The following is a 71,756-nucleotide window of genomic DNA, read 5'->3' as shown; positions in this document are numbered from 1 at the left end:
GCAGGCAGCAGAAAGCCTGTTGGCTCATTACTAGGCTGCCTGCGTTCAGTGATTTAATCAATCCGTTTGCCATAGGAGTGGCTTGCAGGGAAGGATTAAAGCACTTGTGTACCTACTCTTGGGAGCGTTCAGTTCACTCCCGATGCAGCAAAGTGGCGATCAATGCGTTTCTTGAAGGAGTTGATGGTCTCTGCGCTAACCACTTCTGCAGGAAGGCTGTTCCAGTGGCGAACAACTCTATTTGAGAAATAACTCCTGCCGATGTCGGTGTTGCATCGCTTTGCTTGAATTGTTTTTCCGTTGTTTCTTGTTCTCAGGTTAGTTTGTAGCGTGAAGAGTTTGGAGTGATCAACGTTGCTGAGCTTGTTCAGGTACTTAGAGACTTGTATCATGTCTCCCCGCAGTCGTCTCTTTTCCAACGTGAAGAGGTTGAGTCGCTCGAGTCGTTCTTCATAGGGTTTCGTCCTCAGTGATGGTATCATCTTCGTGGCGCGGCGCTGTACTCTCTCAAGTAATTCAATGTCTTTCCTGTAATTAGGAGACCAGAATTGCACGGCGTATTCCAGGTGGGGCCTTACCAGCGAATTATACAAGGATAACATAACTCCCGGCGTCTTGTATTCAAAGTTCCTCGATATGAACCCAAGCATTGTATTGGCTTTCTTACAGGCGGACTTGCAGTGTTTTGTTTGTTTCAAGTCACTGCTGATGGTGACCCCGAGGTCTCTTTCCTTTTGCACAACATGTAGTGGTTCGCCACCCATGTGGTATATGTGGTTGCTGTTTCTGGATCCGATATGCATTACTTTACATTTGGTAGTGTTGAAGGACATCTGCCATTTTTCCGACCACCGAGTGATCAGGTCCAGGTCTCTCTGGATAATTTCGCAGTCTGCCGTCGTGAGGGCCTTCCCACCCACCTTTGTGTCGTCGGCAAATTTTGAAAGATTGGATTTTAATCCTAGTTCTAGGTCGTTGATATATATGATGAAAAGTATGGGTCCCAGCACTGACCCCTGTGGCACTCCACTTGTGACCGGGAGCCACTCGGAGGCCTGTCCGTTGAGTACAACTCGTTGTTTTCTTCCAGTGAGCCAGTCTTTGATCCACGCTGTCAGATCGTCGCCTAATCCCGCCGACTTAAGTTTCTTGAGGAGTCTTTCGTGTGGCACTTTGTCAAAGGCTTTCTGAAAGTCTAGATATATATCATCGCTGGGGATATGATTATCCCAGTTTTCATAGATACCTTGGAAGAAGTCCAATAAATTAGTTAAGCATGAGCGCTTGTTCCTGAAACCGTGCTGAGCATCGGAAATGATGTTGTTGTCTTCAAGGAACCTAACGAGTTTGTCTCTGATGATCTTCTCGAGGATTTTTCCCGCCACTGAGGTCAAGCTGATTGGTCTGTAGTTTAGGGCCACACTTTTGTCTCCATTTTTGTAGATCGGTGTTACGTTCGCTTGTTTCCAGTCTTTCGGGACTTTGTTTTGTTGTAGTGACTGATTGTAGATGGCGGTGAGTGGCTTGAGGATTTGCTGCTTGAGTTCCTTGAGCAGCCTGGGTGACAAGTCGTCGGGTCCGGTAGACTTGTTTGTCTCGAGTTTGTCTAGGTACTTTTTCACATCCCGTTCGTCGATTGTACCAATTTCTAGGGGTGTGATTCCCATCGGTGGGGAAGGGCTCTCGGGTACGGACTGGGTATTCTCGACCGTGAACACTGACTCGAAGGAGGAGGAGGAGGAGGAGGAGGAGGAGGAGGAGAAGGAGGAGGAGGATGAAACCACGACATTAACAGGTTTAAATTACAAAATTGATGAAAAAAGTGTATCATGCAACCTCTCTCTCTCTCTCTCTCTCTCTCTCTCTCTCTCTCTCTCTCTCTCTCTCTCTCTCTCTCTCTCTCTCTCTCTCTCTCTCTCTCTCTCTCTCTCTTTCTCTCTCTCTCTCTCCAAACGTTATTACAACTCCCCTAAACAACAATTTGAGTGATGGAATCGTGAAAATCTCAAATATTTCATCAGCAAACATTACAAAACAAAAATTAATCAAGAACAGTTTCGCCGGAAAATACTGTTCACGCTGGCACACACACACACACACACACACACACACACACACACACACACACACACACACACACACACTTCCAAACGAGAAAAAGAAGAACAAGAGCAAGAAGAAAAAGAACTAATAGAACAGGGCGATGAAGTATTAAGAAAGAGGAAGAAGAAAAAACAGGAGTAGAGGTAAGAAGATATTCGAGACAGTAAGCAAAAGAAGTATAAACAAAAAGAAACATAAAGAACGGGTGAGCAATTAAGATTAGGAGTCAGGAGAACGTACCAAAAAAAAATCATCAAAGGAAAACTGAAAGAGAGAGAGAGAGAGAGAGAGAGAGAGAGAGAGAGAGAGAATATAGATAGGTTGATAAGATAGATATTGGATGGACAGTGAAATCTATCAACATTTCGTATTGCAGCTTGTGATTAATAATGAATAGACGAAGCAACACAAAGCAATAACAAATAAGAGAAAACAAAAAATATGTCCAAAGGCAAATCAAAGAGACAAAGGGACAGAGAGATACACACGCAGACAGACAGACAGACAGACAGATATACAGGAAAGGGACCAGATTTATAGAAAAAAAATAGTACCACACACAACGCAAAATACTGTCTTTTTTGCGTGCGTGTGTGTGTGTGTGTTTGGCCAATAGTAACACACACACAAACACACACACACACACACACACACACACACACACACACACACACACACACACACACAGGGAAGGCATCTGGTTCAAGTTTTATTCTTTTTCAACAGCTGGTACGTTTGATTTTCATACGGACATTCTCTCTCTCTCTCTCTCTCTCTCTCTCTCTCTCTCTCTCTCTCTCTCTCTCTCTCTCTCTCTCTCTCTCTCTCTCTCTCTCTCTCTCTCTCTCTCATACGCACCTGCTACTCTACCGAAAAAAAAGAAAAAAAGCATCAGATCCTATTTTTTTCCAACGATCACTTCGCTACTTGGTATTCAGTCGCTGCCAAGAGTTTAAAAGTTACCTGAGAACACGAGTAATGAGGAACCATCGCTTTAATTACCTGGGATCGCCTGTTTGTGTCACCTGCAATGCTCTCCACGTGTTGCCTGATTTTTTTTTTCGTGGCATTCAAAGGCGCATTGTTTGGAATGTTTCTTGAAGTACTTTTGTGTTTCTAGGTTTTTTTTTTTTTTAGCGTGTGAATTCAGACTGACCTCTCTCTCTCTCTCTCTCTCTCTCTCTCTCTCTCTCTCTCTCTCTCTCTCTCTCTCTCTCTCTCTCTCTCTCTCTCTCTCTCTCTCTCTCTCTCTCTCTCTCTCTCTCTCTCTCTCTCTCTCTCTCTCTCTCTCTCTCTCTCTCTCTCTCTCTCTCTCTCTCTCTCTCTCTCTCTCTCTCTCTCTCTCTCTCTCTCTCTTGTTTACTTTCCTTTACGCCCTTGAAGCTAAATCTAATTCTCTATTTTCCTTTCAATCTGTTCATTTTACATTTCCTCTCTCTCTCTCTCTCTCTCTCTCTCTCTCTCTCTCTCTCTCTCTCTCTCTCTCTCTCTCTCTCTCTCTCTCTCTCTCTCTCTGTACCTTCACTAAATTGTCTTCTCTACTTTTTTTTCTACTCTTTTCTACTGTTCCTTGACGTCCACTTTTAATCCCTCTCACACTTTATTTACCTTCATTTTCAATTTCATCCTAGCTCTCTTTTGCTTTCTTTCCTCCTTTTCTTTACTTACTTTCCTCTTCAATTTCACCCTAGCACTCTTTCCTTTCTTCCCCTCCTATCTACCTTTCCTTGCCTTCAGCTTATCCTCATTACTCCCGACGCAGCTTTTTTCCTTCTTTCTCTATGTACATTCCTCTTCAGTTTCACCCTAGCTCTCTTTCCTTTCTTCCTCTCCCATTTACCTCTCCCTACTTTCCGCCCATTTCCTCTCCCTACCTTACATCTTTTCCTCTTTCCCTCTATCCAGCTTCTTCCTCCCTTCCATAACACCTTCCTTGTAAATTTTAATCTAATTCTCTTTCCTTTCTCACTCTCCCATCTACCTTTCCTTACCTTCCATCTCTCCCTCTTTCCCCCCATCTAGCTTATCCGTCTCTCCTATTTACCTATCTTTTTACCTCTCCTCCCCTTTCCGCGTAGTATTTCTCTCTTTAACCTCCCTTTCCACCCCATCTTACTTACCTTCCACCCCAGCTTTTCCCTTAAACTCTCCCTTTCCTTCCATTCTACCTACCTTTCCCCATCCAATGTTCCTCCGTCTCTATTCATTAACCTCCCCCTCCGGCCTAAATCTCCTGTCTGTCCGTCCCTTACCCTCCCACCTGTCCCCTCCCTTACCTGTCCCCCTCAGCATTAATTCAGACAGGTGTTACGCTAAGCCAGGTGACCAACAGGCGGAATGGAGATGAATAAACACGCAGGTAAACAGAGAGAGAGAGAGAGAGAGAGAGAGAGAGAGAGAGAGAGAGAGAGAGAGAGAGAGAGAGAGAGAGAGAGAGAGAGAGAGAGAAAGAGAGAGTAAATGTTGTGTGCTTTCTGAGGATTAAAAACTTAGATGAAATGCAGTCACAGGGAAAGTTTAAATGCCTCATACAAATCTTTAGAGAAATCCTACTTTAGGGGGAAGAGATCCAGCAAGTCTCCTCCTCCTCCTCCTCCTCCTCTTACTCCTCCTCTTCCTCCTCCTCCTCCTCCTCCTCCTCTATTATTAACCTGATCATCCTCTACCGAAATTATTAAAGTTCTGTACGCGTGTGTGTGTGTGTGTGTGTGTGTGTGTGTGTGTGTGTGTGTGTGTTTCAGAGAGAGAGAGAGAGAGAGAGAGAGAGAGAGAGAGAGAGAGAGAGAGAGAGAGAGAGAGAGAGAGAGAGAGAGAGAGAGAGAGATACAACCAGGCCTGAACACCTGCCCAATAAGCGTTCTCTCCCTGCCAGGTGTGAATGATTACCTGTGAAGAGAGTGAGTGTGGGAGGTAATGGGTCTTGTTACCTGATGATTTATTAAACTGCTTTCCCACCCATTTACCTTTCCCTCCTCCCTTCGTCCCCTCCCTTTCTACTCACCTACTTCCTTTCCCCCTTTCCCATTTGCCTTCTTACCCTCTCTAAAATTATCTGGTTTCCTTGTCTTTCTGTCCTTTGCTCCTCTTTTCTTTTCCTTTTTCCTTTCCCTCTCCGCCTAACACCCTCCCTTTTCCTCTCTTTCGCCTCTTTCCTCTTCCCTTCTATTCCTCCTTCCTTTCCCTCTCCGCCTAACACCCTCCCTTTTCCTCTCTTTCGGTTCTTTCCTCTTCCCTTCTTTTCCTTTTTCCTTTTCCTCTCCGCCTAACACCCTCCCTTTTCCTCTCTTTCGGCTCTTTCCTCTTCCCTTCTTTTCCTTTTTCCTTTCCCTCTCCGCCTAACACCCTCCCTTTTCCTCTCTTTCGGCTCTTTCCTCTTCCCTTCTTTTCCTTTTTCCTTTCCCTCTCCGCCTAACACCCTCCCTTTTCCTCTCTTTCGGCTCTTCCCTCTTCCCTTCTATTCCTCCTTCCTTTCCCTCTCCGCCTAACACCCTCCCTTTTCCTCTCTTTCGCCTCTTTCCTCTTCCCTTCTTTTCCTCCTTCCTTTCCCTCTCCGCCTAACACCCTCCCTTTTCCTCTCTTTCGGTTCTTTCCTCTTCCCTTCTATTCCTCCTTCCTTTTCCTCTCCGCCTAACACCCTCCCTTTTCCTCTCTTTCGCCTCTTTCCTCTTCCCTTCTATTCCTCCTTCCTTTTCCTCTCCGCCTAACACCCTCCCTTTTCCTCTCTTTCGCCTCTTTCCTCTTCCCTTCTTTTCCTCCTTCCTTTCCCTCTCCGCCTAACACCCTCCCTTTTCCTCTCTTTCGGCTCTTTCCTCTTCCCTTCTATTCCTCCTTCCTTTTCCTCTCCGCCTACCACCCTACCTTCCTCCCTCCTCTTTGCCCCCTCCTTCCCTCCCTTCCCACAACTCTCCCTACCCTCTCCCCCTTGCCTTCCATACCCCATACCGATCATTCCTCATTGGTTGTCATTCCCTTCTCTAAATTTTGTTATGGAAGTGAAAGTTTAGATTAGAATTTTTTTTTACAGCAAAGGAGACAGATTAAGGGCTTAAAAAAGAGAAAACAATAATGAAAAAAAAGCCCGCTACTTACTGCCCCTAAAAAGATTGGAGAGAAGTGGCCGGAAGAGAAGTCAATTTCGGAAAGTTAGTAAGTTAGAAAGTTAGTTAGTTTCGGGTTAGTAAACATTTCTGGCTAGCACAGGTAAATACAAGTAACAAACTAGACCTACATACCCTCATACATAGATACATAGAAAGATACATACAACCATTACTAAATCTCCTTTCATGTGGCAATTCTCCCGTGACTAAATAGAGATTGCTAGGTGGGAAGACGCGGCGTTCAATTACAGATATAGAGATCCAGCTGTCCCTCATGAAACGCCCGGCTAATGCGTTCTCTATCCCCTCCACCCATCCACCCATCCACACACACACACACACACACAGAGGGGGGTGGGTGAGCCGCTCTGCTTGAATATCGGTAAGAATGGCAGCCTGTCAATACTCGCCTTGATTCATGAGTACAGTTCCTCCACGCGCGCCGAAAAGAAGGGACCGTAAAGAAACACTGAAACAGACATCTCGCCGGAGTGACGTGAGCCGAAACTGATACACCCTCCTCCCCTCCCTTACCCCCCTCCTCCTCCTCCTTTACCCCCCCTTCCTCCTCCTTCTCCTCGTCCTTTCCCTCCGGCTTTTCAATGATTTCCTCAGTTTCCCTTCCTCTCCTTCTACTTCCTCCCACTGTCCTCATTGCTCTCCCTTCTTCCTCCTCCTCCTTCCCTTCCTCCTCCTCTGCTCCCTGTTTTCCCCGTGCAGCTCTCTCCTCCCCCTCCTCCTCATTCCTCTTCTCTGTTAACCGTCCCCTTTCTTCCCTTTCTTCTTTCTCTACAGTGCTTTCTATCTTCTCTCCTCCACCCTCTTCTCCCGCTCTTTAACCTTTTCTCTTACCCACATTTTCTCCCCCTCCCTTTCTGCCTGATTTCCTTTCCTCTCCCCTTTCTTTTTCTTTACTGTTTCCCTTCCTTCCCTTTTTTTATTCTTTCCCCATTTCTTCACCACCCTTGCTTACCTACCCCATCCTACTTCAATCATCTCTCTCATGCTCGAACTTAGCCCACCAAACTTATCCTCCTCCTCTTCCTCCTCCTCCTCCTCCTTCTCACAAATAGACAGACAGACAGCAGGGACAGGGGCAAGGTACAGGATCGAGGTGTCAATATGATGTTTGGGATGCATTTTGAAGGCCGGCGAACAACAACAACAACAACAACAAAAACAAGGTGACACGGAGCATTCATTGCCAGCCAGTCCGACCCGCGAGGGAAAAATATGAATAAAATTACAACAAAAGAAAAACCCGAACACTGCCGTTGAAGTGGGCGAGCCGAGGTGGAGTGATGGACGTTTTGAGGGGGGATCGAACTGGGGTGAGAGGGAGGGAGGGCGCTGTTGAGTGGGGTTATTGAGGGGGAGGAACGGAGTGGGGTGAGGTAAAGATTATGAAAAAAATGAATGAGGAAGAGGTTGAGATAAGAGAAGTGAATAAGCTGGAAGGCAACTAAGTGGGGTTATGATGTGAAGAAAAGGAAGAAAATATGGCAGAAGGGAGGAGAAAGCCTGAAGAAAAAGGGAATATGAATAAAAAAGGGAAAGAATGAAGGAAATGGAGGAAAAACGAATTGAGGATAGAAAAAAAACTGGAGAAAAGAGAAAAGGATGGCAAAAAATATTAAAAAAAAAAAGAATAAGTGATAGAGGTGAAGATAGCTGGAAAGTAAATGAGTGGATTAATGAGAGGGACGGTGGCTGTGGAAGTGGTGAGTGGGAGAGGTGGAGACTATTGAAGTGAGTGGACTGGAAGGCAACTGGGGTGGGAAACTTAGTGGAGTGTAGCCAAATAGAAAAAAAAGCAAATGGGAAAGGTGGCGATAGAAAGAGCGAGGAGAGGTGGGATGGAGGTAACTGAGTGGGGTATGAGAGGGGCAGTGGATGAGGATGAAATTATGAGTGGGAGAAATGGAGACAGGTGGAGTGAGTGGGATTAAAAGGTAAATGAGTGGGGTGATGAGAGGGAAGCGTTTGTGGCACAGATTATGAGTGGGAGATATGGGGACAGGTGAAGTGAGTGGGATTGAGAGGTAACTGAGTGAGAGAGAAACGGTTGTTGCAGAAATTATGAGAAGGGGGAAGGAGGTGAAGTTAACTGGTATGAGTGGACAGAGAGGTAACTGAGTGGGGTGAGGAGAGGAGAGGAGGACAGGGATTATGGCAAAAAAAATAAAGAAAAAACAAAAAACTGAGCGGGAAAAGAAGGTGGATGAATGAGTGGAATATGAGGTGATGTATAGTGGAGAAGATGAAAGGAAAACAACACGTGATAGAGTAGACAATAAATAAACAAATAAAGAAATAAACAAACATCGTATAACATCATACACCCTAGGAAATTGAGGTCAGATATTTGCTTCATCAGATTCAGCGTAATTTTCTTTTCTGCCTCAAAGCAAATTCACTGTCAATCATTTTCTAATTTTCTCCAGTTAAGGAAAATATCAACCGGTGTGTGTGTGTGTGTGTGTGTGTGTGTGTGTGTGTGTGTGTGTGTGTTCTCTCTCTCTCTCTCTCTCTCTCTCTCTCTCTCTCTCTCTCTTCCCGGTAAGTGAAATGACATTGAGTGAACTTTTCTCCTCTCGTTCTATATCAGTGTAAATCAATTTCTCTCCCTGTAAATAGAAACAGACTCCCGTTTAGAAACACGTTTATGCATGTTTTTGAATTTCCTTTTGCTATTACTTTTTATCATTTATCTATTCCTTACTGAATGTTATTTTTTTAATCTCTGTTCCATGCAAGTATTTACTACGTATATGTTTGCAGGAAAAATGTAATATCACTTCATTTTTTAGTATCGAAGTTTTTATCGTTATTATTATCATCATTATCATCACCTTCCAACATCATACCTGGATGGGAGCACCTATGACATTCCACCCCTACCCACTCCAGCCGCCCCCTACCAGTCCTCAGCCCTCCCTCCCCCTTCCAACCGTTCCTTACCTCCCCCAGTCTTCTTTTACCCCCCCATACCCATCACCTCCACTTTCCAGGCGTCACCTACCTCCCCTTACCGTCCAGTTCACCTCCCCAGTCCTTCTCCTTCCAGTTGTCCCTCACCACCCCCAGCCGTTCCCTACCCCTCCTCAGCTTTCCCTCCCCCCCTTCCAACCGTTCCTTACCTCCCCCAGCCTTCCCTTACCCTTCCTTACCCATAGGGTAGTAATTTCCTCTTATTTCTCTCTTTACTGTAAAATTTCCATGTCCCTTTCTTCCTTAAAGGTACATGGTGTTCTCTTCTAACTATTTCCTGCCGGCATGATGCCGGAGGGAGAGTGGTGGGGGAGACCTTCATCTATTCTGTCCTGTCCTACCACACGTAGATTACTAGTAGTAGCGGTAGTAAACAGACACCCTCGTCATAGACCGATAGGTCTTCTGGTGTCTGTTCTTCCTATGTATTCCTATGTATCACCTCCACTTTCCAGCCATCCCCTACCTCCCCTTGCCGTCCAGTTCACCTCCCCAGTCCTTCTCCTTCCAGTTGTCCCTCACCACCCCCAGCCGTTCCCTACCCCTCCTCAGCTTTCCCTCCCCTCCTTCCAACCGTTCCTTACCTAACCCCAGCCTTCCCTTACCCTTCCTTACCCATCACCTCCACTTTCCAGCCATCCCCTACCTCCCCGTGCCGTCCAATTCACCTCCTCAGCTGTCCCTTACCACCCCCAGCCGTTCCCTATTCCCCTCAACCATCCCTCAGCCATCCCCTACCCCCTCAACCAGCCCTACCCCCCTCAACCAACCCTACCCCCTCCAGCCATCCCCAACCTCCCCCATCCGTCCCTTATCCCCAGCCTTATTCCCTTACCCACCCTCAACCATCCACTACTCCTGCCATCCGTCCCCTACACTCCTCAATCATCCCCATCCCCAGCCATTCCCTCCCCTTTCCAGCCGTCCCTACTCCCCCTCAATCCGTCCCCTCCCCACCTCCTCCCTTCACACCTGTTTGGTTGCCCGGCGTCCAGCAGACAAGCGTTATCACCTCTACAAGTTATCACATGCGTAAATTAACACCTCGCACGAGAACAGGTGTGTGTGTGTGTGTGTGTGTGTGTGTGTGTGTGTGTGTGTGTGTGTGTGTGTGTGTGTCCGACTGAATCTACATTTCCATTAATTCTATGCTAACTAATTACATTCTCTCTCTCTCTCTCTCTCTCTCTCTCTCTCTCTCTCTCTCTCTCTCTCTCTCTCTCTCTCTCTCTCTCTCTCTCTCTCTCTCTCTCTCTCTCTCTCTCTCTCTCTCTCTCTCTCTCTCCGGGTAATATGGAATCAAAGAAAGTAATCCAGTAATGCCGACCCATAAAGAAGAAGAAGACGAAGAAGACGAAGAAGAAGACGAAGAAGAAGACGAAGAAGACGAAGAAGAAGACGAAGAAGAAGAAGAAGAAGAAGAAGAAGAAGAAGAAGAAGAAGAAGAAGAAGAAGAAGAAGAAGAAGAAAAAGAAGAAGAAGAAGGAGAAGAAGAAGAAGGAACAAGATCAAGAAGAACAAGAACAAGAAGAACAAGATGAAAAACAAGAACAAGAAGAAAAGAAGAAGAATGCAGGAGATAGTGAATGAAATGAGAAACAAATATGAGGGGAAGAGAAGGGAGGAAGAAGAGGGAAAAAAAGGGGATGGGGGAGGGAGGCAGAATGAAAAGTAAAAGATGTGAAGATAATAATGGTTCTATTTTTTTCTTTCTTTTCTCCTTATTCTTCTTCTTTTCTTCCCTTCTCTTCCTCTCTTCCTTTCTTCCCTTTCTCCAACTCTCGTTCTCTCCTTCTTCCCTTCCCCTCGTTACGTTCCTACCTCTCTTTCTTCTTTCTCCTACGTCTCTGTTTCCTATCTTCACTATCTTCATTTTCCTCTTCCCTCCCTTTCATTTTCCCCTTTCTCCATCTTTTCCTCCATTCTTTTCTTCTTTATTCTTTTCTCCTTTTTTTTACACCCGAACATCTTCCTATCTTCTCTCTCTCGTACCTCTTCCAGCCTCTCTTTCTTCCCTCCTCCCCTTCCTCCCTTCCTTTCCCTTCCCTTCCCGTTCACTTTCTCAGCCTTTATTCGCCTCGCTTGCTTCCCTTCAAAACACTTACCTCCTTTCACACTACCTTCCTTACTTCTTTCCTTTTTTCTTTCTCTTTTTATTCCTTCCCTTTGTTTCCTTACTCTGATGCATAGTTCATTTATATTACTATTCATATTACTATTTTTCGCTATCCTCCTCCTCTTTCCTTTCTCCTCCTTTCTCTCTTCTCTCTTTTTCCTCCTGAACACCTCTCCTTCTCTTCCCCCCTTCTCCCTTTCCTCTTCTCTTTCTTTTCTCTCCTTATCACACTTCCCTGCATCTTCCTCATTCTTTCCCTCCCCCTCATATTCTTCTCCTTCTCTTCCCTCCCTTCTCCCTTTCTTCTACTCTTTCTTCCCTTTCTCTCTCTATCTCTCCTTTACTCTTTCACTTTCCTCATAATTATCCTCTCTCTCTCTCTCTCTCTCTCTCTCTCTCTCTCTCTCTCTCTCTCTCTCTCATAATTATTCTCTTTACCTTACCCTCTCCTCCATCCATAAAATCCCTCTCTCTCTTTCTTCCTCAATTCTTCTGTTACAGTTCCCTTCTATTCTCCTCTCCCTCTCTTTCCCAATTCCACCTTTACTTTCCCTTCCCCTTCTCTCTCTGTACTCCCCTTCCTTTCTTTTCTCCCCCATCACCATATCTTCTCTCTCCCATCTTCCATTCCCTCTTCTGTCACACCTCTCAAATATTTTCCTTCCCTTTCCTTCCCTCCCATCGTCCTTTCCTCCCCCACACACACCTTTCCTTTATCACCTGTCCCCTGCCCTAATTAACGTACCTTTCACGCTGCTTACCTGTCCAGAAGTCACGGTGTATCGAACGACTGCAAGACCAACGTACCTGTAAATTAGAGGAAAATAACAGGTAAGTATTGAATCATAGAAGGGAAAATTACATGTAAAGGAAAATGAGAGGAAAAGATGGAGGAAGGGGAAGATGAAAGGGAGAGAAGGTGAAAATGAAGACCGTGAAGATAGGAAACACAAAAGTAGGAGGAGGAGGAAAGAAAAGTGGGAGAATGAGAAGGGAAAGTGGGGAAGGAAAAAAGGAGGAAATTGGAAGGAAAGGTAAATAAGAGGAGGAAAAGGGAAAGTTACATTAAATTTGATGGAGAAAATAAAGAAATCAATGAAGGGAAATGACAGTAGTGCACCATACAAGGGAAGGATATTAGAAGGAAAGGTATGAGAGAAGAAATGACGAAAAAAAAATGAATAAAAAGACAGAGAAAACAAAAGGAAAAAACACGTCTAGCACACACTTGTAAGAAAGAAGAAAGGAAGGGAAAGTCACACAAGAAATATGGAAGGAAAAGAAAGGAAGAAGATTGGATGGAGAGGCAAGGTAATGGAAGAAAAATGGAAAACACAGAAAGAAAAAAAAAGAAATATACAAGACGGAAAAGAGGATGTGGATGGGAGGAGGGGCAATAAAGGGAAAGGAACCAGAGAAAGGCATAAACGAAAGATTAGGAAGAAATATAAGGAAGACTTAAGGGAAATAGAAGGAAGAAGGAATAAGAGAAGGAAAAGACCAAGGAAAGGGAGGGAAGAACTGAAGAATGGAAGGGAGAGTCGAAGAAAAGGAAAGAAAAAGTGGAGGGAAGAGAAATGCTGAAGAAAAGGAAGAAAATGTTACGAAGGAAGAGAAAGACTGAAGAAAAGGAAATACAAATGAAAAAGAAGAGAAAGCATGAAGGAAATGGAAGAAAATTAAAAGGAGGTTAGAAAAATACTGAAGAAAGGGAAGAAAAAAATGGTAGGAGGGAAGAGAAAGACAAGAAAAGGGAACAGAGGAAAAAAAAAAGATAGAATGAAGGAAATGTAAGAAAAAATGGAAGGGAGAGATTTAATGAAGAAAAGGAAGAAAACATGATAGTAGGGAAGAGAAGGACTGAAGAAAAGGAAGTACAAATGAATAAGAAGGGAAAGAATGAAGGAAATGAAAGAAAAATGAAAGGAGGTTAAATAAATACTGAAGAAAAGGAAGAAAAATTGTAGGAAGGAAGAAAGAGAACCAATGAAGGAAAGTTAATACAAATGAAAAAAAAAAAAGGAGAAAGAGTGAAGGAAATGGAAGAAATATGGAAAGGGGAGATTTAATGAAGAAAAGGAAGAAAACATGATAGGAGGGAAGAGAAAGACTGAAGAAAAGGAAGTACAAATGAATAAGAAGGGAAAGAATGAAGGAAATGAAAGAAAAATGAAAGGAGGCTAAATAAATACTGAAGAAAAGGAAGAAAAATTGTAGGAAGAAAGAGAATCAATGAAGAAAAGTTAATACAAATGAAAATAAAAGGAGAAAGAATGAAGGAAATGGAAGAAAAATGAAAGGAGATTAGAGAAAACTGAATAAAAGAGAAAAAGATGGAAAATTAGATTAAAAAAGGTGAGAGGAAAGAAGGAGGAAAGAGAAAGACTGAAGAAAAGATGAAAAAAAGGTAAAGAATGATGGAAATGGAAGGAAAATGAAAGGAGGTCAAAGAAAACTAAAGAAACGCGGAAATGATGAAACGTAAAAAAAAACGGATGAGAGGAAAGAAATGAAGAATGAAAAATCTTACAAAAAATACTTGAAAATGAAAAATAATCAACCACATCAACCAACTTCCCTTTCTCCCTGTCTTCCTCCTTTCCCCCTTTCACCTTTCATAATACCCGTTCCTAAAATTATTCCTCCCCTCATATTCTTCTCCTTCCTTCTCCCTTTCCTCTCCTCTTCCTTCCCTACCCTAACCCATCTTCCTCTCTCTCCCTCATTCTCTTCCTCTCCCTCCGTTACCACCAAGGGCCATTCACTTAATCAAGAGTGCTCAATCTTGCAATATTTTATCCGCTTCAAAGCTGCGACGTAAAAAAAATATACGGAAAAACACCAAAAAAGTAAAATATCAAAAAGTATATAGAAGTACCTGTTTGATGGTGTACCTGTCCCTGCGTGAGTTTTAAAGAGAGGCGGCGATAGGAAGGTAGCAAAAAAAAAAAACGAGAAAAAAAATCATACATTCAATACGTGATAAAAGTGTGGCGGGAGGGGAAGGGGAGAGAGGAAGGACGAGGGCAGGAGGGGGAAGGGATAGTTGATACGATTCTTACCTGGAAAAAAAAAAAGATAGGTAAGGAAATATTTTAGTTCAAGGGATATTTAAATGTTGATTACCTGGATTACCATAAAGCAAGGTCCATTTGGTGAGGAAGAAAGATGAGTTGAAGTAAGGAAGAGGATGATGAAGAGAAAGGAGGAGGGTAAGGAGGAGGAGAAGGAGATTGTAAAGATGCGAGATTTGAAGATAATGAAAGAAGGCTAAGAATGGTAGGAAAAAGGAAGGAATGAAGAAAGAAAATAAGACAGAAAAGAAAGTCAGGAAGAAACGAGGCAAGGAAGGAAGGAAGGAAGGAAGGAGAGAAGGGAATGGAGAAGAAAATAAATGACGAAAAGGTAGGAAGAGAAGGGAGAAAATAGAGTAGAAGAAAAGGAAAAGGGGAAAATAGAGAAAAAAGGAAGGGAGACGGATAATAAGGAAGAGAAAAGTGAGTGGAGGAAGAAACTATAAAAGGAACGAAGGGAAGGAAAACGAAGGAAGAGAGACGGATGTGTGGGAGAGGAAAGGGAGAAGGCCTGTTTAAACGAAAATAAAGGAAAAAAGCGAAGAACAGGCAAAAGATATCAAATGGCGGGGAATAAAAAGTAGAAGGCGGAATAAACGAATAAGAGGAAAGAAATAACGAAAGAAAGAAGACAAGAAGACGGATGTATAGGAGAGAGGAAAGAAAGGCAGAATAGATGAGTGTTCAGGCTGAGTGGACAGAGAAGACTGGGAGGAAAGAATGAAAGAAAGAGAGGAAAAGAAGGGAGACGAATGATAGGGGAAATTAAACCGGGGCGAAGAAAAGGAGAAAGAAGAAAAAAGGAAAAAAAGGAAAGAAGTGAGAGGGCAAGAAGAGAGACTGATGTACAGAGGAAAAATGAGAGGGTGGAGGGAGGAAGGAAAGGGAGAAGGAGGGTAGGGGAGAGAAAAACGGGGCGATGGAAAGGAGAAAAAGGGAAAAAGGAAAAGAAGGAAGTGTGAGGGCAAGAAGAGAGATTGACATATGGAAGAAAAAGAGAGAGGCTGGAGGGAAGAAGGGAAGGGAGAAGGAGGGTAGGGGAGAGAAAAGTTGGGCAAAAAAAATAGGAAGCAAGATGAGAAAAGGAAGGAAAGGAAGGAGGTGAGAGAGCAAGAAGAGAGACTGATATAATTATGGAAGAAAACGGGAGAGGGTGGAGGGAGGAAAGAAAAGTATAAAGAAGAGAGACTGACGTACGGGAGAGAGAAAAAAAAAAGTGAGAGGGGAGAAGAGAAAAGTATCAAGAAGAGACGGTTGTACGGGAGAGAAAGAGAAAAAAAAAGAGAGGAGAGAGGAGGGAAAGAAAGGTTGCATTGGTGAGAGAGTTCAAGCCAGGCGGACAGTCGAGGAGAGGTTGAACAGCCTTGTTATTCCTTCCCTAACGACCCAGACCAAACACTAACGCGGCGGTTCCCAGGGTTCAATAGTCCATTACCTCAATCAGCTGGGGTTAAGGGGGGGGGGGGGGAAGGAGGGGTAAAGGGGGAGGGGGGGAAAGGGGATTGGAGTCTAGGTTGGTTGAGTGAGAATGGATTATAGCAACGAATCATTTTTTTCTATATATTTTTTTTTTTTTTACTTTTTGGATTTATGGCCGTGTGTGTGTGTGTGTGTGTGTGTGTGTGTGTGTGTGTGTGTGTGTGTGTGTGTGTGTGTGTGTATTTAAGTTTCATTTCTTTGTGTTATTTCTCTTCCGTTTGTCTAGCGGTATTGTACTATATGTGTGTTTTTGTAAGTGCTGGTGTTTCATTCCTGTTTCATTTGTGTTTCATGTGTGTTTCCGTATTGTGTTCTATTTGTGTGTGTGTTTTTCTGTGGCCTGTTTGTGTTCCCATTTGTGTTCCATCCATGTTCCAGTTGTGTTTCGTTCCATGTCTCCGTATAGTGTTGTGCCCGTGTTGCTTTTCTCATCGCTGCCTCGCCTAGTATTGCTAATTGTGCAACTTTCGGCAACTTCCTGTCGTCTTGTGTTACTGCGCTGAAAGGTCGATTCAAAGACAAAGCAATACACGCGAACACAACGCAACACAAAGCAAGGACGTGTAGCAAACAAGTAACACACAACAGCTGATTATTCCTCCTCCTCCTCCTCCTCCTCCTCCTCCTCCTCCTCCTCCTCTTCCTCTTGCACTTCCTCTTGCCTACCGGCCTCTTGTAGACTCCTACGTTCTTATGCTCTTATGTTCTTATGTTCTTATGTTCCTCCTCTTCCTCTTTCTCTTTTTCTCTTTCTCCTTCTCGTTCTCTTTCTATTTCTCGTTCTTTTTCTTTTTTTATATCTCGTTCTCTTTCTCTTTTTCTTTCTCTTCCTACTTCTCCTCCTGCTCCTCCTCCTTTACCTCCCCCTCCTCCACCTTCTTCTCTTCTTCTTCCTCCTCCTCCTCCTCCTCCTCCTCCTCCTCCTCCTCCTCCTCCTCCTCCTCCACCTTCTCCTCCTCTGCACCAGTGACGGAAGCGACAAACGGTAATCCAAGAACAGAGAATAGCCAAAGAGATTTAAATGGAGAAAAAATAGCCCAACGTCTTGTACGTAACTATCTCTCTCTCTCACGATTGACTCCTTTAATAACAAGCTCGACAGACACTTCCTTCAACTTAATATTAACTGTGCAACGTTATGGAGCCATCTTATTAATGTAGAATAACTTAGGTTTAACAGGCCACCTAGTCTGGACCATGGGGTCTGTGTGGTCTGATTTTCTATGTAAATCTATGTAAATCTCTCTCTCTCTCTCTCTCTCTCTCTCTCTCTCTCTCTCTCGTGGCAGGCAAGGTTGGTAATCAATTCACAGGTAAAAGATGACCAGGTGATAAACGCAACTTATACACGTTTACCAGGAACCCCGAGCCGGAGGAGGAGGAGGAGGAGGAGAAGGAGGACAAAAACAAAAACTACATCAACAATTAGAACAGCAACAAGCACAAAAACAACAACAAATAACATCGAAACATTTAAAAAGGAAATCAAAACAAATAAAAAAAACATTAAAACGTCAACCGGAAAACAGGAATAAGAACATAATGAAAAAAAAGATAATGAAGAAAATTAAACAAAAAATACAAAAAAAAAAACGAAAACAAGACAAAGAACAACAAGAAGAAAACCAAGAAAATGAGTGCACGAGAAGACTCAACACGCACTCCTGCAAAATTTCCGAACTGTCGACTCAATTCAGCACCCAAGGCGAGGGAGGGAAGATGAACCGAGCAGGGAGGAAAGAGCTAAGTAGGGATAGAAGAACTGAGGGAGGGAACAGTGAGGGGAAAGAAAGGAGCTGGCGAGGGAGGAAACAGACTGGCGAGGGAGGGAAGAAAGAGGAGAGATAAAGGAGCTGGCGAGGGAGGGAAGAGTGAGAAGGGAGAAAGGAACTGGCGAGGGAGGGAAGAGTGAGGGGAGAGGAATTACGGAGCTGACGAAGGAGGGAAGATATGGTAAAGGAAAGAAAAAGTAAAGAGGGAGAAAAGAGATGCTGAGGGATGGAAGAGAGGGCAAGGGAGGGACGAGGTGAAGAGAGAGAGAGAGCTGGTTAGGGAGGATAGAGATGAGGAGGGAGGGAAAATGTGGCAGGGAGGGAAAGAAAGAGCTGGTTAGGGAGGGAAGAGATGAAGAGGGAGGGAAACGGTGTCAGGAAGGAAGAGCTTGCAAGGGAAGGAAAAGCTGTACGGGAGGAAATAGATGAAGTGAGGCGGAAGGAGTTAAGTGGAAAGGAAGAGGTGAAGAGGGAGGAGCTGCCAGGGAGGAGAGAGGTGAGGGAGGGAGGGAGGAGGAGGCAGGGAGGGAAGGGAGGGAGCGAGTGGAGACAAGTCAATACGAGCGAAACAGTTATTTGAGGCTCCGAGCGGTGGATTCTAATTAAGTCTTGGAAAGCATCAAACTGCCTGAATCACTGACGACAAAACAGATACCCCCCCCCCCCTCCCCGTGTGTGTGTGTGTGTGTGTGTGTGTGTGTGTGTGTGTGTGTGTGTGTGTGTGTGTGTGTGTGATTAGTTCTTCCTTTTTAACTGCATTTCTATATTTCTAATCATTTTTTCTTTTTTATATTCCTTGCTTTATTTATTTTTTCCTTTCATCTTTTCGTCTCTTTTTTTTTCTTTCTTATTCCTGTTATTTTTGTTGGTTATTTTTTTCCCTTCATTCCTCCTTGCATTTCATCCTGCCTTGCTTCCTTCCTTCCTTTCTCTGTTTCTTTCTTTTCCTCTCTTTCCTTCGTTCTTCCTTTCTTTCTTTCTTTCTCTGTCTTTTCCTTTTTCTCTCTTTTCTTCATTCCTTATTTCTTTCTTTCTTACTTTCTATCTCTCTTCTCTTCATTCCTTCTTTCCTTCTTTCTTCCTTCCTTCCTTCCTTCCTAACACTTTTTTCACACCTTCCCCATTATCATTTCCCTTTATCACCCTCTACATCACCTCACTACCACCCCCTCCCTTACCTCCATTGCCCTTCCTTACCTTTACCTCTTCCTTCCTTCCTTTCTCCCCATTCCGTCCTTATCTTTTCCCTTACCCATCTTTCCCGTCGTCAATTTCTTCTTCCTTTCCCTCCTCCTCCTCCTCCTTCTCCTCCTCCTTTACTGAAAACACACAAAAAGGATACACACACAAAAAGGAAAATGTTTTGTTGAAGAGAAGTATATTAAGTTTTGGCAGGAGGAGGAGGAGGAGGAGGAGGAGGAGGAGGCATTCGTTCGCTCACTCCTTAATGAACGTTGGCGCCTTCAATTCTCGGTCAATTGGCTCAAAATGAAGCCGCGATTCATAATTAGGGATTTTTCTTATACCAAATAGATTCAAGTAATGAGTTTTTTTTCACGTTTTTCGGTTTCTCACTTAATTTTGTCTCTTTCTTTGTCTCTCGTTATCTATTCATCTACTGATCTTTACGTGTTCCCTTTAAAGTGGATGTTTCGAGAACCTCTTTCACCTAGCATTCCTACGTTCTTCTTCCTCTTATTATTATTACATTTTTATTACTATTACCGTTCTTCTTCTTCTTCTTCTTTTTCTTCTTCCTCTTCTTCTTCTTTTTTTTCTTCTTCTTCTTCTACTTCTTCTTTTTTCCTCTTCTTCTTCTTCTTCTTCCTCTTTTTTCCTCTTCTTCTTCTTCTTCTTTCTCTTCTTTGTTGTCGTCTTTGTTGTTTCATTTTCGTTCTTTCTCTCCTCCCTTTTCCAAATTTTGTTCCTTCTCCTCTTACTTTTCCTCATCATAGATATAATAACAGATATAACAATTCCACTTCTTCTTCCTCCTCCTCCTACTCCTCTTCCCTCGCCACCCCCTCCTCCTCCTCCTCCACCTTTCTTTTTTCCTTTCGTCTTTTTTCCTCCTCTCTTCCTCCGCCTCGTCACCTGGGCATCACATAGCAAGAAATCAGACACCGCCGCGCAGGTAAAAGCGACAAGGTGACAACTCCCCGGGGCGGCAACCTTCAAGGAGAGAAACTGACAAACCAAGATTTATCCCCCTCCGAGGAGCCGCGCCCGTCCTGCGAAGTTACTTGGGTATGAAAAAGAAAAAAAAAAGTCAAGGTTGTCATTTATTTAAGCCACTAACGCCCTTCCCCCCCTCCCCCCCCCCTGTTCCTCGTCTTGTTTCCCGCGACCAGTGAATGTATTAACGCGCCCACGTCAGTCAGTTATTGCGGAGGTGTTTTTGTCGTTTGTTCAAAGCCGCTATCGTTCTTCTTTCTTTCTTTCTTTCTTTCTTGCTTGCTTGCTTGCTTACTTACTTGCTTCCTTTCTTCTTTCCTTAATATTTTTCACACCCTCCCCATTATTATTTCCCTTTATCATCCTTTACATCACCTCATCAAACATCTCTATCTTCTTTTTTCTGTCTTCTTCCTCTTTCTCCTATCTTTACTTTCACATCCTCCTTTCTTTCTCCTCCTTCCACTCTTACCTAGTTCATCCTTAAGTCTCCTCCCTTACTCTTCCGTCTGGTTTGCCGCGTACAAGGGAACCGGAAACTCTTACTCCCTTATTCAAAACCGCTGTTCCGTGATGTAGTGGTTAACACGCTCGACTCGCGACCTCAAGATCTTGGGTTCGATTCCCGGGAAGAGTGGGGACGAGTGGGCGATCTTCTTACAGTCGTTACCATGCTCCTCAATGCTTCTATATTAATAAGCTCTCTTCTCTCTCTCTCTCTCTCTCTCTCTCTCTCTCTCTCTCTCTCTCTCTCTCTCTCTCTCTCTCTCTCTCTCTCTCTCTCTCTCTCTCTCTCCCTTTTTGCTCCCTTCCTCTACCCTACCTTCCCCAACTCATTCGTCTCCCATTTTCTTTATTTCTATATTTTCACTTCCTCTCCTCGTTTCTCCCTTCTCCTCCCTTATCTTCCTCATCTTTCTCCCTTTCCTCTACGCCAACGGTCGGCAACCTGCGGCTCCGGAGCCGCATATGGCTCTTTCAAGAGACCTGTGCGGCTCCTGTTACCTACTTAAAAATGTCCAAACTATCATAGAAAAATGAGAGAAAGAGAGAGAAGAGAGAGACGGGCGAGACGTGAGGCCGCCTGACAGCCCCAGCTCAGCCCTTGGCAGTGCAGGCGGGCGATCTCTCACCTTGTTCTCTCACCTGGTGGGCTTCCCAGAACCCGGTAGACAAAGGGCCCAAAAGGAAGCCGCACTCTGCTGATGCGCCAGCCCGACTAGTTTAACCTCCGTACATACAAATACATGTGCTATAGACAGAGCTGGAATTGTGCATCACGTGCAGCAAAGTAAATAATCAATTAATAATATGTAAATGAACAAACTGAAATGTAAAAAGTCTGTCACCGAGATGAGCAGCAAGGGATGCTTTGAATGCCGATAGTGAATTAGTCGGCCTCGTCCATCGCTTAGCGGGCTTTAATGGTTTTCTATTAATATCCTAGAGCTGGGTTTCTTTACTCTAAATAAATACACTAACATATAGGGCCAGTTGTACTAAAAATATCAATAACTTGCCGTTATCTCGTTTCCCAATTAATTAACCAACTGCCTTAATGACCAAGTATTCCGACACCAACGCAAACCACGATATGAAATGGTCTAATTGTACTCCTAGATAATGTGACCCTGCACACACAAATAGACCGAAAATAATGCACAAAAAACTTGCCTTACGTACTTATTCACCTGTTGTTAAGAGGAAACCAATAATTACCACTTAACGACCCCACCTTCCCCCTTCCATTATCTTACCCTACACAGCTAACGAGAGGCTTTCTGACAGATAATCCGGCCAGACACACACACACACACACACACACACACACACACACACATGACAATAACATACATAAACAACGCGCAGTACATAGGCCCACATATCCATCTGTTGCCTTTACGAAAAAAAAATTACCTAACGACCCCCTCCTTCCAATTATCTTATCTCAATCCTGCTTTTCATAGCGGACGAATCTGTTTCTCTCTACTGAGGCTTCGTTTTTGCTGTGATAGTTTGTGACAGTCCAAGTAATCAACTGGCTCCCTCTTCTCTCTCTGGCTTTGTTATGGCTGCTATTTCACGTCACGGCCCAGGGCCCATACTTATAAAGAAATGAGGCGTTTGACTGAAGTCTCTCCCAAGTGACGAGTTTTCAACCTAGCTGGGGTTCCAGCCACCACGGGTAGTGGGGAACGTAAAGTTGCCAACAACGGCGAGTTAGCTCGAAAGATCAGTTATCTCATATGAAAATTAATGGGTATGAATACCTGAAAAAGGTGAAAGTACTGAATAGAAATACATCATATCCATTATAATAGGGTTTCATAAGGCTATAGCGAGCGTTTGAATGTAAAACGGTTTTGATGAGGCACGCTGGCTGTCTGGCAACACCCGGCAATGTTTACATTTGAAGGTCGATGCCTCAGCCAAAGACCCAGGGCTTCTGTGTGTGGTTTCTCACCTGGTAGTGTCATGAGACATCCCAAATTTCAACACGGTACCGTGTCTTTTATCGACTGCTTGTCGGGATCTATCCCACCCAAGTTTATTTATATTATTATGAAAGCAAATGATGACGTATGTAAGAATATAACTAGGATATCGACAATCACTTCTTCTTCTTGTGACCTGTTCCGCTTTGCATCGCTTTTTCAAGTCCTCCTTGGTACTTTATTTTACACTTAGATGCCTCACTTAGTTACTCTGTGATAGTAAAGATTGGGTTCCGCGATGCGAAATTAAGGATGGGACGTCTTACGATACGGGATGACAGATGACACCACACTGGGACCAACTTTAGCTACTCGTGCAGAGTCTCAGATTTACTCCCGGGATATAGACTCCACAGGGCCGGTTTGGGCTCTTCATTAAGACGAGCCAGAGACGAAATGTTAGCTTTATAAGTATGGGCCCAGACACTCTACACAACACCCCGCACACTCGGACACCCAACCTGAACTGACTCCCTCTGTGCTAAGGCAGTGCTGAGATTGGTCCAAGACAGTGACTTTCAAAATAGTGCCTTCTAAATGGACGAGCCTATTCTCATTGCCAGAGTCCAAAACAAACGATTTTGTCGGTGGATTTGTTATTGGTTTAGCCGTAGACTTTGGTTTAGCATTAGTAAATAGATCAGGCAACATTATTAGAGTTGTGTGGAATCGCTCATTTTTGTAATTTATATAATCTGATATATTAAAGTGTTAATCTATAGGTTTTCATTGTTACATTTTCGTCTACTTTTTAAGGTGAACTAAGAGAATTTGCAACACCACAAACAACAGCAGTCAGTAGCAAAACACGGTGAAAAAAAAAAAAAAAAAGACTCCCGCCGAGGTGAGTTTAAATGAAGAACCTTGCCCAGGCCCGTAATTTTGGAAGATTTTTTGGTGGGGCTAAAGGCATCATAGGTTCATGAGTTGGAGGGTGGAGGTTGGCGGGCGAAGCGAACGTGCGCAGGTAGGGGGAAATGCGTGGTTTGCGTACGTGGTAAAAAAAATCCCTGAATATAAGGATTTTCCCTACATTTCGGGTATTCTTCATCCCCCTTCACTCAAAAGCTAAATGATTGTGACGCATTTCGTGTTCCCCACCAAGAACTCCGCATTCCCACAGGGCCCCCACCTTGTTTGGGGTGAGAGGGGGGAGTAAAGGCAACACTAGATTAATATCGTGTAATTGATTACCTTGTCCATGGGTATATTAAACTAATATGGAGGAGAAATTGCAAGTTTCGTAATTTTAATTCATAATATACACTGCTGCTCCAGCAAAATTGCTTTTCTGTCAAGTTTTTAAAAAACTGCATTATACATAACTGGAAAAGGAAATGATAAAGAAGAGAGGGGATAACCGGATGCTGATGCTTAGGGAATTAAAGAAAAAAAGGGAAGGAAGCAATTCAGGGTTGCCGATCTCTGCTCTATGTCCTTCTTTTCTCCCTACTTTGTTTCCTTCCCTTTTTTTCTTTAATTCCTTAAGCATCAGCATCCGGTTATCCCCTCTCTTCTTAATCATTTCTTTTTCCAGTTATGTATAATACAATAAAACTTTAACACCAAGCATACGTGACCTGGCACAGTCGTCTTTCAACTCTTTTGGTATTTGTTATGCAGTGACAACATGCCTACATTCAGTGACCTTTAAATTAATGAAAGCAAATCGAAGGTAATATCATAATAACAATAATATTAAGAAGAAGAAGAAGAAGAAGAAAAGAAGAAGAAGAAGAAGAAGAAGAAGAAGAAGAAGAAGAAGAAGAAGAAGAAAAAAAGAGGTAAACATAAACCTCCACGTATTACTTTAAGCATTGGAGTTAAGTATAAGCTCCTCCTTACCAAAATATATAATTATTACCAACTCAAGAACCACCGTCAACTTCCAAACATTTTCCTTGCCTTCTTTAAATTCCACACACTTCATCCTCACTCACTCTTCTCTCGGCCTATTAACGCCACACTGTTACTGGCAGGGAAAATAAATATATAGAGTGCAGCCACAAGCCGGAGATGTGGTAATAGTTTCTTCCTTTTCCTTTGCATTTTGTTTTAGTAGCATTATTTCTTTTTTATATTCCTTACTTTATTTCTTTCATTTCCTTTCCTCTTTCCTATCTTTTTCTTTCTTTTTCCTTTTGTTTCTTTCTTTGGGTTCTTTCATTCATTTTCCTTCATTTATTCCTGCCTTGCTTCCTGCCTTCCTTTCGTAGCCTGAATGACTGATACTTCGGTTAGTTAATCATTGGGTAAGTGGATAGATAAGGAAGTAAGGACGTAAGGAAGGAAGCAAAGAAGACCAGGAGGAAGGGAGGAAGAAATAAAGAAAGGATGGAAGGAAAGAAGAAAGGAAAGTAGGAAGGGAGGAAAGAAAGAAGATTGGGAGGAAGGAAGGAAGGAAGGAAGGAAGGGAGGAAGAAATAAAGCAGAAAAGGAACGAAGAAAGGAATGAAAGAAGGAAGCAAAGAAGACAAGAAGGAAAGGAGGAAGGAATAAGGAAAGGATGGAAGAAAGGAAAGAAAGAATAAAGAAAAGAAGAAAGAAAGAGAGGGAAGGAGGAAGAAATAAATCAGAGAAGAAAAGAAAGATGGAAGGAAAAAAGGAAGTGATCTCAAGGGAACAACAATACAGCTAATACCACTTACATAAAAAATCTCTATAGTCAAATAAGTTCCAAATCTCATAAACAGGAAAGAAGAGGTAAACTGATAAAGTAAATAAAATGAAAAAAAAGTTACCTGTCGAAGCTGTAATGACATATAATAGTTCAGTCTCTAGATACCTTCCTGTTCGTCCCTTCTTCCCTTTCTCTCTTCCATTGAACAAAAACCTCACATGTCAGTGCTGAAGGAAGGACGAGGAGGAGGAGGAGGAGGAGGAGGACACCAGAAGGAAAGATCTTTAAAACCCAATCAACGGCTCTTTCAATACACAAAAACCACCCATATCAGTGCTGGAGGAAGGACGAGTAGGAGAAGAAGGAGGAGGAGGAGGAGGAGGAGGAGGAGGAGGAGGAGGAGGACACCAGAAGGAAAGATCTTTAAAACCCAATCAACGGCTCTTCCAATAGACAAAAAAACACCCTTATCAGTGCTGGAGGAAGGACGAGTAGGAGAAGGAAACATGGAAACATGGACTAGCAGGCGGCAGAAAGCCTGTTGGCTCATTACTAGGCTGCCTGCTTTCAGTGATTGAATCAATCCGTTTGCCATAGGAGTGGCTTGCAGGGAAGGATTAAAGCACTTGTGCACCTACTCTTGGATATGTTCAGTTCACTCCCGTTGCAGCAAAGTGGCGATCAATGCGTTTCTTGAATGAGTTGATGGTCTCTGCGCTAACCACTTCTGCAGGGAGGCTGTTCCAGTGGCGAACAACCCTATTCGAGAAATAACTCCTGCCTATGTCGGTATGGCATCGCCTTGCCTGAATTGTTTTTCCGTTGTTTCTTGTTCTCAGGTTAGTTTGTAGCGTGAAGAGTTTGGAGTGATCAACGTTGCTGAGCTTGTTCAGGTACTTAAAGACTTGTATCATGCCTCCCCGCAGTCGTCTCTTTTCCAACGTGAAGAGGTTGAGTCGCTCGAGTCGCTCTTCATAGGGCTTCGTCCTCAGTAATGGTATCATCTTCGTGGCGCGGCGCTGTACTCTCTCAAGTAATTCAATGTCTTTCCTGTAATTTGGAGACCAGAATTGCACGGCGTATTCTAGGTGGGGCCTCACCAGCGAATTATACAAGGATAACATAGCTCCCGGCGTCTTGTATTCGAAGTTCCTCGATATGAACCCAAGCATTGTATTGGCTGTCTTACAGGCGGACTTGCAGTGTTTTGTTTGTTTCAAGTCACTGTTGATGGTGACCCCGAGGTCTCTTTCCTCTTGCACTACATGTACTGGTTCGCCACCCATTTGGTATGTGTGATTGCTGTTTCTGGATCCGATATGCATTACTTTACATTTGGTAGTGTTGAAGGACATCTGCCATTTTTCCGACCACCGAGTGATCAGGTCCAGGTCTCTTTGGATAATTTCGCAGTCTGCCGTCGTGAGGGCCTTCCCACCCACCTTTGTGTCGTCGGCAAATTTTGAAAGATTGGATTTTAATCCAAGTTCTAGGTCGTTGATATATATGATGAAGAGTATGGGTCCCAGCACTGACCCCTGTGGCACTCCACTTGTGACCGGGAGCCACTCGGAGGCCTGTCCGTTGAGTACAACTTGTTGTTTTCTTCCAGTGAGCCTAACCCCGCCGACTTGAGTTTCTTGAGGAGTCTTTCGTGTGGCACTTTGTCAAAGGCTTTTTGAAAGTCTAGATATATAACATCACTGGGGATATGATTATCCCAGTCTTAATAGATACCTTGGAAGAAGTCCAGTAAATTGGTTAAGCATGAGCGCTTATTCCTGAAACCGTGCAGAGCATCGGAAATGATGTTGTCTTCAAGGAACCTAACAAGTTTGTCTCTGATGATCTTCTCGAGGATTTTTCCTGCCACTGAGGTCAAGCTGATCGGTTTGTAGTTTAGGGCCACGCTTTTGTCTCCCTTTTTGAAGATCGGTGTTACATTCGCTTGTTTCCAGTCTTTCGAAACTTTGTTTTGTTGTAGTGACAGATTGTAGATGGCGGTGAGTGGCTTGAGGATTTGCTGCTTGAGTTCCTTGAGCAGCCTGGGTGACAAGTCGTCGGGTCCGGTGGACTTGTTTGTCTCGAGTTTGTATAGATACTTTTTCACATCCCGTTCGTCGATTGTGCCAATTTCTAGTGGAGTAATTCCCTTCGGTGGGGTAGGGCTCTCGGGTACGGGCTGGGTGTTCTCGACCGTAAACACAAACGCGAAGTTTCTGTTTAGGATTTCGACCATTTGTCTGCTGTCCTGTGTTAGTACGTCACTTTCATCTTTTAGGGGACCGATATTGCTTTTTGTCTTCTTTTTGGTTCTTATATACGTGAAGAACTTTTTCGGGTTGGACTTGGCTTCGCGCGCAATCTTCATAGTCGCGTTTACGCTGGCGTATGAGAGTTCTGCAAGCTCTGAGGCTTTGATGGTACTGTTCGCGTGCCTCGTCAGTGCTGTTGTCCTTTAGCAAGTTGTATTTTCTCTTCCTTAAATTAATCGCCTGTCGAACTTGGGTAGTCATCCATTGTGGGCTTGTGGCATTATTTGTTCTCCTAGTCTTCATGGGAACAGTTGTTCTCTCTACCTCTAGGAGTTTATTCTTGAAACCGTTCCACGCGCCGTCCACAGGAGTGAGGTTCATGGGTTCCCAAGTTGTCTGGGTTAGCAGCTCACGAGCGAGATTAAAATTGGCTCTTTTGAAGTCTGGAATCCTGAACGTGTTTTCGGTGAGTTCATGGTCTGTTCTGATCTTTAGGCGAATTAGGTGATGGAGGAGGAGGAGGAGGACACCAGAAGGAAAGATCTTTAAAACCCAATCAACGGCTCTTTCAATAAACAAAAAAACACCCACATTAGTGCTGGAGGAAGGACGAGTAGGAGAAGGAGGAGGAGGAGGAGGAGGAGGAGGAGGAGGAGGAGGAGGAGGAGGAGGAGGACACCAGAAGGAAGGATCTTTAAAACCCAAACAGCGGCTCTTTCAATACACAAAAAACACCCATATCAGTGCTGGAGGAAGGACGAGGAAGAGGAGGAGGAGGAGGAGGAGGAGGACACTAGCAGGAAGATCTTTAAACCCCAAACAGCGGCTCTTTCAATGCACAAAAACCCGGCCACGTGGACTTGACGTAATGGACTTTCATAAACCTGCACCGCGCGGAGACTTATTACGCGCCTCTATTAAGCACCGCCACCAGCCGTTTATAATTACGCCGCGATAATATACCCGCCCCGCATGCCCTGGATTTAATTAACAGCACTCTGCATTATGTCATTTTAATAGGGAGCAATGCCCGCCACACGCACCATGGGGAATGTTTACGGAGAGACGCAGTGTGTCATTAGGCTGTTACTTGATCACACGCACACACACACACGCACACACACACACGCAACCCCCCCTCAACACTTACACACACACACGCGCGCGCAGTTAAGAAGTCCACAATCTAAGTAAATCAGCCAGCCAGCAAGTAAGGAAGTAAAAAAGAAAAGGGAGAAAAAATGGATGAGGACCGAAAAGGGGAAGGGAAGAAGTAAAATAGGAAAGAACACACACACACACACACACACACACACACACACACACACACACACACACACACACACACACACACACACACACACACACACACACACACACACACACACACACACACACACACACACACACACACACACACACACATGGCAAGTAAAGACACAACATAAGTAATGCGGTTCGTCAATCAATGAGTAAACAGGTTGATACGTGAGAAGGACGTAAGGAAGGAAGTAAAAAAGAAGAGAGGGAAGGAAGGAATGAAAAAGGGAGGGATGAAGGGAGGAAGGAAGGGAGAAAGGAAAGAATATTGAAGGAAGGAAAGAAGGAGGGAAGGAGGGAAACAAAGAAAAGGAGGAAGGGAGGAAGGAAGGAAGAAGTGAACGAAGGAAGGAAGGGAGAAAGGAAAGAAGGAAGGATCAAAGGAAGGAAGGAAGGAAAAAAAGGAAGGAAGGAGGGAAGGAAGGAAGGAAAGGCAGATGAAAGGAAGGAAGGAAATAAGGGAGGGCGGACGAAATAAAGCAAGGAAGAAGGAAAGATGAAAGAAAGAAAAAATAGTACACAGGGCAAGTGAATACACACACACACACACACACACACACACACACACACACACACACACACACACACACACATACACACGCAAAGAAACACATACAAACACAAACATAAACAAACACAAACATCACCTGAATAACTAACTCATCAACGCATCCACCCAGGTAACAAACAAACAGACATTCAGGAGCTAACAAAGCCTTTCTCGTCACTGCAATCACAGCATCGGCGGAGCAAGACAAAACAAATAACTTGGAGTATAATTATTTTCCAGCCAACAGCAAAACGTAACTATATTTCCCCCTCTACCTGTAATAACGCCCCTGGGAGCATGCACTGATTAGTCACCGTGCAACATTTAAACAGTTTACTCCATAGATACTTTCTCTTTCGTCTCTTAGTCCCTTTCTCTCTTTCTCTTTTTCCCCTCCATTTGCTCCCTACTTCCTTCCCTTTCCTCCCTTTCCTTCCTCACTCACTCTTTTTATAGCAGTTTACTCTTCCCTTCCTCCCTTTCTCTCCTTCTCTTTATTTTTTCTTCTGCTTTCTATTCTTTTTCCCCTCCCTTTGCTCTCTACTTCCTTCCCTTTCCTCCCTTTCCTTCCTCACTCACTCTTTTTATAGCAGTTTACTCTTTCCTTCCTCCCTTTCTCTCCTTCTCTTTATTTTTTCTTCTGCTTTCTACTCTTTTTTACCTTTCCTCCCTTTCCTTCCTCACTCACTCTTTTTATAGCAGTTTACTCTTTCCTTCCTGCCTTTCTCTCCTTCTCTTTATTTTTTCTTCTGCTTTCTACTCTTTTTTCCCTGCCTTTGCTCCCTACTTCCTTCCTGCCTTTCTCTCCTTCTCTTTATTTTTTCTTCTGCTTTCTACTCTTTTTTCCCTGCCTTTGCTCCCTACTTCCTTCCCTTTCTTCCCTTTTCTTCCTCACTCTCTCTTTTTTCAGTAATTTACTCTTCCCTTCCTCCCTTTCTATCACTCTTTATTTTCTTCATCTGCTTTCTACTTTGTTTTCTGCTTTATTTCTTCATTAATTTCCACTTTTTTCCCTCCCTTTCTGTCCTTCTTCCACCTCCCTTTCTTTTTTGGCAGTAAATTCTTTAGGTCTCTTTCCTTTCGTTTCAATCTCCCTTTTCATCTCCCTTTCTCTTCCTTTCCTCCCTTTGCTCTTTACTTCATTTCCTCTCTCACTCACACTTCGCTTTTCCTTTCATCATTTTACTATACTCATCCTTTTTTTCTCCTTTATTCTCTTCTCTTCTCTTCTCTTCTCTTCTCTTCTCTCTCTCTCTCTCTCTCTCTCTCTCTCTCTCCCTTTTTTCCTCCCTTCCTCTCCCCTACCTTTCCCCACTCATTGATCTTCCATTTTATTTCCCATCTTTATTTCTATATTTCCACTTCCTCTCCTCGTTTCTCCCTTCTTCTCCCTTTCTTCCTCATCTTCTTCTTTCCTTTTTTACTCTTTCTCTTTTCCCTTTTAATTAGTCCCTTCTTTTTACTTTCCTTCCTTTCTTTCTTCTCTTTCCTTCCTTCCTTTCCCTTCTTTCCTTCCCTCTCCTAACTATTATCATCCAGTTCTCTCTTCTTCTTTATCATTTCCTCTTCCTCCTTCATTTTATATTACTTCTCATAATCAACTTTATTTTTCTTCATTTTCCTCACTATCACTTTTTAGTTCCTTTTTCTTGTCTATTCCTTTTACTTCTTTCCACTTTCCTCCCTTGACTTTCTTCCCCTTATTTCCTCCATTTCCTTTCCTCCCTCATTTACCTCATCTTTTCGTTCCCTTTTCTTCTCCTTTCCTTTCCATCTTTCCTTTTCCTCCCTCATGTTATTTCTTTCCTCGCCTTCATCCATCCTCATTTTGCTTATTCCCTTATTCCCCAATTCCCTTATTCTCCTTTTATTACTACTTTTCCAATTCCCTTTTCCTCGTTCGTTATTTTCCTTCTCTCATCTTCACCAATTTCCTCTTATCACTTTCCCTCTCCTTCCAATCTGATTCTACTACTACTACTACTACTACTACTACTACTACTACTACTACTACTACTACTACTACTACTGCAATACGAGGAGGACCTGAAATGGTAAACAGACTCTGCATTAAGGGATCAAATAGCAATCAATAGTAAGGAATTAAGTACTACGAGAGGGATCTGGAGATAAATAGTGCCGTGTGTGTGTGTGTGTGTGCGTGTGTGTGTGTGTGTGTGTTTAGTAAAGCTCATTCAAGTGCTATTTGTTGTTTCAGAATTCAGAGCGTACATCCTCCTCCTCCTTCTCCTTTTCTTCTTCCTCCTCCTCCTCCTCCTCCTCCTCCTCCTCCTCCTCCTCCTCCTCCTCCTCCTCCTCCTCATTCTTCATCGAGGCTCTTAACCCCAGCCTGCCTCTCGTAACCTCCTCATATGTTCCTCCTCCTCCTCCTCCTTCTTCTCCTCTCACGTCCACCTGCTTATTTTTCTCTTTCCTTCCTTACGCACTTCTTCCTTTCCACCTCATTCGCTCCTTTACTCTCGACTCTTCTCTCTCTCTCTCTCTCTCTCTCTCTCTCTCTCTCTCATTCATCATCTTTTCGCCTTTTTTTTCTCTTTTCTATTTTCTCTTTTTATTCTCTCCATTTCTCTTCTCCTCTCCTTCCTTTCCAACCCATTCGTCCGCTAAAGACCTCCCTCTCTCTCTCTCTCTCTCACTATCTCTTTTTTCCTCCTCCTCCCCCTCCTCCTCCTCCTCCTCCTCTTCTTTACACCTCATTCGCTCCCATAACTCACACACCCTCCAACACCACATATGATTTCTCTCTCTCTCTCTCTCTCTCTCTCTCTCTCTCTCTCTCTCTCTCTCTCTCTCTCAACCCTTTCCCTTCCTCTTTAAAACCTAGCCCATGAATAGAGGTCACCGTGCTGCCCTTCCCTTTCCTTCTCTTCCTTTATTTCCCTTCCCTTCATTTTCCTTCCTCTCCCTTCCCTTACCTTCCCTTTCCCTTCCCCTCCTATCCCGTCCCTTCCTTTCCTTTCCCTTCCCTTCCTTTACTTCTTGTATTACCATACCTTCACTTCTCTTCCTTTCCCTTCCCTTCCTTTCCCTTTCCTTTCATTTAATTTCCTTTTCTTTCTTTCTCGTCTCTTGCCTTCCCTTCCCTTCCCTTCCTTTCTCTTTCCTTTCTTCCACTTCCCTTCCCTTTCTCCCTCTTCCTTACCCTTCTTTTCCTTTCCCTCCCCTTTCTCTTCCATTCCTTTCCTTCGAGACACAAACGAGGGACAAAACAAGCAGGAGAAGAGTTCTTAGCATTCCCCGGAGAGGTGTCATCAAACGAGCATTATTCAGTCCACTTCAAATCCCTTATCAACGGAGGGTCAAAAGAGCGATACTTTATAGAGAAGAGGTGTTTCAATGCGTCTGTTGCCTAATGCTTTTGATGACGATGAATATAGGTTTGAAAAGTGGGTGCTGGTATAGTAGTACTAATAGTAGTAGTAGTAGCAGTAGTAGTAGTAGTAGTAGTAGTAGTAGTAGTAGCAGTAGTAGTAGTAGTAGTAGTAGTAGTTGTTGTTGTTGTTGTTGTTGTTGTTGTTGTTGAAGTAAATTGTGTGAGAAACGTCGAAAATAAAATGTGACCTTGATAGAAACACGATGCCTTCCCGTGTTAGCGCTAGAGGAGGAGGAGGAGGAGGAACGAAAGAGAGATGAGAGGGAGAGGGAAGAGAACGATAGTGAGACAACGAAGCATGATGAGAAAAAATAAGGGAAGAGGAAGGACAAGGGAAGAGAAGGAAGGAAGGAAGGCAGGAAGGAAGGAAGACGAGAGACAAAAGAAGAGGAAGAAGGGTAGTAGATAGGAGAGAAGAGGAAGAACAAAAAAAAGAACGATAGGAGAAGGGAAAAAGAAGAGTAAAGAGGGACCAAAGAAAGGAAGAGAATAGAGGAAGGCAAAAAGGCAAAAGAGGGAGAAAGAGAATATAGGATAAAGCTTGGAAAGAGAGACAGACAGACAGACAGACAGACAAAGCGCAGAAAAAGACAAAAACATGATCAGCGGCAAGGAGAGAGAAATAGAAAGAGAGACAGACAAAGACATACACAACAAACAGAAACAGAGAAACAGGAAGAGAAAGCCAGCGAGGAAAAAACAATTACCAGAAATAAAAGGAAAAACAACGTGGTGAATAATAATAATAATAATAATAATAATAATAATAATAATAATAATAATAATAATAATAATAATAGTAAAAAAGAAAGACAAAAAGAAGTAAGAAGAACAGACAAACAAGAAACAGAAACAGAAATACGAAGAAAGACGAGGAAGAAAAAAATACTAGGAAAAAAAGAAAAAACAAAGTCGTGAAGAATAATAATAATAAAAATAATAATAATAATAATAATAATAATGGAAGGAGAGGACGGCCAGTACAAGCTAGAGGCAAGGCAGTAATTGGGCGAGGCAGGGACGAGGCAGGAGCGTGGAAATGGAGGGGAAAAAAGGAGGATATAAAAATGGAAAGGGCAGATGACATACGTGAAATCGGAAGGTCTGGAGACGATTATACCGAAAGAGAGAGAGAGAGAGAGAGAGAGAGAGAGATTGCTGAGTTTCAGGGAAAGATTATCAGGAATATAGAGAATGAACAATTAAAATAAAATACAAAAACGATAAACGAATAGTCAGTATAAATTAATAAAACTAACAAGGTAAGGTAGGCGGTGGCTGAGTGGTTAGTGTGCGGGTCCCGCATTCACCGCGTGATGGACGACGCTGGTTCGAATCCGTCGCCACCACCTGGGATTTTTCAGTCACCGCCGAGTGGCTTAAAACTACCCACATGCTGTCCTGAAGACCATCCATCAACCCGGACCCTAGAGGAAACCGTCCAAGTGAATAAAAAACGAGCTCCAGGGGCCAGCATGAGCCAAGAAAAGATGGCGCCACTATAAAGCACTTGCCTGCGCCATGACGGGCTGGGGCCGACTAACATCCAGGCCCCTCATGAAAGCCTAACGGCGCTATGGGCTGGCACATTAAAAAAAACTAAAAGAAATAATACAGGAAAAACGAGGGAAATATAATAGTAGTAATAGTAGCAGTAATAGTAGTAGTAGTGCTGGAGGTGGTATCCGTGGTGATGGTGGTGGTGGTGCAGGCCAGGACTTAGCAAGGGAAGGCAAAATTACAGTGGCTCGTATCTCATGCAAGGCTTAGGACGGTGGACGTGTGGGCTCTGCAGGAGGAGGAGGAGGAGGAGGAGGGAGGGACGGGCACAGAGGAGGAGGTAGAACACAGAAAGTGACAACGAATAAATGGAAGTAAAGAGATAAGCAAGCAAAAATAAGATAAAGAACAAGAATAAGAGAGAGAGAGAGCAATAAAGAACAATAAACAAGAGGAGGAGAAGAAGGAGGAGACAGAGGAAAATGAGAGAAGGCAGGAATATAAAGAGGAGGATCAAGAACAGGAATATGAAAGAGCAAGGAGAGAAGGATGAGATGATAAAGAGGAAGAAGAAGAAGAGAAGAAGAGGCGGCGGAAGAAGAAGAAGAGCAAGATTAAGAGGGGAGAATACATTGCGTCTCCCTTCCTCCCTCTTACTAATTCCCCTGTAGCAAAAATACGTCTAATCTTCATGCCTCACACCGCGCCGACACCAAGACGAGGATCCGGGAATACGCGTTGAGGTGGTGCTTTAATATCGCACTTAATTACTGAAAGCGCTTGATGAAAACATATATATTACTGGCGGGACATCTCTCTCTCTCTCTCTCTCTCTCTCTCTCTCTCTCTCTCTCTCTCTCTCTCTCTCTCTCTCTCTCTCTCTCTCTCTCTCTCTCTCTCTCTCTCTCTCTCTATCTCCTCAAACTAATCCTTATATCCACTAACACACCCATGTACACACACACACATACACATATATAAAAAGATACATCACATACGCTCTACTGGTCTTTTCCATAACCAAACTAACCTTCCATCTACCCTACGTCTATCCTTACCCACTAACACACCCACCCACACACACACACACACACAAACACGCAAATAAAACGGTACATCACACACGCTCTACTAGTCTTTCCAACAACTATCCTAATCCTCCATCTACCCCACGCCAATCCAAACGCCTGCAGCTCACACACATCCCTCAGCATCACTTACCCTCCAATCCCCAGCCATCCCCACTAACAACCCAATTCCAGTAACCTCGTAATTGCCTCCGTGAATCCGGCCGCCGCGTTATGAGCCTCGTAAAGCAAAGGAGGGACGCGGCGGCCACAAAAAAGGGAGGGAGTGGGTCTTTCTGAAGGTGGTTTGGGCGGCGACATTCAGCCCCGCCGGCCCAGGTCTCCGGAAAGGGACGATGAAAGGTTTACGGCCTCGCAAAACATGACTTTATGACGAGACTGAAGCGTGGGAGGCGGTAAAGAGGAAAAGGGTGAGCGGGGGAGAGGGCGAGAAGGGGAGAGAAGAGGGATTGCGTATGAGTGCTTGTGTGTTTGTGTGGGAGTGTTTGTGGTTCTGTGCTGTGGTTAATCTGCACCCCTGTTGTTGTTGTTGTTGTTGTTGTTGTTGTTGTTGTTGTTGTTGTTGTTGTTGTTCTTCTTCTTTTTCGTTTTCTCCCTCTTCCTCTTCCTTTCATTTTTCCTCCTCCACCTTCTTTCAGCGAACACACACACACACACACACACACACACACACACACACACACACACACACACACACACACACACGCACAGCAGCCCCCTCCTGTGTGTATGCATGTATGTCTATGTACGCACAAAGTCTAACCGGGATAAGATACACTAATAAAATAATAAAATCTTGATGAATCTTAAATCATGTAAGAGGAAAAATTGAGAGTTGGTAAGATCTCTCTCTCTCTCTCTCTCTCTCTCTCTCTCTCTCTCTCTCTCTCTCTCTCTCTCTCTCTCTCTCTCTCGTCTTGTCTCCAGGTAGCGCAAAGCGATAAAATAGAACACAAGAAGACAAAAAGAGACGAGGAGGAGGAGGAGGAGGAGGAGAAGGAGGAGGAAGAAGAGAGAAGAAGAAGGATGGGAAGAAAAGAGAAGGAAGATGAGAGGAGGATGGGAAGGAAAGATAGAAAAGGAAGAGAAGGAGAAGAAAGGGAGAGCAGAAAGAGGAGGATGGGAGAGGAGGGTGAGGAGGGAGAGAGGAGGAAGAGGAGAGGTTCAAGTCTCAAGAGGGAAGATGCAAGAAACGAGGTCGGTGGTGGTGATGGTGGTTGACGGTGGTGGTGGTGGTGGTGGTGGAGACGTGACACCGAGGCAACACACGGCATCATAAAAGAATACAGAAACTACATGTTATTTTTGTTATTGTTGTAGTTGTTGTTGTTGTTGTTGTTGTTGTTGTTGTTGTTGTTGTTGTAGTTGTTGTTGTAGTTGTTGTTGTTGTTGTTGTTGTTGTTGTTGTTGTTGTTGTCTTTGCTGCTGTTATTGTTGCTTCAGCCTTACGAAAAAAGCTCTGGAAACACTTGGAGAGAGAAATACAATGAAGCAAACCAAAGAGACACCTTCAAAATGCTGCTCTAAAGTAACGCAGGGAAGATTTATAGTGTGGGTCATTGAAAGGCAAGGAGAGAATGACGAAACTGATGACAAAAATATCGTTCCGTCTTTAAGTTCGTGACAAAAAAAGGTTCCAGTCAGTTAGAAAAAAAATGCACTGAAATGATCATAGGAGGAACATGGACAAAAAATAATACAAAGACAACATTAACGAGAGAAAAAAAATATCGACGAGGCAATACTTTCTCGAAACAAGAAGAAAAATTAAAGTTTCGTTTGCAACCAGTTTAAAACAAATATTATAACGACCACACACACACACACACACACACACACACACACACACACACACACACACACACACACACACACGGACGAGAAAACAACAAAAAAGTTAACGTCAAAATCATTGTTAGTGAATAACCACCTCGTGACAAACAAAAGAAGAAAGAAAAGCGAGAACAGACGAGCAAATGGACGACAAAACAACGAAATGGTAACGACAAAGACGAGAAAGCAGACGAGAAAACAACGACGAAGCTAACGACAAAACTATTCGTGAGAGAACTAGTAACTCGTGACAAGGAAAAAAGAAAAATGAAAAAGAAAGTTGCCAGTGAGTGTAAAATGTGTATTAATAACGAGAGCAGAGTAGCGGGGCGGCATACCAACCCGGGAAACGAGGGAGGGAGGGAGAGGGAAAGGGAGAGTCAGGGAGGGAGGGAATGAGGGTGGGGAGGGCAAGGGAGGGAATGGATTGCTGGCATTCCTCGCCGCGCAATGCATCATGCCACTCAGTCCACGGGCAGGGTCGCGTTTCTCATATACATTATTCATAAGCCTAATGCACTTCGTTTTGCAATACGCGAATGTGGTTTGTTTAGAGAAAAAGCTTCGTTCATTATGCAGCAGCCATTTAAAAGGCCCTTGACACTAGGGACCTGGGGGCGCAGTAGCCTTCACTGGGGGCGACTGGGGTACCTACGAATGGACAATAATAAGGGTTGGAGGGGGGGGTCTGGGTGGCGTAGGGATGCTGGGGAGGGATTGACAATAGCTGGGGAACACCTAAGTAGAGTGGACAGTACCGGGGTAAGGTTGGGTGGCTTTGGGACTTGGGAACGCACTAGCTGGGGTATCTATGCGTGAACAATACTGAGGGGGGGAGGGGGGGAGGGGGCTGGAGACGGATTGGCGCTAGCTGGGGTACTGGTGGGTAGATTTGACAATACTGGGGTGAGACTGGGTGGCGTAAGGAACCTGGGTACGGGGCTGACCTAATCTGGGGGTGCGGCTGGGGATGTACTGGGAATGGACTGACGACTGACTGGGAAAAAAACTAGGGTTGGATTGAGTTACGGCTAGGTAAGGATGATTTGGACAGAGATGATTGAGCGTAGAGGGACAACTAAGGGTGAACTGGGATGGACGGGTGTGGTATCAAGTTAAAAGGGGTGAGGTGAGATGGACTTCGGCAGGCCTGGATAATACTGACGTGGATTTGAGTGGGAGATGTGAGGTGAGGATGAACTTAGCTGGACTGGAAATAACTTGGGGGTTGAGGGAAAGGGGTGGAGCAACGGTATGATGGATTGGGTTAACATTAGGTTGGGTTAATGTTAGGATGGACTAGACAAGATTAAGATGAGACTAAGATTATGTTAAGATATGAAAAATAAATTAAGTAGAATAACATAGAAGAGAAAGAGGAAGACGAAAAAGTGGAAATAAAAGCAGAAGAAGAAGTAGAAAAGAATAAGTAAAGAGGAAACAGAAGAGGTGGAAAAAGAAGAAATAAAAGAAAAGGAAAAGGAGGTAGAAAAAGTAGAAATATAGGAAGAAGATCGAAAATGATGAAGTAAAAGGTTGGGGGAGGAAAAGGATGAAGGTTGGGTTAATTTTAGGATGGACTAGATAAGATTAAGATGAGACTAAAATTATGTTAGGATATGAAAAATAAATGAAGTAGAATGACACAGAAGAGAAAGAGGAGGACGAAAAAGTAGAAATAAAAGCAGCAGAAGTAGAAAAGAATAAGTAAAGAGGAAAAAGAAGAGGTGGAAAAAGAAGAAATAAAAGAAAAGGAGGAGGAGGTAGAAAAAGTAGAAATATAGGAAGAAGATAGAAAATGATGAAATAAGAGAGGAGGAGGAAAAGGAATAGGGATATTCAGTATTGGTCCTCCTATTGAGGTATCAGGAAGAGCTGAGGAAAAAGGAATGGACTAGAGGGGGAATAATACGTGAAATGAGATTAATTCGGACAAAACGGAAAATTGTTGCAGTAGATCATGTTGACAATGGGTTGAGTCCAAACTGAATTAAAGCGATATAGTGACAGAAAAAATCAAGTTAGTGGGTCAGAAGAAGCACTTAAGAGCTGAAACAGTGGGAAGCGAGGGTCGATTGACTAATAAAGTACCAAAGTAGAGTAATATTTCTCGATACGACGATAAATGAGAAACAAAAAGCAAAGGTACACACATGATTCAGCCGCTGGGAAGTCATTAATAATCATATCGACGCAGGTGTGTATGCTCGGCCATTGTGTCTAAGTTTGTCAAGGCGAATGTTTGTTGTCACCTGTCTTATTTATGAGGCTGTAAGGCGGGAAGGTGAGGTTGGGGGATGGGGAAGAAGGGGGGAAAGGGGGGGAAGGGAGGAGGAGAAGAGGACAAAATGAAATAGTATAAGAAAACGCAATATACCATCCCCTGTCCTTTACCTCCTCCTCCTCCTCCTCTCCTCCTCCTCCTCCTCTTCGTTCAAGTACTTGCACACAGCACGGTCCAAGTAACACAACTGACGATAATAATAATAATAATAATAATAATAATAATAATAATAATAATAATAATAATAATAATAATAATAATAATAAAGATGAATTTTTTCCCGACATACAAGTGGACGGCCAATAGACTATAGTAATTACATTAATAAAATTCTCTCTCTCTCTCTCTCTCTCTCTCTCTCTCTCTCTCTCTCTCTCTCTCTCTCTCTCTCATGAGAGAGAGAGAGAGAGAGAGAGAGAGAGAGAGAGAGAGAGAGAGAGACGGAAGGTAAACTAATAAACTCTACTCATTAATTTATTTTTCCTTCAAGTTTTCATTATTTTTCCTCCCTCAACTTTCGTTCCAGACTCCGCGCAAAGCTTTTCGTCACACACAGGAAAAAAACAAATACCGACGAATTCCGAGAAAAAATGTGAAGTAAAAATCGCTAAACTAAAAAAAAAAAATCTCTAATGAAAAGGAAAAATCGCCAAGTTAAAGTAAAAGCCGCTAAACTAAAGTAAAAAAAAAATCTCTCATGTAAAGTAAATATCGCTAAAGTAAAGTAAAATTCCTTGGAGTAGAGTGAAAACTGTTAGAGAAATAAAAATCACAGGAGTAAACATATATTCGCTAAAGTACAGTAGAAATGTATTAAGTAAGGTGATGATAAAGTAGAATAAAAATTACAGAAAATAGAGTAAAATCGTTGAAATAAAAAATCGCAAAAATAAAGCAAAATTCCCTAAATAATAAAAAATCGTTAAAATAAGTCAAAATCGTCAAATGAAGTAAAAAGATCGCAGTAATAAAATAAAATCGCATATATAAAGTAAAATTCGCTACAATAAAGTTAAAAATCGCCGAAAAAGAAAGTAAAATTCTAGGAGAGCATATGTTGTCCAAATTCCTAAAAACATTCAAAACTCCAAATGAAAACAAACAAAAAAATGAAGTAAAATTCGCTGAAATAAAGTAAAAAAGAAATCACTGGAAAGTGTATAAAGTTCAAAAGCAGAAGCAAAAATCCTAAAAACACTGAAAATTACCCCCAACAAGGACACCAGAAAAAAGGTGAAATTCTAGAACCCAAAAAATCGCCTAAAAACAAGTAAAATTCCAGAGCAAAGTTAAAATTAAAAAAAAAAAATCACCCAAAAAAGGACACTAAAAAAAATGGCGGAAACTGTACAACCCGACCCAAGGAAAGTAGCGTCAACATTCCTGAAAATACTGAAAATTCTAACAAAAAGATAGGAAAAAAGGGTAAATTCTACGACCCGCCCCAGCCTGAGTTCTTTTCAGCGCCATACACCGCCCCGGCAACACACCTTTAATCAGGAGCCAACAGGTGAGGCAGATTATGGAGAGCACGCAGGTGTATCATTCATCATTCAGTGCGATAATGATGGTGATAATTCGTGTAAGTTGTAAATTCATCACCATAACGTTGCATCCTATTTCAAAAGGTTCAATAGGGGGACCAATACTGCCTGTCCCTATTCCTTTTCCTCCTCCTTTTATTGTTTTATTTCATCATTTGCTATCTTCTTCCTTTATTTCAACTCTTCTTTTGTTTCTTCTTTTTTCTACGTCTTTTTCTTCCTCTTTTTCTTATTCTTTTCTACTCCTTCTGCTGTTTTTATTTCTTCTTGTTCGTCCTCCTCTTTCTCTTCTGTGTCATTCTACTTAATATCTTTTTCAAATCTTAACATAATCTTTCCGTTCATCCTGTTTATCTACTCTCTCTCTCTCTCTCTCTCTCTCTCTCTCTCTCTCTCTCTCTCTCTCTCTCTCTCTCTCTCTCTCTCTCTCTCTCTCTCTCTGGTATTTTTCCCTTCCTTCTCTTTATTTACCTTTCCTTACCCCGTTTCTTCTTCTTCATTACCTCTTTCTTTCACCTCCATTTCCTCTATCCTTGTTTTCCTATTTTTCTCCTTTTTTCTTTCCCATTTCCCCTCCATCTCCTTCTTTTCCCTTTCCTCTCCCCTCTCCATCTAGTTCTTCTTGCTTCTTTTCTCTTCTTTCCTCCCTTCTCTTCCTCTCCTCTCTCCATCTGTTTCCTATCCTTCATCTCACTCATCTCCCCTTTCTCTCCTCGTCCTTGTCTTTATCTTTGCTTCATTCCTCTTCTCCCTTCCTTTCTTTTTCCATCTCTTCCCTCTCTCCTTATCTTCCCTCATCTCACTCTTGTCTTCTTGCTATTTCCTCCTCTCCCCTTTCTTCTTGTCTGTTTTCTTTTTTCCCCCTCACGTCTCCACTTCCTTTCCCTCTTCCCTCTCTCCTTCCCTCTCCCTCTCTACTTACCTTTCCTTACTCCTCTCTACTTTCTCACTAGTCTCCTCCTCTTTCCTCTTGCTTTTTTACTTTCCTCCCCTCCCTTTCCCTCTTTCTCCCCTCTCTTTACCTCTCCCTCTCTTCACGTGCCTTACCTTACTCCTCTCCTCTTCCTCACAACTCTCATCTTTCCTCTTTTCCCCTCACATTCCTCCCCCTCCTTTCTTTTTCCCTTCTCTTCCCCACTTACTCCCTTCATTCACCTTACTCCTCTTCCCTTGTACTCTTCTCTTGTTCTGTCTTTCCCTTTTCCCCTCGTCTCTCCCTCTCATTCACTTACCCCTCCTTTCCCCTCCTCCTCCCTCTCTCCCTCTTATTTTCCCCTTGCACACATAGCTTCTCTTCCCCTCCTCCCCCCTCTCCCTTCTCCCCTTACCTTCCCTCCCCTTTCCCCTCTCCCCTCCCCTCGCTTCGCCTCTCCTTCCCCTCACTAATTGGAACAAGACCACGTGCTTTTTATTATTTTCCCTTTCCCTGTTTTTTTTTGTTTTTTTTTGTCAGTCCAGCTAGCCGGTACATTAACCTGAGGCGTATGTGTGTGTGTGTGTGTGTGTGTGTGTGTGTGTGTGTGTGTTTATATGTGTTTGTGTTTGTGTGTGTGTGTGTGTGTTTGTGTGTGTGTGTGTGTGTGTGTGTGTGTGTGTGTGTGTGTGTGTGTGTGTGTGTGTGTGTGTGTGTGTGTGTGCGCTTTAATTATGAAAAAACCCACTTTGTTAAGAAGATGCAACACCCGCGCCCCGCCCCCCCTCCCCACCCCAAACACACACACACTAACACACACACACACAAGCTACAACATAAAATAACATTAGCAAATTAGCAACGGCGAAACACACGACAAACACACACAAAAATAAAGTTGCCGGACATTTTAACATACACTCATTTCGCTCTCTCGTGATATTTCCACTTTTACGGCAGTGTGTGTGTGTGTGTGTGTGTGTGTGTGTGTGTGTGTGTGTGTGTGTGTGTGTGTGTGTGTGTGTGTGTGTGTGTGTGTGTGTGCGTCCAAAGGCAAAAAAAAACGGCCTTCACTCTCCTTATTTTTTTCTCTCCGACAATACAGCAAAAAGTTTACTTACTAACTTTATAATTTAGCCCTTAAGGAAAAGATATATATTTTATCATCAATTTATACTTTCTTATCTTCATCTCTCTCTACTTTCTTTCCCTAACCTTCCTCCTTATACTCTTCTTCTTTTATTTATTCTTTTTCTACCTCCTCCTTTGATGTAAAAAAAAATAATAATAATCACCACCACCTCGATCACCACATCACTCACTCTCGACACCAATCACCACGCAAAGCTTACCACCACACACTAACGCATCACCAACCAGAACACCACCACGCAGCTCATCACCACACCACCCCATCACCACTTCCCTAACAGAGGTGGGTGGTGACCAAAGCTACACCGATACAGAGCAACGGGAGGAGGAACAATAGGTGGGCGGGGCAGGAAGAGAGGGGAGGAGGAGGAGGAGGAGGGAAGAGGAGTAGTGGGGAGACGAATGAGAGGAAGAGAAGGGATGTAAAAGACTAGAGAGGGAAAGAGGAGGAGGAAGAAGAGGAGGGAGAGGAAGGGACGGGGAAGAGGAAAAAAAGGAAGAGAAGGAGAGAAGACACGAAAGGAAGGATTGGGAGAGATGAGAGAGAGCAGGAACGGCAGAAAGAGGAGGAAGAGGAGGGTAAAGGATAGGAGAGTGAGGAAAAGGATACTTAGGAGACGAAAGAGAGGAGGAAGAGAGGGTAAGTGATGGAAGGAAGGACAGGAAGAGGAGTGAAAGAGTAGGAAGAAAAGTCAAAGGAGAAGGAAAGAGGAGGAGATAGAGTAGAAAGGGGGTAAAAGAGGGGAGAGAATAGACAGGGAACGAGAAGAGATGGGACCGGAAGGGGAGAGAGGAGGAGGAGGAAGGGGAAGGAAGAGGAAGGGCGGATGGAAGAGGAAGAGGAATTCACATGGTTGGTCTCCCTTCTCCCTCTGTGTGTGTGTGTGTGTGTGTGTGTGTGTGTGTGTGTGTGTGTGTGTGTGTGTGTGTGTGTGTGTGTGTGTGTGTGTGTGTGTGTGTGTGTGTGTGTGTTTACCTGTTTAAATACCTATACCTTTGCTTACCTGTAATTAAAAAAAAGGGTCACAATTTAGCACCTTAACAAAAAGTGAAGGTAAATAAGAGTTTGTGTTGTAAGCTAATTGTCGGATGCCTGTTATTTACGCGCGCACTCACACACACACACACACACACACACACACACACACACACGATAGCCACGGTATCTCAATAATCATCTAACACGTGTATAGATATCTCTCTCTCTCTCTCTCTCTCTCTCTCTCTCTCTCTCTCTCTCTCTCTCTCTCTCTCTCTCTCTCTCTCTCTCTCTCTCTCTCTCTCTCTCTCTCTCTCTCTCTCTCTCCCCACCCTGCCTGTCTCACGCGATTCATTATCCGTGACACACACACACACACACACACACACACACACACACACACACGTGACAGACAGGTAGGGCGGGGAACACGGACAATATGCGACAGGAGACAGGTGCATGGAAAAGGGCAGGTGAGGGGAGGAAGAGAGAGGAAGAGAGAGAGGAGAGGAGAGAATGGGAGGTGACGAGAGTGGAGTGGAGGAGAAAAAGACAGGAGAGGACAGATAGAGAAAGGGAGAGAGAAGGAAGATAAAATTAAAGGGAAGGAAGGGAAGGGTGAGAAGGGAGAGGAAAGGGAGTTGGATTAGTAGAGGTAGGAGAGGATAAGTAATTGGGAGAGGGAGAAAGGAGGATGAAAAAGGAAGGGAGAAAGGAGAATGAAAGAGGAAGGAAGAGAAAGAGAATGATGAGAGGGAAAGAGGGAATGAAAGGGAAAGGTGTGTGAAGGTAGGTAGGGAAAGGGAGAGATAGGGACGGGAAGGGAGGGGAAGGGAAAGGAAGGGACGGGAAGGGACGGGAGGGGAGTGGAAGGGAGAGGTGGGCGTCATGATCGTGGGAGCATGACAGGTGGGCTAGGTGTCTCTCCCTTTCCTCCCTCTCCCTCCCTCTCCCTTCCTCTCCCTTTCCCTCCCTACCTCCCTCCCGCCCCGCCCACCTGCATCAGTAATCTCGTGTAGGTAAGTCAGGAGGAAAAGGTTACACACACACACACACACACACACACACACACACACACACACACACACACACACACGCACACCCACATGCATACATACTGACAGAAAGAGAAAGGGGAGAATAAATATGAGAAAAACATGATGGAACGTAAATAAAAATAAACAAGAGAAGAGAGAGTGCAAGATTAAAAGAGATAAATGTCAAATAACAGCAAAAATGACGCTGCAGAGTGAGAGAGAGAGAGAGAGAGAGAGAGAGAGAGAGAGAGAGATCAATAACTATGCATAACAAGAAGTATTAACACAAGTTTCTATGCCAAACTTGCATTTCCCGGGGAAGTGGCTTTTTGCTTCTCTCTTGCTCCCTCCTCCTCCTCCTCCTCCTCCTCCTCCTCCTCCTCCTCCTCCTCCTCCTCCTCCTTCCTCTTCTCGCTCATTTTCACCTCCTTCTCCTCCTTCACCTTCACGCTTACCTCTAAATCCCAATCTTAATGCCCCCTCCTATCCATTAATTCTTCCGACTTCCTCTCCTCCTCCTCCTCCTCCTCCTCCTCGTATCAAAGGCAGAGGTATGGGGACAGGTGTGTGTACGTGGGGAGGATGGGTAATACAGGTGTAAATATGGGGGCAGGGGTGTGTAGCGGTATAGGAGGAGGAAGAAGAAGAGGAGGAGGAGGAGGAGGCGGAATGGGTGTTTCAAAGAGCTCCACCCAAGCCTAGCATGTCACCACAGAAGCGAAACTATTCATTCCCACCCACATCTCCTCCTCCTCCTCCGTCTCCTCCTCCTCCTCCTCCTTCGCCTCCTCTTCCTCCTCCTGCTGCTAATGATCCTCAAGTCCTCTTCCATCTTCCTCCATCATGCCTATGCTTCACCTCTTCCCAAATTTCCCATGAAAGACATAAATACTGCACCCATATCTTCTTTCTCATCCTCCTTTCCTTCTCATTACTCTCCCAGTCTTCCTCTTTTTTCTTCCTCCTATCTTTTGTTACCTCTTCCCTTGTACTTTAATATGAAATACAAAACAGAACACATACAACGATCTCTTACCTGACACACACACACACACACACACACACACACACACACACACACACACACACACCTGTAATATCAATCAGACGTGAGAAAGCACCGTTTGAAGAATCTAATTACCACACGCAGGTAACCATGGCTTCACCTGACACATCCGCCCACTCATAATGAAAAAAAAGTAACTCCACAAGAACTTCAATGAAAAAAAGAAGTTTGTTTCACATCCGCCTCTTTTCTTTTTATACATACTCAAATTGACTTCCCTTCATCGTTCTTTCGTCCTCATTTCGTCCTTTCGTTCGTTCTTCCTTGTTTTCTTATTATTTCTTTCTTCGTATATTCATTTACTCCTTCCTTCCTTCTACCTTTCCATCCTTCTCCCTTTCCTTCTTTTGCTGATAGTCAAGACTTGTGTGCAGGAAGGAAGGAGAGGACGGAATGATAAAAAAATAGGTGTTTCTCATTATATCATACATACTTATACATACGTCTACATACTCTCATATACATACTCCTATACTTACTTTTACACATGCTAATGCTCAACGCGGGTGTGCAGGAAGGAAGGGAGGAGGGGGCGCAATGATCAAAATTTGGGTGTTCCTCATGATGGCACACAGTAGCGGCGTGTAAAAAATCAATGTTTGTCTCCCGGCGTGACCTTCATGCAAGCAGGCAACGCGTAGATACAGGAAGCAAGGTACACACGAGAGGCGGCGGAATTTAGTTATCCGGCACTGTGAAAAAATAATAAGAGGAAAACGTGCGTCAAAATTCGTGCGACAAAATTCGTGAGTCAAAATTCGTGTCAGAGTTCGTGGGTCAAAATTAGTGAGTCAAAATTTGGGAGTCAAAATTCGGGAGTCAAAATTCGGGAGTCGAAATTCGGGAGTCAAAATTCGGGAGTCAAAATTCGGGAGTCAAAATTCGGGAGTCAAAATTCGTGTCAGAGTTCGTGGGTCAAAATTCGGCAGTCAAAATTCGTGTCAGAGTTCGTGGGTCAAAATTCTGGAGTCAAAATTCGGGAGTCAAAATTCGTGTCAAAATTCCTGGGTCAAAATTCGGAAGTCAAAATTCGTGTCAGAGTTCGTGGGTCAAAATTTAGAAGTCATAATTCGTGAGTCAGAGTTCGTGGGTCAAAATTCTGGAGTCAAAATTCGTGGGTCAAAATTCGAGTCAAAATTCGGGAACCAAAACTTGGGAGTCGAAATTTGTAAGCCATAATTCGTGCGACAAAATTAAGACGTAAAATATTTGTAGTTTTTTTTTTCCTGTCACTCCCTCCAACACCTGATCGCTCCATCAAGGTTTTTGTGCAGGTTAACTGACGTTTCTCAAATGTGTGCTTAGTTTATAGCTATTTTTTTTCTCTTTCTACATTTTAGGTTTTTTCTTTATTACTTTTCTTTGCCTGTCTCAATATCTTCAGACACGCGCACACACACACACACACACACACACACACACACACACACACACACACACACACACACACACACACACACACACACATACCAATACCCCCCACCCCACCCCACACACACACACAAGCAACCCCCCTTCCATCCCTCCAACGCACACAAATACCTTCCCTACCTCCCCCAAACACGCAACACAACACAACACAACACAGGCACTCTACCTTTACCTGCAACAAATAACACAAACGATAACTACCTACCTATCTACCCACCTGCCTGCGTACCTGCCTGCCTGCTTGCCTACCTGGGATGCGGCTCGGCTTGGCTCGGTTCGGCTTGGTTCAGCTCGGCGCGGCAAGGCGTGAGGCGAAATTCTCTCTTTTGAAAATAGAGGAGTCGCTTCTTTTTGCTGGACGGGAGAACATATACATTAGGATCGGAAACAAATGCATCGGGGGCGCCTGCATTTCACGCTGCGCCGCCCTTACAAAAAACCGAGGCACTTAATGGGCCAAATCTCTTTAACCTTCGGGAAAAACAGAACACCGAGGAGGCGGCGGCGGCCCGCGAGGAGGAGGCGAGGCGGAGAGGCGCTTTTAGGAACGCCCCCTCCCCCCCCCCCACCCCTGCCGGCCCTCACTCACCCCTGCCGACCCTTCACTCTTAACCCCTGCCTCTGCTTTGCCTGGCTCCTTTTTCCTTTCTTTACTCCCTGTTAGCCATGTCCCTTCCTTTCCTTCCTCCCTTTCTTTTTTTCAATCACTGCTTTTATATAGCTACTCCCATTCCTTTACTTCCTTTCTTTCCATCTTCAATCCTTGCTAGCCATTCCCCATTCCTTTCCTTCCCCTTTCCTACTTCAGTCTGCCAGCCATGTACCTTTTTTTCCTTCCTCCATTTCCTTCTTCAATCCTTGCTAGCCATTTCCCTTTTCTTTCCTCCTTCCCTTCCTATCTTTAATCCCTGACAGCAATTCCCTTTTTTATCTTCCTCCCTTCCTATCTTCTATCTGCAGCCATTCCCTTTTTTCCTTCCTTTCTCCTTGCCTCCTTCAGTCTGTCAGCCCTTCCCTTTTTCTTTCCTTCCTCCCTTCTTTCTTTAATCTCTGCCAGCCATTCCCCTTCCTTTCCTTACCCCTTCCTCCTTCAATCTGCCAGCCCTTCCCATTTCCATACCTTTCTTTCTTTCTTTATTCCCTGTTACTCATGGCCCTTCCTTTCCTTCCCCCTTTCCTCCTTCAATCTGTCAGTCATGCACTTTTCATTTCTTCACTTCCTTCTTCCAACCCTTTCTTTATATCTCCCCTTTCTTTTCAGTCCCTGCCAGTCATCCCCTTTCCTTCCTCCCTTTCCCTCTTCTAACCCTGCCAGCTATACCCTTTTCTTCCTTTCTCCCTTTCTTTCTTTACTCCCTGCCAGCCATGCCTCCCCCCCCCCCCCCACCACCACCACCACCGATCTTCACACCCTACCAGCGCTAACTTCTTCCTAATCTCCTTCTTGCATTATTAGTAAAGCATTATCACCATCATTACCTTCACCCCCTCACTACTACCGGCACCATCATCACCTCCCTCTATACCCTATTCTCCGTCTATCTTCCTTTTTTCTACCTTTTCCTCACTTCCTTTTCCTGTTTCATTCCCTCCCTCTCTCCCTTCCCTTCCATTATTTTTTCCCTACCCTCCCTTCCCTTTTTCTTTCCTTCCTTCCATCGTACCTTCCTTCCTTCCTTCCTTCCTTCCTTCCTTCCTTTCCTTCTTCCTTTCTTCCTTCCTTCCTCCCTTTCCTCTTTCACTACACTATTACAGTACAGTACTACTAGAAGATGTGATTAGCTGGGGGGGTTTTTCTCATTACTATTTTTTGTCATTGAGCAAATTCATTTACTGTAACAAAAAAAAAAAACCACTTTAATGCAGCCACCACGTCTCCCTGCCAAAGACGTTCGCCCTTGCCAAGTCCTTCCCCTGCCAGCTCTTCCTTTGCCTCGCTGTCATAAATCATTGGTGAGGCATTAACACTGTGAAGACTACCACCATACCACCACCACCACCACCAATACCACCACCACCGCCACCGTAACCACCATCATCACCACCACCACCGCCACCACTATCTACTCTCGACTCCCTATGTTCAGAGTAACTTTTTAAGACGCCTCCAGCCCTCCCTGCCAAGTCCCTGCCGATACTCAGCCTTGAAATACAGGGATAATGAACTCCATTACGGCTCTTCCTTCCTCTCTCCTGCCTTCCTTGTTTTCTTTCTTCTTTTCCTTTTTCCTTACTTCTACTCTTTTTCTTTCTTTCTTTATTTATTTATCTATTTATCTATTTATTCATTCATTCCCTTTTTCTTTCCTTCTATCCTTCCATCCTTCCTCCTTTCTTTCTTCATATCTTTCCATGTTTCCTTTTCTTTCTTTCTTATTTCTTTACTTCATTGCTTAGACCCTTCCACCCCTCTTCCATTCTTTATTTTCCCTCTCTTCAAATATGTATTTATCTATTTTCTCATTCATTCCCCCACTCATTCATGTATTCATTCTTCTCGTATCTCCATTCCATTATCTCTCTCCATCCTTCCTTCCTTCCTTCCTTCCTTCCTTCCTTCCTTCATCTTAAACCATTATTACATTATCTCTATCCTTTCGGCCTTCCTTCTTCCTTCATCCTCCTCCTCCTCCTCCTCCTCCTCCTCTTCCTCCTCCTCCTCCTCCCTGGGATCACTTAGTCATGGGTTCTGAGCTCACCAAGATGGGCTCTGTTGCTCCCGGGCTACACCCTTCTCTCTCTCTCTCTCTCTCTCTCTCTCTCTCTCTCTCTCTCTCTCTCTCTCTCTCTCTCTCTCTCTCTCTCTCTCTCTCTCTCTCTCTCTCTCTCTCTCTCTCTCTCTCTCTCTCAAAAAAAAAAAAAAACAAGGAAAAAAAGTCTCATATCCCCAAAACGAAAACTAAACAAAGAACATAAACGAATAAATGATAAACGTCATCCTCAAAAAAAAAAGACTTCACAAAGAAAAAATATCAATCACTCGTGTGCTATTTTCTGTTTCATTGTCTTTTTAGTACCGTGAACTTTCAAACTTATCCCCTGAGACCGATTTTTCTTTTTTTTTTATATTTTTCGGCCGGCAGGTCAGTGAAGAAAGAGGAAACATGGAAACCAGGGGAGGAGGAGGAGGAGAGGAGGAGGAGTTGGAGGAGGAGGAGGAGGAGTGGGAGGAGGAGGAGTTGGAGGAAGAGAGGAGGAGGAGAGGAGGTGGAGAAGGATGAAGAGGAGGAAGAATACATAGGAATACATAGGAAGAACAGACAACAGAAGACCTGTCGGTCTATGGCGAGGGTGTCTGTTTACTACCGCTACTACTAGTAATCTACGTGTGGTAGGACAGGACAGAATAGATGATGGAGAAGGACGAGGAGGAGGAGAAGGAGGAGGAGGAGGAGGAAACAGCAGGAAGCGAGGAAGCAGACTAATGAATCGTATCAGTTGTTCGGTGAGAGAGAAAGAAAGAGGGAGGGAGGGAGGGAGAGGAGGAGAGAGAGAGAGAGAGAAAAAGAAACAAAGAAACATACATAATGAGAGGAAAGTAACGAAAAGTAAAATCAAAAAAGGAAAGGAAAGAAATGAGAGGAAAGCAAAAAAGGAAAGAAAAGGAGAGGAGAGGAAAGGAAAGGACACAAGATAACAGAATCCCCCCCCCCCCTTTTTGAACAGGTAACAGAGAGGAGAGGAAGTGGTGTGTCAGGGTGAGGAAAGGGGTGGAGAGGTCAGGTGAGAGGGGTGAAAGTTGTGACAGGTGCCCCTTTACCTGTCCGGCCACGCACACGCACACACACACACACACACACACACACACACACACACACACACACACACACACACACACGTACAGGTAACTAGATTTTGTTTGACGTATGAACGATCTTTTCACCTCAATGTTCTTCTTTCTTTTTGTGCCTTGCCTTTTTCTCTTCTTTCTCTTTCTTTTTCTTTGTCTAGTATTTTGTATATTTGCTTTATATTACTGATTTCTTTTCCCGATTCCGATTTCCTATTGCCTTCCCTTCCATCTTTTTCCCATACCTTTCCATGCTTTCCTTCCTTCTTTCCCTTCTTTTTTTTCCTTTCTTGTCTTCCTTTCTACCTTCCATCGTTCCTTCCTTCCTTCCTTCCTTCGTTTCTCTTTGTTGTATATTATTGTTAGTTATTATCACTAAATCGAAAACTATCACTAACTACCACAAACTACTACTACTACTACTACTACTATTACTACTCCTACTACTACTACTACTACTACTACTACTACTCTCCTACACTCCTTTCACGCAAGTTAGGCGACACCACACTAACAACAGAGGCAAGGCAGAAGAGTTACCTGTGTTATTTCCCTTAATTATCCCACCTTGCATGTCCATTAGGCAGGTGAGAAAGGTGAGCGACGTGTGGCGAGAGAGAGAGAGAGAATTAAATATAGGGGCAAAGAGAAAGAAAGGAAAGGAAAGGACAAGAAAGGAAAGGACAAGAAAGAAAATGAAAGGAAAAGAAAGAAAAGAAAAGGAAAGGGAAGGGAGCGTAGGGGAAAGAAGTGGTGCATGACCCAGCCATCGCCACCACCATCACCACCATCGCCTCCATCACCACCATCACCACCACCACCACCACCACCACGAAAAGGGGAGTCTAACGCTAAAGCCGCGAAGCCCTGTCAACCAGTTTCACCATTCTGGACGAACACACATAAAAAAAAAAGTTGATAGAAAAAAAAACATTTGGCGGGTATGAAAATTACTGTGAAATGCTGTGACAAGGAAAGGCGTGGCTGCTGTGAGTCTGTGGGTGTGTTCTGTGAAGGGGGGGTGGGGGGGTATGTACATAATGGGAAAGGGGGCGATGATGGGGAAGGGAAGGTGGATAGCGGGGAGTTTAGCTATAGAAGGGGAAGAGAAATGGTGTGGTGGATGTTGAGAGGGAAGGAGAAAGGAAAGGATAGGAAGGGAAGGGAAGCGAAGGAAAAGGATGGGAAGGGAAGGAATGTAAAGGAAAGGGAATTGAAAAGAAGGGATGGGATGGGATGGGATGGGATGGGATGGGATAGGAAGGGAAGGGAAGGGAAGGGAAGGGAAGGGAAGGGAAGGGAAGGGAAGGGAAGAAAGTCAAGTTAAATAAAAAGAAAGAGATGAAAATAACAAAAGAATAAAAGAAAAGAAGGGAAAAAAAACAAAGAAAGAAAAAGGGAAATAGGAAAAGATGAGAATAGACATAAAGATAAAGGAGAATGAATAGATAGTAAAAATTAGATCCAGATAAGAAATAAAGAAGATATGAAGATAAGGGATAATAGATGGAAAGTTAGGGAGAACAAACGAAGAAAAAATAAAATAAAGGAAGACAAGAGGAAGGAAGAGAAAAAAAAATAGGCGTGAGAATAAGGAAGAAAGAGGAAGGATACAAAAGTTCGTCCTTCTCCGTTTTCCTCTTCCTCCTCTTGTTATAAATTCGCCTTTCTATTTTCTTCCTTATCCTCCTCTTCCTCATCTTAGTTTTTCCATCCCGTTCCTCTTCCTCCTTCGACCTTGTCCCTCTTCCTCCTAATTTGTCCCTTCCTCCTCCCTCCTTCCGTTCTGCTTCCTCTTCCTCTTCCTCTACCTTCTTCTGCTTTGCCTCCTCTTCTTCATCTCTCCTCTCTTTCTTCTTTTCCCTTATTCCTCATTTTCATCCCTCATTTCGTCTTGGTTCCTCCTTTTCTTCCTCTTTCTCCTTCTCTATCTATCGTCTGTTTTCTCTTCCTTCTTCTACAACGTCTTCTCGCATTTTTTCTCCTCCTCCTCCTCCTCCTTCTTCCACACAGTAACTATTCCTCCTACTCTGTTTCCTCTTCCTCATCTCTAATCCTATTCTACTTCCTCCTCCTTCTCCTCTTCCCCCTCTTCCTCCTCTTTCATCTCCTCTTTCTCCTTTGTCTCTCCCTGTGTTCTGCTTCCTCCTGTTTCCTTCCTGTCTCCTTCCTCCTTCCGCCTTGCCGCCTCCTCCTCCTTCTCCTCCTCCTTCTGAAGCTCGTTAGGCAAAGTTAATAATATTGCTAATTACTTGCTGCTGACGGGACCCACACGTGTCTTGGGCCCACGCCAGGGAGGGGGGGGGGGAGAAAGGGAAGGGAAAGGAAAGAAAGTGGAAGGAATGATAAAGAAGAGAAGGAAAAGAAAGGGAAGGGATGATAAAGAAGGAAAGGAAAGGGAACGGAAGGGAAGGGATGAGAAAGACAGGGAAGGAAGTGGAGGGAAGGGAAGGGAAAGAGAAAAAAATGCTAAAGAGGAGGGAAGGGAAGGGAAGAGAAGGAATGAGAAGGGAAGGGAAGGGAAGGGAAGGGAAAAAAAGGGTAGTGAAATTAAAGAAAACAAAGAGAAAAGAAAGAAGGGAAAGGGATGCCAAACAAGGGAAGGAGAGGAAAGGGAAGGGAGGAGAAAGAAGGGGAAGGGATTTGAAGTGGAGGGAAAGGAAGGGAAGGGAAGGGAAGGAAAGGAAAGGAAAGGGAAGAGATGAAAAGGAAAAGGATGAGAAGGGAAGGGAAGAAAAGGGAAGGGAATTGGAGGAAAGGGAAAGGAAGGGTAGGGAAGGAATGAAAAAAAGAGAAGAGAGCTGAAGTGGAGGGAAGGGAAGGGAAGGAAAGAAAAGGGATGAGAAAAAACGGGAAGGGATAGGAAGGGAAGGGAAGGAGAGGGCAAGGAGGAGAAAAGAATGGAAAAGATACAAAGGGAGGGGAAGAGAAGGCAAGGGGAAGAAAAGGAAAGGAAGGAAAAGAAGACGGAAATTACTAGTACAGAGAAGGTAAGTGGTTGGTAAGGGAGACAGGGGAGAACAGGGCAGACGAACAAGGAGAGGAGGGGGAGGAAAATCAAAAACTAAGAGGCCCTTGATGAAAAAAAAAAAAGAACAAAAACAATGAAAGTGCAAAAGATGAACAGAGAAGAGAAGAAGAATTTAAAGTAGAACGTAAGAATAAATGGAAAGGAGAGACGCGGGAGAAGAGAAAAAAAAAAGTGAAACAGCAAAAGGTAAACAGAGAGTTTAAGAAGAATTTCAAGTTAGAAGAGGAAAAGAAAAGAGAAAAGGAGAGAGAGAGAGGGAGAAAGAAAACAATGAAAACAGAATAATACAGTTGAGAAGAAAAAAAGTATAGATTAGCGGGGGGGTTTTCATTATTGTTTCTTTTTTTTTCCCCCTTGAGCTGTTTCCTTTGCTGTAAAAAAAAAGAAGAAAAGAACCAGTGAAAGAAACAGCATAACAGGATCCAATTCGAAGGGAGGGGAAGGGGAGTAGAGGGAAGGGGGGAAGGTGGGAGGTCAGCGGCGGGGGCGGTAACGAAGACAAAGAGGGGTGCTGAATGCTGACCCCACGCTGCTGAGTCCCCGGGGAAGGCTGATCCAGGAGACGCGATGAAGACAGGTCAGTCAGTCAGCCACTCAGTCAGTCAGTCAGTTAGTTTGGTAGTCAGTAAGTTAGTCAATTGGTTACCCTTCACTCCTTACATCATTCCTCCTCCCTCTTTTTCTTCCTTTCCATTATCTTAACCGCCTCTCCCTCCTTCCCTTCCTTTCTTCCCCTCTCGCACCTCCCTTCCATTATACTCATATCCTCTTCCTCCTTCCCTTCCTTCCTCCCCTCCTTCCTTCCCCTCTCGCACTTCCTTCCTCCTTCCCTTCCTCCTCTCCTTCCTTCCCCTGTAGCTTCATATTTTCTCCTTGTTTTTCTTCCCTTCCATTATTCTATCCCTCCATCCCTCCTTCCTTCCCTCTCTCGCGTCATCGCTTCTCCCTCCTTTTCCTTCCTTCCTTCTGTTATTCTTCACCCCCTCTCCCTCCTTCCCTTCCCTCCTCCCTTCCTTTCCTCCCCTTGCACATCATCCCTCTCCCTCTTTTTTTTCTTCTCTCCATTATTCTCACTCCATCTCCCTCCCTTCCTCCTCTCCTTCCTTCCCCTCACCCTTCATATTTTCTCCCTCGATTTTTTCCTTTCCATTATTCTAATCCTCTCCCTCCTTCCTTCCCCTCTCGCTTCATCTTTCCTCCTACCTTCCCTCCCTACCTCCCGGCCTTACCTCCTCCCCACTCTCCCCTCCCTCCATCCTAAATCCCCAGTCGCATCATCCCTTCTCCCACTTTTTCTCCCGCCCTTCCTCCCCTCGTCCCTTTATCATCTCAGGCTTTTAACACAAGAAGGAAAAGTCACTTAGCGTCGTCATACTGGTGTGTTTGTGTGACGGAGCGACTTATAAAAAAAGGGGAGAGAAAAATACTGAATTACCCCTCCACGTGAAAAACAAGAGATAGGGACAGGACGCGAACTTGTAAACAATAAACCCAGATACACACACACACACACACACACACACACACACACACACACACACACACACACACACACACACACACACACACACCAATTATATGCTCGCTAAAGATCAACAGTAAATAAATAAATGAAACCGTAAATAAAAGCGATTAAAGTGATAACCTAAAATTGACAAAGACCGGATCATTATTTTATTTTCTCTTTTTTTCCTTTAACTTCCAAAATAAAACCGTAAATATTTTGTTTTTATTCGCTGCAAAATTATGAAAAGAAACACCAAAATTAGTATCCATATATATCAGTGTTTTCTTATCAATTAAAGTAAAAAAAAAAAAAAGGAAGAAGGGAGAGATGAAGAGAGGGGGGGAGAGCAGTAGAAGGAAGGGGAGGGGGGGAGGGAGGGGAGAACAAAAAGAGGGACAGAGATGAAGAACCAAGAAAGGAGATGAAGAGAGGGGAGACTGAGGACGTAAGAAAGAGAGAGAGAGAGAGAGAGAGAGAGAGAGGTGAAGATGGTTTCCTGACAACAACCATTTAAAACTTCCCGTAAAAAGGAGGAAGGAGGAGGAGGAGGAGGAGGAGGAGGAGGAAGGAGGAGGAGGAGGAAAAGGAGGAGAGAATAGCATTGTTTTTTTGAGAAAGAAGAGAGGAGGAGGAGGAGGAGGAGGAGGAGGAGGAGGAGGAGGAGAGAGAGAGAAAAATCTGTCATCCTACACTTTTTTTTCCTATCAGACAATATTATGTAAGCAACACACCCACAACCTGTCTCCTCCTCCTCCTCCTCCTCCTCCCTTTCTTTCTCTTCACCTTTTTTCTCTTTTCTCTGTCTCTTCTTATTCTTCCCTCTCTCTAAAACTCTTTCTCCTACTCCACTTTCTCCTCTTGTTCTCTTTCCCTTACTCTTTTTCTTTCGTCTCCTTTCTCATCTTCCCTTCTTTCTCTACCTTATCCTCCTCCTCTCAGATGTCGTCCTCTTCCCCCTCTCTCTCCCTGCTCTCTTTCGTTTACTCTTCTTCACCTTTACTTATTTTCCCATTCTTCCTCCTTCCCGCCTTTCTTCTTCCTCTAAATACTGCTTTCAATTATTTATTTTTCTCCTCACACTCTCCTTCCTTTACCGTTCTTTCATCTTTTATTCTTCTTCTATTTTTTCCATCTTCTTTTTTTCTTTTTCGTCTTTTTCTTTTTCGTTTTCTTCTCTTTCTTCTTCTTCTTTCCCCTCTTCTTATTTTTCTCCTTTTCCTCCTCCTCCTCCTACTGCCCTCCCTCTCTCCCTTCCCCTCCTCCTCCTTCTCCTCCTCCTCACCCTTCCCCCCCTCCTCCTCCTCCTCCTCCTCCTCTCTGAAACACGCTCCTTCAAAATAATACAAAAAAGCTTCCAGTATATGCTCATTAACCCCTTCCTCCTCCTCCTCCTCCTCTTCCTCTTCTTCTTCTTCTCCTTCTTCTTCCTCTTTCTCCTCCTCCTCTTCCTCCTCCTCCTCCTCCTCCTCCTCCTGTTACCTGCCCCACTTTGACCCCTAATTGTTTACACCCAACCCTAGCGCGGCCTCAGCGGGGGCCTAATACCCCTCCTAATAGTAGTAATAGTAGTAGTAGTGGTCCTAGTAATGGTCATTGTAATAGTAACGACCCGCGGAACGAATGGCGCCGAAAATATTAAAGTTCACCTGCTAACCATTTTGGCCCGGGTTTGTATTTTCTTTTCTTTCTTTTTTTTTCTTTTCATTCTATTTTTGGATTGCGGTATTTCACGTATCATTTTTTTTTTTTTTACTTTTTCCTCCTTTTATCATTTTTTTCATATTTGTCTTCGTCTTATCTTTCTTCCCGTTCAATATTATCCCCAAGCTCCTTTTTTTTTTTCTCTCTTTTCGGGGACAAGGAATTCCTCGTATATATATATTTTTTTTTTACTTTTTCTTTCTTTCATCATTTCTTCGTATTCGTCTTCGTCTTATCTTTTTTTCCTGTTCAATGTTATCCCCAAGCTCCTATTTCCTTTTCTTTTTCTTTTTTTCGGGGACAAGGACTTCCACGTACATCTTTTTTTTTTTTTACTTTTTCTTCCTTTCATCATTTCTTCATACTCGTCTTCGTCTCATCTTTCTTCCCGTTCAATGTTATCCCCAATCTCTAATTTTCTATTTTCCTATTCTCTTATCTTCTGCTTTTTCGTTTTTAAATGTACATCTTTCTATTTACTTTTTCCTTTTCTCCCTTTCATCACTTCTTCATATTCGTCTTAGTATTATTTTTTTCTGTTCATTATTATCACCAATCTCTTATTCCCTGATTTTTCTCCTCCTCATCCTCCTTCTTCTCCTCCTGCTAACGCTAAGGGAGGGAAGAGAAGGATGGCAAGGAACGAGAAGTGGAAGGAAGGCGCAAAGGACCAAGTGGAAGAGGAGAGGGAGGAGATAAGCGGAAGGAAAGTAGAGACGAGGAAAGAGAAGTGAAGGAGACGAAAGTAGAGAAAGCGAGAAGAGAAAATAGAAGAAGAAGAAGCGGGAGGAGGAGAAGAGAGTGGAGAACCAGAAAGAGGAAAAAGAGCAGGAAGAGGAGAGGAAGAAGAGAAGGAAAGAAGAGTGAGAAAGAAAACACAGAAGAAGGAAAAGGAGGGAAAACATGAGAACGGGAGGAGGGGGAGGCGGGAGGAGGAAGAGGAGGAGGAGGAGGAGAGGCGAGAAAACAAGCCGATGAAAGAAAAAACTGGAGCGGGAGGAGAATTTGGAGGAGGGAAAGCGGGAGGAGGAGGAGGAGCGGGAGGAGGGGCGGGAGGAGATGTGTTCCGCCCCTCCACCTAACAACACCACAACGATCACCCTAATACGCCATAATGAAGGTCTTCCCGCCTCTAATCTACATCATACTCTCCTTTACCCTCCCTCCTGCCTACTCTCTCCCTCCTCCATACTCTCATTCGCCACCTGCTTACCTGCCTACCTACTCTTTTTCTCTCTCTTTCCCTGGTTACCTTTATCTCTATCTGTCTACCTGTCTGTCTATTCTATCCATCTATCTGTATATCTCTCTCTTCCATGTTTTCCTCGTCTCTCTCTTTTCTTCTCCGAGGTTTCATTTTTCTCAGTCTCTTTAGCCTCACCATCCCTTTCTCTTTTTTTTCCTCTCTCTCTCGTTTATACCTCAAGGCTCAAGAGTCTCAGAAGGGATTGAGCCTGACAGACAGACAGAGACAGAGCCACACGTATTGTATTTAATCGTAGAGTACAAGGAAAGAGTAAATCAGCCTTTTTTTTACTTTACATCAACTCTTATCTCTATTCGCCTATCTTTTTTATCGTCTCTTGTAATAATGATAAGAGTTATACAAAGCCCTGAATAAAGAACAAATCTCTGTCTGGAAACTTCTATCCCGTTGTTTATTGGTGTTTAGCAAGTGCCTAACAGTGGGATAGATAGAGGGTCATATTCTTAAACATTTCGGCACCCAAGCACACACATTTGACAAGGCTTTCGTAAGTGTTGTAAGCATTTTCACGAGCAGCCTTGTGACCCTGGCGGTAGTGTGACGAAGCTTCTGTACCGTGAACATGAAAAAACAAACATGCGAACACGATTAACCTCCCTTCCCGCATTTATAGATACTTGACGTGAGGGGCGGTGTCTGAGAATGCCGACCCGAGAATGATAAAATAAGTCCATTGTAGAGTGGTTTGAATGGAACAGTTTATGATTCTAGAGAGAGAGACCAGCTGACAGGGAAGCATAAAGGAGATACTTGTCTAGCAGTTTCATATATAGTAGTTCATGTCTATTCTATCCATCTATCTGTGTCTCTCTCTCTCTCTCTCTTCCATGTTTTCCTCGTCTCTCTCTTTTCTTCTCCAAGGTTTCATTTTTCTCACTCTCTTTATCCTCACCATCCCTTTTTCTTCTTTCCTCTCTCTCTCAACGCTCAAGAGTCTCAGAAGAGATTGAGGTTCATTGACAGTGGACCATAAAAGATGTTACCTGCCCACGTAAACACACCTGTATGCCCCACCTGTAATTCGAAGTAATCCAAAAGATGCCTACTGTAGAAAAATATATCCTTAAAGAAGTGATACATATGACATTGTATAAGTCGAAACTAAAGTATTGAAGATAGAATTAGAGTAGGGAAAAACGTATTAATAAATTTTGTAAATGTTTCTGTGAGTGAATACCTTACCTGAGGTTAATTACAGGTGTGACAGCGGATGAATTAAATATCAGACTCCCAGCCAGGCGACACACACACACATACCTGAGGAAGGAACAAAGAATCCAGGTGTAAGTCAGGTGGATACATATGACAGGTGTATGTAAGTGTCAGGTAACAATTCTTCGCCTCCTCCTACCTCTCATCTTCTCTCTCCTTCCTCCCTTCCCCTTGCCTTATCTTGCCTTCCTGCGCCTCCTTCTACCCATCCATCCCCTCCTTCTCTCCTCCCTATGTCAGGTATATGTGTATGTCAGCTGTATATATATGTCAGGTGTATAGTGAAGGAAGGAAAGAGGGAAGGAGGGAGAGAGGAGGGGTAGTATTGAGTGAAGGAAAGGGAGGGAGAGTGAGAGAAAAGGAAGATAGGGTAAGAAAGAGTGAAAAAATGAAACACGCATACAAAGTCTACCCTAAATACATTTAGGGTAGGCGGTGGCTGAAGTGGTAGCGTGCTGTTCCCACATTCACCAAGTGATGGACGACACGAGTTCGAATCCCCACGCTTCCTTCATATCTACCTTTTATCTCTCTCCCTCTCCTAGCCTCGCCCCCCTACTATCGCCTCCTCCACAATAAGGCTCTTTTTTCCCTCCTTTTCTTCCTCTACCTCCCTTTCCTTCGTTCATAGCTACCTTTTCTCTCTCTCCCCCCCACCCCCCTACTCTCGCCCCCTCCACAATAAGGCTGGGCTCCGTGGCATCAATCCAACACCCGCGCCAGAAGTGAAGAGAGTCGAGTCGCGGGATCCCGATGGCTCACCTGGACGGGCCGCTTCTGAGGGCGGGAATATTACCTGCAAAATTTCCCCCGACACGGGTAACAATTCTCCACCGCCTCCACCTCCTACTCCTACCCTTCCCCCCTCTTGCCTTCCCTGCCTATCCTTCTTCCCTTCCCCTTGCCTTCTCTCTCGTCCTCCCTTGAGTACGTGGAGATAAGTGGAGGAAAGTAGGAGAGTATATGAGTGACGAGAAACGGAGTAAACAACAGTAGTAGCAATTCTCCTCCTCCTATCCTTTTCTTCCTCTCCTTCCCTCCCTCACTCCCTTCCTCCCTCCTCCCTACTTATGATGTAATGTACGTGGAGACAGGTGGAAGGAAGGCGGAAAGTACGAGTGAATGACTGGTGGAGTAACGGAAATAACAAGGACAGTTAAGGACGTATGTGAGGAAATATAGGCAGAAGGAATGGTAAGGCGGGCTGGAACGGACGGAGATAAGGACAGAAAAACGGAAAAAAGGACGAAAATAATTCAGAAACACATGTAAAGAATCACGGACGGCTGGGCAAGTGGGGGAAAGAGGGGGGGGGGGGGTATGAGCTTACGCAGGTAGGAAAAAGTAAGGTAAGATAAGAAAAAGGTGCGTCCTGGGAGTCCCGCCAATCAACAGGTAAGAACACACGGGCGCAAACTAATCAACTTCCAGGTGATGAAAATTCGCTCAGGTGAAAAAACTTACCTGCCGGTCCCTCTTCCTCCCTCCCTCTCCCTCTCTCTCCCTCCCTTATTTCCTTTCTTCCTCCTCCTCTCCTTTATCCTTTCATGCACCATTTTTCTCACTCCTTTATCTTCCTCTCCTTCACTCCCTCCTTCCTTCTTTCCTTCATCTCCCTCCTTACTCTTCCTCCTTTTCTTTTTTCTTCCTCCTCCTTCTCTTTCTTATTCTTTCATTCATCATTTTTCTCACTCCTTTATGTTCCTCTCCTTCTCCCACTCCTTTCTCCTTTCCTTCATCCTCCTCCTCTCCCTTACTCTTCCTCCCACCTTTCTTTCTTTCCTTCTTCTTCCTTCTCTTCTTTATTCTTTCATTCACCATTTTTCTCACTCCTTGCTTCACCTTCCCTCTCCTTCCCCTTTTCCTTCACTTACTCCTTCCTTCCTTCCTTTCTTCCTTCCTTCCTTCCTTCCTTCTCTTCCTTATCTTTTCATACAACTTTTCCTCACTCCTTACTTCACCCTCCCGTTCCCTCCCTCCTTTATTCCTCTCACCCATTCTTCCATTCACTCCTTCATCCTTCTTTCTTCCTTCCCATTACTTCCTTCAGCTAAACTTCATCCCCTTCCTCTGCCTTACCCCTTCATACACAATATTCTCACTCCTAGCTTCATCCTTCCCTTTCCCTTCCCCTTTTTTTTTCTCGTTTACGCCAATTCTCATTCACTCCTTCACCCCTACTTTTCCTTCTCATTCCTTCCTCTCTATTTTCCTCTCTCTTTCTTCCTATGTCCTTCTTCCCTTCCTCACTCCATCTTTGGCTCTCTTTTCCTCCTCTTTCCTCCCTTCACCCTTCCTTTTCCATCTCATTCCTTCTTTCATTCCTCCCGTTTTCGATCGTTTCGCCCTTCATCCTTCTACCCTTCTTCATCCTCTTTTTTCCCTCATTCCTCCCTTCACACTTTGTCTTCTTCCTTCACTCCTTCCTTCATCCTCCCTCCCTCCCTCCTTCCTGCCCTTCTTCCTCCACTATTTATCTTCCTCGCTCATTTCTTCGCCTCCCGTTACAAGTTTGGATTAAAAAGAGATTAAAAAAAACATGAATCAATATGGAAAAAAGTTTGAGTTTAGAAAAATACTTGGAATAGACCTTTCATTTTAAAACAGTTGCTCTCTCTCTCTCTCTCTCTCTCTCTCTCTCTCTCTCTCTCTCTCTCTCTCTCTCTCTCTCTCTCTCTCTCTCTCTCTCTCTCTCTCTCAAAAGACTAAAAAACAAAACAAAAATCGCGTCTTATACAACACAAAAAAAAATGTTATGATCCTTCTAATAAGAATTCCTTGGACGCTGGAGATCAAAGACACCTCGAGGAAGGGAGAGAGAGAGAGGAAGGAGAGAGAACGTACCATAGATCGGCGAGGCTCAAGCAGAGAAGCAAGCAATGAGGAGAGAAAGAGTGTGGGAGTAATCTAGTGGCGGTGAGTGAACGGTGTGTGTGTGTGTGTGTGTGTGTGTTCCTGCGACTGTTGGGTGAGTAAATGTTGCTGAGACACTTTTATGTTGTCCCCGCCTGCTCATAAATCATTCCTGTGTGTATGCGTGTGCGTCTGCGTGTATGTGTGTGTGTGTGTGTGTGTGTGTGTGTGTGTGTGTGTGTGTGTGTGTGTGTGTGTGTGTGTGTGTGTGTGTGTGTGTGCTCTCCCTCCTTCCCCCTCCCCCTCCCCCTCACCCCCTCCTGCACACATCACAGCCTCGCTTAGTTTATGCACATGAATGGCCGCCTCGGTAACCACAGCGGCTAATTTCGTCAGACTCTCAAAGGCAGACGAACAGCCGCGACTTTTTCCCTGCCCCGCCAAAGCCTCCGCCGCCGCCCCCGCCGCTGCACCGCCGCCTCTCCGCCTTGAGGCAAACACGTAAACGAGCCAAACGAGCCAAACGAAGCACAACCAAAGGGCTTCAGGATCGCAGCTCACTCGTTTTTCTTCCTGGCTTTCATCGGCCGGGGTGTTTTGTACACAAGTATACCCAAAAATGGAGACAGACTTAATTAGAAAATGTGCCGAGGGGGTTGAGTTCCCTTGCCGCCTGATTTACTGACTCGCTGACTGTCCTGTGATGTGTGACTCCTGGGGTTTGGCCGACGGTGGACTGACTGACTGGCTGACTGACTGACTGACTAACTTGACTTTTGCGTGTTGTAATTTTGTAGTGACCTTAAGGATATGGACCGTGACAGGTTGACGGAATGACTGACTGATTAACTTGAGTTTCGTTCTGTCAACTCGAAGTGACTGACTGACTGATTAACTGATCTGACCTTTTCGTGTTCGGTTAATTCGCAATGCTTCCGGGTTGCGGGCCACTGACAAGACGGCTCAAACGTGTCGTGTTCACGGCGACTCGGTAGAAACTAATTAAACAAAACATTCTCACTGAACCGACGGTGTAATAAACCCATGAAATAATAAACCCAGAGTAACACGAAGGCAGGAAACTTAATTAAAGCAGCCCCTCAAAATAAAATTCGGCTGCACCGCTAACGGGCCGGGGTCGCCCACCAGGGGCTTCAAGAAAGTCAATTTGCGCAATAGGCATCAGGAAAAATGTACACTAATCTCCTAAGACTCTAAGGAACCGAACAAACCATTTAACCGTCCAACAAATCACCCAACGCAACCAGACCAGACACTCTACGCACATTGAAACTCAAGGGGATTTTCTTTGCTTTGCTTCACCTTCCCTGTAACCCTCCTCCATTCCTTCGTGGCTAACCCTTTCCTCTCCCTTCTTCCTTCATTATTTCTACTCTCCCTCCGATGTAAACAAGAAAACTAAATAGAGAGATATATATAGAGAGAGAGAAAGAGTATAATTAAGAGAGAAAGAGTGTAAAAGTGAGAAAAGAAAATAGAGGATAAGGATAGAAAGGGAGTGGGCACCCTCAACTTCTACATCGATTTTAAGTGCCCAACCGTCCTAAGTCATCCTTCACAGCCTCACTTCATAAGGATAAGACGAAGGAGAAGGCGGACCCTGAGCAGCCTTCCTCGAGAGTCCAAGGCCAACTGAGTCCTGAGTCTTGGCAAGCAGCGACCCTCGTGCTCTTTAGACTAGACACACGTCCCGCTGAGCCGCCGACAGCTGGACGAGCCTTTTGAGGGGCGACTAAACTTTCCCTCTGAGCTGCTGAAGAACGAGGAGACGAGGAATGGGACTGAGGGAAGGGCTGAAAGTGAGAAGGGGAAAAAGAAAGATATATAGATAGACAGATAGATAGATAAATAGACAGATAGAGATAGATAGAGAAAAAGATAGGGGATAATTAAGAGAGAAAGAGGGTAAGGGAAAGAAAAGAAGGTTGAGAAGGGTAAGGGTAGAAGAGGAAGGGATGAGAAAAGTAAGAAAAGAAGTTAGAGACGAAAAGGAAAAAGAAAAAGGAGAGAGAGTTGGAGAAGAGGAGAGTAAAAGACGATAGAGAAAGAACATAAACATAAACTAGAGGAAGGCGTAGAAGGGAGGGAGGCAAAGGCAAACGGAGATGTAGTGAGAGATAAGGGAAAAAGGAAGGTTAAAACGAGAGAGAAAAAAAATGAGAAAGAGAGAATAGAAGAGAAAGAGAGAGAATACCCATTTTTTCCCTTCTACGCAAACCTTTTCCTCTCTCTCTACCACCAGCAAAGGTTCAAGTTATTTATATCATACAGAATCGCACTGACCACTACCACCACCGCCACCACCACAACCACCACCACCACCAGCAGACCCATTGGCGCCAGATCCCCGTCGTGAGGCAAGCCCTGGGCCACTCCACACACTTCTGCCGGGAAAGTGTCGACTGGAATCTTAAAGCACCACTCAGCGAGGACTTTACCTGCCACTCCGCCGGGCCATCGCAAAGCCTCCCTCCCTTTGGGCTAAACTTTCCGAGATGTTCCTTTTTTTCCGTTTCTCTGCACTCCCATTTTTTTTTTTTTTTTTTTTTTAGTTCCGTGTTTTTCCGTGTTTTTCTTTTTCTGTTTTTGTTTTTTTTCCAGTTCTCCCATTTTTCCCTTCTCTCCTATGTCCCGTTCTATATCCTTTCCTAGATGTACATTTTATCTACTTTTTTTTCTTCTCATTTCTCTTCACTCCCATTTCCCTTTCAATACATGAGGCGCGTTCCCTTCCTCACTTTTCCAGATGTACCCTTTTTGTTACACTTTTTTCCCATTTCTCTTCACTCCCATCCTTTCCTAAATGTTCCCTTTTTTTACACTATTTTTCCATTTCTCTTCACCCAGATCTCCCGTTCAATATCTGAGGCTCCTTCCCTTCTTTCCTTCTTTTCCTGCCCGCCTCTGACATATTGGAGGAGGTTGAGATGAGAGTTGTTCGCGGCGAGGAGTCACTGTGGTTGTATTAGACGAAGGAAACAAGAACCTGCGCCTTCGATGTCCAGGAAGAAGAAAGAAGTCTGAGCCGGAAGTATTTTAGAATGCTACGAGAAGTATTGACTTAGTGTGTGCTGGAGAGGAAGAATGCTAAGATCTGGAATACGACGTGAAGGTTTGACTTGTGTGATGAAGAGAAAGAATACAGAGATCTGGAAACGTTATAGGATGCGAAAAAGAAGAAAGCAGAATTAGACACCAAAAAAGAAGTTGGTTAAATGGAATTAATAATACAATATGAGTTATGGAAGAAAACTCTGAAGGAAATTAAACCTGCAGAGAAAGAAAGGAATTAATAGGAAATGACAGGAAGAAAGCAGTGTTAGAAGCCAAAAAAGAAGTTGCATAAATGAAAACAATAATACAATACGAGTTATTTTTCAGTGTTAGGAATGGAAGAAAACACTGAAGGAAATTAAACCTGCAGAGAAAGAGAAGAATGTTATAGAATGCGACAGGAAGAAAACAGTATTAGACGCCACAAAAGAAGTTTCATAAATGAAAACAATAATACAATACGAGTTATTTTTCAGTGTTAGGAATGGAAGAAAAACACTGAAGAAAGTAAACACTGAAGAGAAAGAGAAGATTTTTTCAGAATTCAACAGGATGAAAGCAGTGTTAAACGTTCACTAAATAATTTGCATAAATAAAGACACTGATACAATACGAGTTATTTGTCAGTGTTAGGTATCAAAGAAAGACGCCGAAGAAACTGAAAACTGAAGAGAAAGAAGAAAGATAGTAGCGAGAGGAGGTGTTGGTAATGAAGGTAAAGGGGTAGAGGTAGAAAGGAAAAGCATTAGAGGAAGATGCAAGACTCGCTACAAAGGCAAAGAAAATTGAAATATGTGTAGAGGGGTAGGAAGGAAGGAAGAGGAGGGAGGTATTTGCTAGGTATGATAAAATAGAAGGATATTAACGAGTGAGGAAGATGAAAAGACGTGTTACTAGGAGTTTACGTATATGACGAGGAAATAGGTTAGAGAAATGTACCTGTATCTACCTGACCGTGTGGTTGCTGCAGCTTGATCAGAACCTCCACTCTTGTACCTGGAATTTACCTGCGCACCTTATCAAGAAGCAGATTAAATGTCGGACTGAATAGCGATGAAAGGAGGTTGACACACACACACACACACACACACACACACACGGTAGCTCATTGGATAGATCGTCTGGCTCACAACCAGAAGGACCGGGGTTCGATTCCCCGGCCGAGTGAAGATAAGTTGGGTTTATCTTCTTTCACGTGTAGCCCCTGTTCACCGAGCAGTGAGTAGGTACGCGACGTCAGGTAAGGAGTTGTGACCTCGTTGTCGCGGTGTGTTGTGTGTGAGTGGTCTCAGTCCTACCCAAAGATCGGTACTATGAGCTCTGTGCTCTTCCGTAGGGGAACGGCTGGCTGTCTCGACAGAGACCCGCAGCAGACCAAGAGGTGAATTACACACACACACACACACACACACACACACACTAGACTCTTCTTCCTCCCTAACCCTCCCTTTCTCCCCTCCCCTCTCTTCTTTCCTTTCCTTCCCTCCCTACAAACAAATATCATGATGGACGTAATGTAATCAGCAGAGAAAACAAGGTCAGTCAGCAGGCCGGGAGGAGGAGGAGGAGGAGGAGGAGGAGGAGGAATAGAAGTAGCAACAGCACGATGCCAAGAGAATATGCGTCTACGTGGTGGAGGGAGAAATAAAGTAGGAAAGAAAAAAGAGAGAGAAGGGAGATAACGATGATACAAAAGAGGAGGAGGAGGAGGAGGAGAGAGTAGATATTGGAGTAAAACAAGACACAAAAGGAACTAGGGTGGAGAGATAAGGAGGAGGAGGAGGAGGAGAGAAGATAAGGAGATGAGGAGGAGGAGGAAAGAAAGAGAGAGAGGAAGTTTAAGAGGTGGAGGAAAAAGTAGTGTGTTCCCCCACCACACACACACGCCACACACACACACGACGTCACTCCTAGTCCACCACCACTTTCCTGACACACGAGAAATTGGATGGAATTAGTTAGGGAAAGAAATTGTGGATAGAAGAGCTAGCAGTGATGGAAGCAGCGGCCCAGGATCAGCAGGGGGAGAGATGTACCTCGCGGGGGAATAGTGGGGAGGGAGAGTGGGGAGGAGAGCGCCAAAGAGAAAATAGTGGGACAATAAAGGATACTGGGGAGAATAGGAGAAAACAAACAAAGGTAAAGATAAATGAGAAGACAATGGGAAAGAAGAAAAGGGACGGGATGGGTTGAGAAAAAGAGAGTGATACAAGGAAGAGGATAAAGAAGAATTGGGTAAGGAAAAAGGAAGAGATAATGAGGGAGAGGATAAAGATAAGAAGGAGTAAGGAAGGGGATGAAGAAAGGAAGAATAGGTAAAGCTTGTTAAGGTTATATGGGAAGAAAATGGGAAGCAAAGGAGGAGAAAGAAGAGGAAGAAAAGCATAGAAAGTTGTTGATAATAAAGGTAAGGGGGTAACAGGGTAAGGCATTAGGGGAGGAGGAAAGGGAGGGAAAGGTAAAAATGGAAATAAAAATGGGGAGACAAAGGAAAGAGACAGTTAGGGACAAAAATGGTAATAATGGGGGACGAAAATAAAGAAAGGAAAAATGGAAAAACTTGTTAATTAAAAATGTATTGGGGAGAAAAAATGGAGAAAGAAGAGAAGGAGGAGGAGGAGGAGGAAGAAAGGAAGAAGGAAAAGGGAGAAGAGGAAGATAAGCAAAGAAAGGTGGAGATAAAAATGGAGAGACAAAAGAAAGAGATAAGGTAATAATGGAGAAAGAGAATAAAGAAAGAAGGGGAAGAGAAAATAAAGAAAGGAGGCTTGGGTAAAACTTGCAAATTAAGGATGAAGTGCAAAGAAAAAAAGGGAGAAAGAACAGGAGGAGGAGGAGGAGGAGGAGGAGGAGGAGGAGGAAAGAAGAGAAGAAGGAGAAGAGAAAAGAGGAAGATAAGCAAAGAAAGTTGTTGATAATGAGGGCGAGGGAGGGAGGGGAAGGATGGAGATAAAAATGGAGAGACAAAAGAAAGAGATGGGGGAAGAGAAAGAAGAAAGAAGAAGGGGAAGAGAATAAAGAAAGGAGGAATGGGTAAAACTTGTATATTAACGATGAAGACAGGAATAAAAAGAGGGAAAGAACAGGAGGAGGAAGAGGAAGAAAGAAGAGGGGAAGGGGAAGAGAGTAGAGGAAAAGGGGATCAGGAAGGGGAGGGAAAGGTAAGGGTGGAGATGGTGAGGTGTTAAATACCACAGGCTCTTGAAACCTGCCTTACCTGTCCGTCTCACCTTCGTAAATTGGACTAATTGGTTGAATAAGGTTATGTTGGTATGTGTGTGTGTGTGTGTGTGTGTGTGTGTGTTTTGTTTTGAGCCTAATCATCACCGCCACAACCTTCCTTCCTTCCTTCCTTCCTTTTTCCTTTCCTTCCTTCCCTTCCTTCTTTCCTTTTGTTCTTCCTTCCTTCCTTCCTTTCTTCCTTCCTACCTTCCTTTTTCCTTTCCTTCCTTCCCTTCCTTATTTAATTCCTTCCTTCCTTTTGTTCTTTCTTCCTTCCTTCCTTTCTTTTGTTCCTCCTTCCTTCCTCCCATCTTTCTTCCTTTCTTCCTTCTTTCCTTCCTTCCTTCCTTCCTTCCTTCCTTCCTTCCTTCCTTCCTTCCTTTCTTCCTTCCTTCCATCTTTCTTCCTTCCTTCTTTCTTTCCTTCTTTCCTTCCTTTTCTTCTTCAATACAAAAATAAAAATAAATGAATAAGAAAATACTTACAAACAAAAAAAAACACGAGTCTACGATAGAAAACGAAAACAAGAAGCAAAATAACACGAGCGACAATGCGAAAAATATTATTAAAACGGAAAAATAGGAAGAAATATACCAAGACGTTTAATTTCCCAGTAGAAAAGGAAATTTGACCATCTCTCTCTCTCTCTCTCTCTCTCTCTCTCTCTCTCTCTCTCTCTCTCTCTCTCTCTCTCTCTCTCTCTCTCTCTCTCTCTCTCTCTCTCTCTCTCTCTCTCTCTCTCTCTCTCTCTCTCTCTCTCTCTCTCTGCCTTTCTTTCTTCCCCTATTTTCTTTCTCCTCTTCATTTAAAAACATCCCTCCTTTCTCTCTCTCTCTCTCTCTCTCTCTCTCTCTCTCTCTCTCTCTCTCTCTCTCTCTCTCTCTCTCTCACACACACAAAACTTCCCTCTTGAAACAAATCCATTTTCTTTGGGTCCAAAAAGGCAATTATTTTATGGGTCTTTTTTCTTTTTTTCTTTTTATTTCCTTTTTTCCCTTGTCATCGGATGGTAAAATTGTTAAGAGCTGTTATGTGGGAATGAGCGACGAGAGTTCTGTTTTTTATCACTCTCTTTCTCTCCTTCCTTTATTTCTTTCTTCTATTATTCTCTCCTTCCTTCCTTCCTTCCTTCTGCTCTATGGTGATTCCAGGTATAAAAAAAAAGAACTAAGAGTATGTTTCTTTTTGTTTTTATCATACTTTTTTTCTCCTTCTCTTCCATCCCTTCTTCCTTGCTTCCTTTCCTTCTACAATTCCCTACTTACTTACTCCTATCCTACTTTCCATAATCCTCATCCCTCTTTTCTTCTTTAACTCCTTTCTTCCTTCCTTCCTTCCCTGCCTTCCCTTCGCTTCTATTCCTAATTTTTTTCCTTCCTTCCTCGTAAGACCAGGATTTTCAAATACTTTTCTTCTTCTCATCCTTCCTTCCTCTCTTTCTTTCTTCATTCTTTCTTCCTTCCATTCCATAATTTTCTTCCTTCTTTCCTTCCTTCCTGTCTTTCTTTCTTCATTCTTTCTTCCTTCCCTTCCATAGTTTTCTTCCTTCTTTCCTTCCTTCCTTTCTTCCTTCCTTACTTACTTCTTTCCTTCCTTGCCTCTTCCTTTAAGCGAATCCAGGTTTATAAAAGGAAGTCGGACAAAGATCTGATTTTATTACTTCTCTCCTTCCTTTTAATGATCTCAGGTTTATAAAAGAAGGACGATCTAAGACTTTTTATAACCTTCTTCCTTCCTTTCTTTCTTTCTATGTTTCTTTGTTTCTTTGTTTATTTGTTTCTTTCTTCCTTCCTTCCTTCCCCTTCTCTTCCTTTCTTTACATGTTCGAAGGTACATTTATTATCAAAGTATTTCTTATTTGATATTTGTAGAATGGACTTTGTAACACTGTGGCCGATAAACACCAATCTATCTACATGAGTATCAACCTATATCTATCTATTCATCTATCTATCTATCAATCTATTTTTCAGTATAGCGTCCTGCCCCCTCTTGCCCCTCAAAACACCTCCCACTCTACTCCACCACACCCTAATCCGATTTACACTCCCTAAATTCCCACTTACCTCCCCAGCCCATGCCCTTAACAATGCACACACACCCCACCACTTCACCCCTTCTCTCCAGCCCATCCTAACATGTTCCAGCACGTTACACCCCTCCCCCCCGCTCCCCCCCCCCCCCACTTCTGGACCCTTCGTCGGCTGAAAACACGTCATCGTTGCCGGAAATTCACTTTGTCCATCGCGTAAAAAAGCTTCATTCCGAAATAACTCACCGACGCGCACAAAAAAATAATTATAAAAGATAGACAAAAGGCAATTTCAGTCACGTTACCGCCCTGCCCTTCCCTTCCCCTCACCTACCTTCCCTTCCCTTCCCTACACTCTCTTCCCTTCCCTACCTTCCCTTAAATTCCCTACCTTTCCTTCCCTACCTTTCCTTCCCCTTCCCTACACTCTCTTCCCTTCCCTGCCTTCCCTTAAATTCCCTACCTTTCCTTTCCTACCTTTCCTTCCCCTTCCCTACACTCTCTTCCCTTCCCTGCCTTCCCTTAAATTCCCTACCTTTCCTTCCCCTTCCTTACCTTCCCTTTCCTTTCCTTTCCATCCCCTTCCTCTCCCTCCCCTACCTACCCTTCCTCTTCCCTACCTTCCCTTTCCCTTCTCTACCTTCTATACCTTTCCTTCCCCTTCCCTACATTCGCTTTCCCTTACCTACCTTCCCTTTCCCTTCCTTACCCTTCCCTACCTTCCGCTTCCTTTCCCTACCTTCCTTTCCCTTTCTTTCCCTATTATTATTTGTCCATTATCTTCTCTTCAATCTC

This window comes from Eriocheir sinensis, chromosome 22, assembly GCF_024679095.1.
Source record: "Eriocheir sinensis breed Jianghai 21 chromosome 22, ASM2467909v1, whole genome shotgun sequence".
Lineage (NCBI taxonomy): Eukaryota > Metazoa > Arthropoda > Malacostraca > Decapoda > Varunidae > Eriocheir > Eriocheir sinensis.
This window is presented reverse-complemented; position numbering follows the sequence as displayed.